Source organism: Lotus japonicus, chromosome 2 (genome assembly GCF_012489685.1).
Source record: "Lotus japonicus ecotype B-129 chromosome 2, LjGifu_v1.2".
Lineage (NCBI taxonomy): Eukaryota > Viridiplantae > Streptophyta > Magnoliopsida > Fabales > Fabaceae > Lotus > Lotus japonicus.
Window position 1 is genome coordinate 1773616 of NC_080042.1, and position 71875 is coordinate 1845490.

At 37.9% G+C, this 71875-nt stretch overlaps 4 protein-coding genes and 3 long non-coding RNA genes across 12 annotated transcripts; 1 reads left to right on the top strand and 6 right to left on the bottom strand.

The window, feature by feature from the left end:
* Positions 1-463: 463 nt before the first annotated feature.
* Positions 464-3651, bottom strand: LOC130737382 (uncharacterized). Of its 6 annotated transcripts, none has more exons than XR_009018663.1 (6): positions 3319-3651; positions 2754-2850; positions 2134-2347; positions 1612-1761; positions 758-832; positions 464-677 (listed from the first exon to the last, which is right to left on the bottom strand). It is a non-coding gene; the product is annotated as an uncharacterized LOC130737382 (long non-coding RNA). The 6 variants fall into 6 exon arrangements; XR_009018660.1 differs by having other exon boundaries at positions 2134-2558; XR_009018661.1 differs by having other exon boundaries at positions 2134-2566.
* Positions 3652-4340: 689 nt separating this feature from the next.
* On the bottom strand, positions 4341-12608 carry LOC130735172 (probable ascorbate-specific transmembrane electron transporter 1). The gene is made up of 4 exons (XM_057587265.1): positions 12319-12608; positions 12165-12213; positions 7471-7670; positions 4341-4666 (listed from the first exon to the last, which is right to left on the bottom strand). Exons 1-4 carry the CDS (start codon positions 12466-12468, stop codon positions 4403-4405), a joined length of 663 nt encoding a protein of 220 aa, XP_057443248.1. The 5' UTR covers positions 12469-12608; the 3' UTR covers positions 4341-4402.
* A 1830-nt stretch (positions 12609-14438) lies between these two features.
* On the top strand, positions 14439-14815 carry LOC130735455 (uncharacterized). Its single transcript, XR_009018458.1, has 3 exons — positions 14439-14481; positions 14558-14635; positions 14734-14815. It is a non-coding gene; the product is annotated as an uncharacterized LOC130735455 (long non-coding RNA).
* Positions 14816-21699: 6884 nt separating this feature from the next.
* On the bottom strand, positions 21700-23069 carry LOC130735183 (uncharacterized). Its single transcript, XM_057587270.1, has 2 exons — positions 22777-23069; positions 21700-22519 (listed from the first exon to the last, which is right to left on the bottom strand). Exons 1-2 carry the CDS (start codon positions 23067-23069, stop codon positions 21700-21702), a joined length of 1113 nt encoding a protein of 370 aa, XP_057443253.1.
* A 12600-nt stretch (positions 23070-35669) lies between these two features.
* On the bottom strand, positions 35670-36718 carry LOC130735173 (uncharacterized). Its single transcript, XR_009018323.1, has 4 exons — positions 36634-36718; positions 36458-36535; positions 36280-36351; positions 35670-36062 (listed from the first exon to the last, which is right to left on the bottom strand). It is a non-coding gene; the product is annotated as an uncharacterized LOC130735173 (long non-coding RNA).
* A 190-nt stretch (positions 36719-36908) lies between these two features.
* Positions 36909-39588, bottom strand: LOC130735184 (rop guanine nucleotide exchange factor 12-like). Its single transcript, XM_057587271.1, has 4 exons — positions 39474-39588; positions 37463-37617; positions 37297-37371; positions 36909-37205 (listed from the first exon to the last, which is right to left on the bottom strand). The coding sequence occupies exons 1-4, from the start codon at positions 39586-39588 to the stop codon at positions 36909-36911; spliced, it is 642 nt and encodes a 213-aa protein (XP_057443254.1).
* Positions 39589-52731: 13143 nt separating this feature from the next.
* LOC130735185 (uncharacterized) lies at positions 52732-53490 on the bottom strand. The gene has a single exon (XM_057587272.1). The coding sequence runs from the start codon at positions 53488-53490 to the stop codon at positions 52732-52734; it is 759 nt and encodes a 252-aa protein (XP_057443255.1).
* Between the last annotated feature and the right edge of the window lie 18385 nt (positions 53491-71875).

The following is a 71875-nucleotide window of genomic DNA, read 5'->3' on the forward strand; positions in this document are numbered from 1 at the left end:
TGCGCTTTGTCCTCACTCACGCACTTCTTGGAAAAACTTCCCAGGAGGTCACCAATCCCAATATTGCTCCAAGGCAAGCACACTTAACCTTGGAGTTTTTATGAGTTGAGCTCACGAAAAGAAGATGCATATTATTGTCATGAGTACACTACAAAAAAAAATGCATTTTGCGGCGCTTCTGGAAGCATTTTGCGGCGGTTCAAACCGCCGCAAAATGTATAATGAGGCGTTTCCTTGAGCGCCGCAGTTACGAGCGTCGGGGGCCGTTCTGCGGCGCTTATATCCAAGCGTTGGAATAACCGCCGCAGAATATAGCGGCGGTTAAAAGCGCCGCAGGATCTGTAATTCATTCGGCCTCTACTTTGCGGCGGTTAACCGCCGCAAAGTTCTAAAATGAATTTTTGCCCCTTTCATCAACAATCAGCGTGCCAAAAGCGAAAAATAGTTAACAAAAAAAAAAAGATTCAGCTACCTATATATAATATTTTCCCAAGAGCATATCTAGTATCTTAGAACAAAATATAAGCTAGCCAGAAGCTCCACACATTTGTGTGATTTATAAAATAGAAATACCATAACAAGACACAGAGGACAAATATATATTCACTTAGCTCTAGACTCTCAATTGCATTTCTTAATGGCTTGGGTCAATAATTATTGGCTTCCCTCTCTTATTCCTGAAAATTGGTATCAAAATATCAGGACATTAGGCACACAAAACAAAAACATCTAAGAATGAAACAACAACACCACTTACATTTTCTTACCCAAGGGATTGCTACGGTGAGTGAAACTAATATCCTTGGAACCTCAGGAAAGGTTTAGATCAGATCTGCAAATTGGAAAGTTTCATCCACTTTGAGTGAGTCATAAAATATGCAATCACAATAGACAAAACACAAAACCCACTAATGAGTCCCATTGGCATTGGAAATTTTATACAAAACCTGTAATGCTTATCTAGTACCAAAAGAGCAAAAACATAGCTTGGAGATGAAAAATATTAAAAAGGGATTTTCTATTTCCTTTCCAAATATACATAATTAAACTTGTGTTGAATCACAACATGACCAGCTCCAATTCTATTACTCCAATTCTATTGAGCACCAACCAACCTACTGAATTGTAGAGCTTGTATAAGAGCTAAGCAAAGCTCTAAAGTGAAGCTAGTTAGCTCAATCTAAACTCTAAAGTGAAGCTAGTTAGCTCAATCTAAACTCTAAAGCATGTGCAGACCTCATCTCCATTATCTAAAGAGCATTACTGCAAAGTGAATATACTCTCACAAAGTGAATATACTCTCACCCAATATAACCTATACTAAAATCCTACAGTGGATTCAAATGCTTTACAAATTAAGCTAAATTTTTACTGAGAATCCTACAGTGGATATCATTGTGCCAAGAAAATCAAGATCCATTTTTCCAAGATTCAAGCCAAGCTCATCAGGGATTCTATCTGACACCTCACCCAAGCTTATGGAAAAAGAAATAACATAACATATTCTTTCCTTAAGAAAGAATTCTCCCGGTGAAACCCTAGTCAGCTTTTCTATCAAATCTTTTAGCATAAAACAACGATATCCCTTAACAGCAATAAAAAGTAACCAACCTCAATAGCATTCATGTTACTCTGCGTGCCACTGCCAGTTTGCCATACAACAAGTGGAAAATGATCATTGGGCTTTCCCTCTGCAACTACTTGAGCTGCTTGCATAACCGTTTTCGCAATGGTTGGATCAAGACCATACTCCATGTTCACCTGCAATTGAACAATGGTTGTATTTTGATTCAATTCGTGAACAAATTCGACTTGTATTAAGAAGTTCAATCCAAGTTCATAATAATTATTACGAAAAAATCGTTAAGATAAAGAAACAAAATCTGACAAGCACTAGCATACGATGAAATTTATAGTTGTTTTTGTTGTTGAGAAGGAAGAAAACGAAAGAGCATATAAGTGTGAATCCCATGTGTCTCAATCATACAATAAAGAATAATGTCCACAATCGGAGTCATAAATATAAGGATTTCCAATTCTAAAAATTTAAAGTGATAAAGAAATTAAGAAACACTAAACTAAGGAAATCTGAAAAGAATTGAAGATGGATAACTAAGGGGAAAAATGGCATACCTGGCGCTTGAAAGGGTAGACAAAACCACCAATGCTTGCTCATCAAAAACAAGAAAAACAGAGAAACAAAAAAGGGGGTTAATTAGCTACTATTATTGTTCAAGAAACATGTAAAAACAAAAAGGAAAAGGGAGATTGAAAATTTACTAGGGTCAGATGTAATAGCAGTGGCAGTTCCTGCAAACTCACAGGTCCCTTGTCTTTGGGCTTTCCTCTGGAAAAGATGCATTCAGAGATATATGCATCTCATGCTTGAGATCAAGGTTACATTTATATTATTGCAGAGATGCATTAGTGCAGCCCATATACAATTCACTCCTCTCAATACAGTGGAAGATCAAGACATTTTGAGTAGTGGGAGCAGGGCCACGGGACATGCATACGCACAATGTAATCAAACAGTCATTCTGCCCTTCACTCATTTCCTGTACAACTAAAACTTTGACTTTAAAACATTCCTAAAGTCTCAGAGACCTGATTATCCCTCCATTCCTTATCATTTGAACTTGTTAATTTTAAGCCATTCATTCAATAATTATAGTGCAACAGTCCAATGCCCTCAAATCTAGCAGATTTGAAACCATAACTAAAATCCCAATGCAAACTGAATTCAGTCTTACTTGTAAATAAAAGCTTGAGTAGTGGATCACAACCACAAAACTGCAAGCATAGCCACGATAGATATCTTCTCATTCATCCACAAGAACACATCAGCAGCTGCAATTAACGATTGACAAAAGGAGAAATAAGAGAGAATACAGCAAATAAAAAATAATGCTAACTTTCACCGAATGCATTCCTAGATTTGTTCTATTCGATCATACTTTCCTAACTTTCACCAAATGCATATTTGATTACAAAATAATGCTTCCTGAATTCTATCGATTCCACCTTGTCATCTAGTGCTATCATTCACTGCTTGAAGTATTATATTAACAATTAGTTCCTATTTCTAATCTAATCAAACTTTCACACATCGAAACAGAGATTTAACCAAGATTTCACTGCAGATGCTATATGAAAAGCAAAATGGCCAAATCAAGCATGTAACACATAAAAGGGAAATGAAGCAGAAAAGGTTAAACCCTAGCTAGAAAGATCAGTGTTGAGCATAACGAAGAAAGAGTGTCCAAAAATTGCAATGACTAAACAAAAAGAAGAGATGCAGAACCCTAAATCTCTTACCTGATTCGATTGTCACTAGAAGATTTGCACCAATGTGCAGGAATCGCGAATCGTAGAAGAAGAAGGGCGAGGCGAACACGGAAAGACAGAGAAAATGGAGTTCTTCGATCCAAATCTGGTGGAGAAGAAAGGCAAATCACAATTCAATCCATGGCTGAGCTTTGCTTCTGAAACCTTCGATTCGATTGAGAGGAACACGAAGAGGAGAGGAGGCTTCAACCCATGACTGCACACTACGAAACCTTCGTTCTTCGATTGAGAGGAACACGAAGAGGAGAGGAGGTTTCGTTCTTTGGTTCCGAGAGTGTTGAACGTGAATCACTGAATCGTGAAACCCGTAAATGAGTTAGGGTTCGCGTGATCTTTTTATTTTATTTTTTAATTTTACCCATTCTGCGGCGGCTGGTATAACCGCCTCTGGTTTTAACCGCCGCAAATGTCTTAAAAACCGCCACAAGTTGAGTAAGGCCGCCGCTAATTGTACTCAAGCTGCGGCGCTTGGCTTAACCGCCTCTAGAACTGCCGCAATATTACACTTTGCGGCGGTTTTCCTGGAACCGCCGCAGAATGTCCGCCCCTAAATGCTATTTTCCTTGTAGTGGTAGTATCAATCAAATATTTTATGCCCTCGTCAACTGTATAGTCTCATACCTATAGAGTCTCAAAATACCTCTTGTTCGATTAAGAATTTAACATACACTTCTTACAACATTCTTACGCCGGTACAAAACCCTAGGTATAAATCGGAAATTAATTAAGAATAATACTCATGGTATACGGCTCTTACAATTCCGATATTCCATCCCAATAGTTGAAAGATATGAATTCAAGTGTAGATTTTGAAGAAGAATGAAATATATGAGTGTCATATGAGTAAAGTTGAAGCTAGTGAAATGTAATTAACTCTTTACAATTTCCTTTTATTTTCAAAGAACTACATTTTCAATCATGATTGATTAGTTCAAGTTTTTTGTGGAACAGAATCAAACAAATTTAATTTATGGAATTGCATTATAGGGCGATAAATTGTGTCAATTGCAGACAATATTTGTTCAAATTATAGTGAACTCAAATACATTATTTACTAGTAGTATTTTCTTGGGAGAATTACTGAGAGGCTAACAGAGGCAGCAAACAGAAAGAGTAAGAGGCCAGTGAAGTTCACTATTAGAGCCTCTTGGCTGCGGAAAAGGCCTAGAAACTGAAAATATTCGAGCAAACCCGTCTCAGCTGTGCCAACTGCAAGAAGAAAGATGGCAATTCCTATGAACCTGTGCCATGGTAAAAGCGTGGCTCTAGTAGATACTTCTGCTCCTGGGAAGAAATAGGCGAAGAAGGAAAAGATATACTGAAAAAAAAAAAGAAAAGAAAAAATTTACTTTAAATAATTCAGAAACATATTTATTGTAGATTACATAGAGTAATTAAATGTACTACCAGAGTAAATTTTGTTTACACACATATTCAGTTCATTTCGGCCACATCGAAAAATTTATATTTTAATTAAAATTAAAATTAAATGTAAACTGCTTTTGTATCCCATATTACATAATATGATTGGTTGTCGGTGTAAAACTGACATTAAATCACAATTAAATTTTTGCGCTTATTTAAAGTTGTTTTTTAAATGGTTATGTTTCAGACCTGAAACATGGACAATATCAACTACAAAAATTTGTTGATTGGAATTTCCTTAAAAATATGGCAAACTTTTACATGATGGTTGTTGAGGGGGGTTACAATGTTGTTTCTATATTACCCAATCAACAAATGCCATGTGGTAAAGGAGTGTCTTGTGGGTGCCATGTCAATTAAACTTCTGAAATTCAAATTTTGGTCCCTCAGCTAGTCAGCTATTTGTATTAATGAAATTATCATAAAATGTTTTATGTTTTTAATTTTAATCTTGTTTTGGATAAAATCTAATTTGGGGTAAAATCTAAAAACCCTTGACCTTTGTCTGTTCAACCGTGAAGGGGCATTAAACGAGATTTGCAGCGATGAGCAAGGGGGGGCTTGCAGCGGATGATGTGTTTGGGACAGAGGTGGACTTGCGATTCAGAGGAAGGAATCTGGAACGAGGGAGGAGGCACGTGCTCAAAATGAAGCTGGAGCACGATGGTGCAATGGAAGGAATCGCGGCGGTTGAGCCACCACCGGCGAGGCTGCCGCCAAACAGAGCAAGAGGATGAATTTTTTCCGATAGTTCACCAGAGGATGAATTAGGGTTCATGAATTCTTCTAAAATCTTATTTTTTAAGTTTTTTTTGTTACAGAGGAAAATAGAATCTTATTTTAGGTTCAATTTGTTTTTTTTTATTACAAAAATAACTAAAAATTATAAAAACTTGAGGCTAAAATGCAAAATTTAAAAAGTTTAAGGACTAAAAATTAGAATATAAAATTTACTGGTCAAAGAGATGACATGGCATCATATCATCTTACTATTGGTCATTATATTGGGGCATGACTGCTGTTTAAAACACAAACATCATTTTTAAGTTTGCCTAAAAATATTCCTCGAAATTGCATAAAATTTGCTTTTGGTATTGTTCTTTTGAGGGATAAAACATGACTGTTTAAAAAATACAGAGTGAAATTAAACAAAAATCGAAGAATTACATAGGCTATGTTTGGATTGATGGAACATAACGGAACGGAGCGGAATGAAATATAATGGAGTGGAATGGAGCGGAACGGAATGAAATAAAAGTCTCCTTCCATTGTTTGGGTATTTTAGTATGGAACAGAGCAAAGTTACTACTTCATTGTTTGGATAATGAACGGAGCGGAATAAGTTATAAATTTTTTAGTACCATATTACCCTTACTTTCTTTCTTGGAGCATTAGCTAGTCTTGTTTTCAAATTCTAACATGTTTAAAAAATGTAACAGGATATCATGAACACAGAAAACTCTAATAAAAAATACCAGAAACCCAAATCTAACACAAAACGCTACTCCCTCCGTTCCAAAACTATTGTAGTTTAAGGGTTATGCACAAAGATTAAGAATTCATTAATTGATGTTATAATTTGACTGAAACACCCTTATTTAATATGAGTTATATGAAAGAGAGAGAATGAAAATCATTGGTCAACTAATTGGTGAGAATTGTGATTGATGGATTTAAGAGGTGATACTTGGGTGATGTAATATTAAATGAGGGCATGAATGGAAGAGAATGAGATAAAGTGCTTTGGATATGTAAAACAACAATGATTTTGGAACAAAATAAAAAAGTTAAAACTACAATAGTTTTGGAACGGAGGGAGTAATTTTTTTACGAGATGCTTCGGCTTCCAATAAAAATTACAAATTGATTGCATATACCTACAAAAGCCTGTGTTTAAAATAATATTTAACAAAACACATTGAATAATGCAGCAAGGAATTGAACGTAGTAAGGAATTCAACAATGACACAAAGTTAAAAACAATTATTATGAACAAACAAGTCCGCAATGCAGTAGATAGAGAAAGGTTCATTGTAAAAGACCAAGACCCATGTAGTGATGTAGAAATGCAGCAAAGTGAAAACAACAACGAAAGAAGGTAACATGTTCTAAATGAGCGTGAAAGAAACTGGGTAGTAATAAGGGGGTGGTTAAGGGACATATTTGTAATTTTATAATTTTGTTAGATGTCAATAATTTTGCTCCATCCCATTCCTCCCAAATTGAGGGGGAATAAGAATGGGGGAAAATAATGGAACATGATGGAGCACATTCCACTTGGTCCCATTCCTTTTCATTGATGTTTAATTAATCCAAACAGTGGACCTCTTCCTCCATCCCCTCTCTTCCACTCCATTCCCTCCCCCTCCATCAATCTAATCGAAGCCTAAAATCGAAAAATTCGACTAATGTATAGACTGAAAATATATCTAAGTCTTAATTACGCGGAAAGAAAAATGTACTTTAACTAAAATCAGCTACAAATTGACATTGAATAACTTGGTGAGTGCATTCTTTGGCATCTCCACAAACTTCCTGTTTGTTTTATCTCTAGAAGGGCTTCAAATTTATTTAGCTCTTTTTAACCTATGGTATGTGGTGGACTACAAACACAATAAACTGTGATAACATTACTGTTGTTGCATGGAGCTTAATTGCATCACACAATTTAGGGAGTTCAGGAAGAAATGGAATTACCTGTAGGCCAAATGAGCATATTGCTGACATGCCAAGCCAAGAGTGCAATGTATACATATTAGGAAGACCTGTTTCTTTCTTAAATTTGAAAACTGTAATAATTCCTAAAACACCAGATGCTAGAGCTATCACATGTAGTAGAAGGTGAACCACCTTTGCTGTTCTTCGTGTTCCAGGGATGGACTTGTATGCCATGATTGCTGTTGCAAGTAATACCAATTATAACAATACATAACTGAATTCAAATGGTGGCACTAGCTAGAACAATTCTAAGAATTAGAAGATGAAATCTCTTGAAGATTTTGTCATGAATAATCATATCGATGAAGAAATGCAAAAAGAAATTAAATAAAAAAATTAGCTTGATATTGAAAGGTAGGGGTAATCAGACCAGATTGGTTTGGATTAGGGATGGCACCCGCGCGGGCGGGGGCGGGGAGTGCCTCCCCCGTCCCCGTTCCCGCATCTCTTTCATGTCCCCATCCCCACTCCCCATTCCCGTGGCGGGGTGAATTTTCTCCCCATCCCCAATCCCCACCTCACCACGGGTCCCCGCAGATTCCTATGGAAACCATTAACATATAATTAAAAATAAAATAAAACTAAATTAAATATAAAAAATTCTTAAATTTCTACGTGGACTACAAATAGTTAAATATAGAAATCATAAATGAGAATGAAATATGTCAAGTTCTATGAAAATATATAATAAAGTTCAAATAACATTCAATTTACTATTAAACGTATTATTGATTTTTTACCTATGCATATAAGGCTGGGATTGCGTGGGGCGGGGAGGGTGATCCCCACCCCCATCCCCAAATTTATCTTGGGAGAATTTTTGTCCCCATCCCCATTCCCACAGGGATAAATTCTCGAAGATCGGGGCTCCTAACGAGAAAGTCCCCGCGGGGATCCCCATATTCAGGTGGAAATTGTCATCCTTAGTTTGGATTTAGGGTGTTTAAATATCCAAACTAGTAAAAAATCTTCGGTTTGGGCTGGTTCGGTTCCTTATTTTTGCTTCTAAATTATTGTTAGTTTTAGGCAACAAAATTTTCAACAACACTGAATAAGTTTTCGTATTTAACAATAGAGATAAGTTATTATGTGATAATTATTACACATTCCACACAATATGGAATTTGTATTACAAATAGCTTAACATTTATACTGCCCCTTTCCACATGGATGCCGAGACCATTTTCTTCAACATGGGGAGAATTGAGGACCTGGAATCAGCCAAGGGGGGCTCAAACAGTATGGCTATCAATTTTGTGGTCAATATGGCTGCTTAGAAATACCTCTGATCCCCACCCCCCCACCCCCCCTCTCTTTCTTTTGTTAGCTATGCCTCTCTTATTGCTGGTGCTGGTTGTGTATTTTTGCTGACCAGAGGAATTATAAATTTCGAAGCTTACAGTATTCTGTGAACAGTGCTGTGTGCTCTAGTATGCTGCAAAGGATGTTCTTTTCCAAGGAAAATTGGAGGCAAATTAGGCTGATTTAGTCTCTGTAAATGCAGGCTTGTACTAACGGGTTTGGAGACGTTTCAGTTTTCCTTGTGGTGGCTGTTTTGAGTTTAATTGGTCTAGGCTTTGTATTCTGTTTTCCGTCCCCCGTTTTTTGTTCTGTCTGTTTTCTGTTTTTTTTTTTTGTTTCGAAGTACATCTAGTACTTCCATTAATTCAATTTTGTTTACTAAAGAAAACAATAGAGATAAGTTATTATGTGATAATTATTATTTATTTTACATTCCACGCAATATGATACATTTTTTCACAATATTACCAATTTACCATAAAGTACAAGAAACTGTTATTAAAAGAAATAGAAAACAGAAGAAGATGAGATTGTCATATATAAACTAGGCCAAGACTATTTGCATCATCCCCTATATTATCCACACAATCCTCTTTATTTTTTAATCCAAAAAATACCCCCAACATAGAAAACATACAAAGTAGATGATAAATGGATGAGATCAAGAGAAGAATAGAAGCTCAAAATAGGTGTGATATTGAGATTTTTACTGTTTTGTCACGTAAATCGGGGTATATATACGGGTTCTGGTTCGTTCCGCCATTTAAACTGTGGACGTTTTATTGCTACCTCTATGTTAGTAGCGGTAACTTCTGCTATCTTAGTAGCGGTAACTTCCGCTATCTTAATAGCGGTAACTTCTGCTATCTTAGTAGCGGAGGTACCGCTATCTTAGTAGCGGTAGCGTCCGCTATCTTAGTAGCGGAGGTTATCGTAATTTAAATTACGGATTGTGTTGCAGGTTCCTCTTCCCTCTTCGTTCTTCTTCCTTTACTTGTTCTTCTTCCTCCTTCGTTCTTCCCTTTCTTTGCCTGAGAACGTTACTGAGAGAGGGAGATGGTGGGGGAAATAGGGCTGTTTGGAGAGAGAGGGAGAACGGCTGTAGGTTCTTTTTCCTGAGAATGTGCATGAGAGAAGGAGATGGTGGGGGGCAGAGTAGTTTTTTTTTCTTCATGAATTTAATCAGTTTTTTGTTAAATTTGGGGTATAATTGTATTTTTGCTCAAAAGGGGATGGTGTGGATAGTAAAGGGGATGGTACAAATAGTCTTAGCCTATAAACTATTGTTAGGAAATAGACAAACTTAAAAATGTTGGTTGTGTTTTAAACAGCAGTCATGCTCCCCAATTAGTGTCCCATAGAAAGATGTCTAGTGTACTCTAGTTGTCATGTCATCTATTTGACTAATAAATTTTATTTTTTAAATTTAGGTCCTTAAACTATTTAAGTTTTTCATTTTATCCTCCAACTATTTACATTTTTTATTATGTTTTAAATTAGAAAAAAAAAACATTACAGAAACAGACCCATTTTATTTTCCCATCTTTGCTGCTTCTCATGTGTTGCTGCTTCTCGACATTGTGGCCGTCACCACCGTGGCGCGACCATCTCCGGCCAACCACCACTCTGTGCCTCGCGCTCCAACACCTTTGTCTCGTCTCTCTCATGTTCTTGTTCTGATTTAAGTGTTATTCAATTGTTCTGGGAGTTTTTTGTTCGATTTTGGTCAGTGGTGGTTCCTAGATCTGGAATGTTGAAGAACGCCGTCGCGCCGCACCACCTTTGTCAGGCTTCCCTTTCTCTTCTTCCTCCTTCCTCTCTCTAACTCGCATCGAGAACCTTACCCGTTGTGGTCTCCTCTCCGCTGCAACGCCACCACCGCAGATTGGGTATTTATGCCACCGCGCGCAACCCTTCTCTCCACCCGCAAACACCGTCCCAAACCTGAAGTTGCGGCATTCGCATCCACCGCGAGCACCGCACCCTAGCCACCGCGCCAGCGACCATTGCAGGAAAAATCCATCACCTCGTCGAAGATGAAGAACGCTGCATAGAAGCTGAAGTCATAGCAGCGAGGAGATGGAGAAGATGAAAAACGCATCAGCGGCTAGATGAAGAAGATGCAGAACACAGCAGTAACGAGACAAAGAAGCTAAAGAAAATGGCACACCAGATTATGACCACAACAGCTCAATAACGTTGACAAGAAGATGAATGGTGGATGCGACTGCCGCAACTTCAGGTTTTTTTTTAGATAAGCCAAACTTATATTGAAAAGAAGTACAAGGGGTACTTCAACCCAATACAAAGAGAGAAAGAATGAAGAAAAATAGTTCAAAAGAGGGAAGTCCATGGAGGCAAAGCTTTATACCCAATGCCTCATTAAAACCACTCTAGGAAAACCCCCTTAAAAAAACCTAGAGAGGGAAAATAGTACAAAGAATATAAAGACAAAACAACACCACCATGGAAGAAAAGCAACTGTAAACATATCGTAGATCCCAACATTACAAAAAATTGACAGCTCCCAACCAGATAAAGTAACGAACCAATCTACTAAGAACAGTTCCAGCCCTGCTGCAGATCAAGACTTCAGGTGTAGTCATAAAATGAACGGCAGTGACAAGGAAATAATGTTCACTTTATGACTACACTTTTAAACAGTTGAAAAAGCAAAAACGGTTATAGTGAAGCCAATTAATGAACAATTATTGTAAGTGAATTTTACAATAATAAATCTATTAAAAATTGAAACCAATAGAATTCTGTTAGCTAGGGATCCATTAATTACTAATATGTATTAGTGTATATGTATTGATTCACAGTTAAACCTAACAAAATCATTTCTCCTTCATAATTAAATCTAGTTCTAGAAGCTTCTCTCATAATAACTTCTTCTCTGAAGTGAAAACCTAACTACCAAATTTCCAAACACACTCTATAGTGGAAATGCAATGTTAAAAGTTGATTCACCAATGAACTATGTTGTTATGTGTTGGATTTAGTGTGGGCAGGGCCCAAAACTATGGGTCTGCTCCAGGAGAGTGAACTTGGATAAGACTTACGTACGTGGTCTGGTCACATACAATACATTAAAGCAATTGGAGTTCAGAGATCCACACTTATAAACCATTGTGTTGCTCTCTATCTTCCCAGGTGTGACTTATATTTCATATTTCATCATTATAACTAACTTCTAAAATATGTTATTGTTTATATTATGTTTTTTATGTGCTATATAAATAATTTGCAGATAAATCCTTTTAAGTTGTAAACTAGATTTTTCTAAGTTCACTGATAGAGAAAACCTTTGTTTAAATGAAAGATATTTTGAAGTATAAAAAAGTTGGCATAATTAGAGCTGTGCTTACCTTCTCCACCAACTAAAATAAACCCAATTACCATTAGAAGTGGATGCAGCTGCAGATATAACACAAAACAACATATAATTAAGTAGGTAACATGCTAAACAAATGCGTTTCATTTCACCCCATATAATCAATTTACATGCCATGAACAACTCACATTTAATATCTTGGCTTTTTCTGAAGAATTGAAAGCAACACCTTCACGGAAGCGCAGTAACCATACTAACACAAGGGTTGCTATTGCTATGAACAACAAATGGCCAAGTATGGTAACTGGAGTCGCCCTAATTTGGAAGCCACGAGACATTTTTGCTGATCAACTCAAATTGTTACCACCTCTACTAATTAATTGTCAGCAACTAGTGACCTCTACAATTGTTTAAGAGCTAATGGAAATTGTTATGTGCAATGGTGCTTTATAATATAAGGCTATAACTGCTGTGAAAGAATCAGAGCCCGTGTGCATAATTGTGGAAATTTGCTAACAAGATCGAATCAGGAAAACCGTCTAGCCGGCTGATAAAGCTAAGCTGCGACAAGTCCAATGACAAAGAGGACTTACTCCTCATTTTTGGTTTCTGTTTCTAATAATTTCGATGATTGAATGTTTCAAGATGGGAATTTATATAATATTGACCAAATGCTTTATTTGAGCTGCATATTCATAAGAAGATCAAGTGAGAATTCTTGCTTATTGTGAGAAATAAAAAACTGAAATTAATTTTTTCTTTTATAGGCAATAAGAAATATATTTAATAGAAGTATAAGGGTTACTTCAACCCAATACAGAAGAGAAAAGATACAGGCTAAGAACTAACAAGTACAAAACAAAGATCCTAAAGTGACGAAACTATCCCACCTAATACTTCCAAGAAAATAGACTTAACAAAACAAGCCTCATTAAAACCTTGCTAGGATAAAACCCCTTTGGGAAAACCTAGTAAGGAAAAATAGCACTAATTTTGAAAAGCCAAGAGAATATCTTCAAGGATGCTTACAAAGAAATCTAATGGCCCACCCCAAACCCAGCTGCCAAGCCTTGCATCCATTTCAGTTCCCACCTCCAAGGCACAATTCGTTAGCTCACCGTTTGGTTTTCATGTTGTAGCACTACAAAAAAAAACGTTATTTAGTGGGGGTTATTTAGCGGGGGTTTCAATAACCCCCGCAAATGTCATAAGTTTTTATTAGTTAAGGGGTGTTTTAATAACCCCCGCAAAATTTTCATTGATTAACTCTGATTTCACTCTCACTCACACGGAACAGAACTCGTTCTCAGTCTCACTCTCACACAAGAACTCGTTCAACCATGGAAGCTCACGATTGCAAGCGATTTCCACCGATTTTTTCTCGCTTTCCACCGATTTGATCTCGTTTTCCACCGATTTCAACCTTCCCCGATTTCATCGTTCGCTTTCATTTCTGTGGCCACAACCACCGCAAGCCGCCGTAGCAACAACCTCCTCCGCCGTCGGTATGACCTACTTTGCTTTTCTTTGCTATTTAACAAAAGCTGACTAACCGCTTCTTCTTCATTCGCAGTTCTCTCTGCGATTTTCTCATGGATGCATCCCTCAGAGACTCAACAACCTCTACTCCGTCGCATGCTGCATTCTCCGGTCAGATTTCTAAATTAGGTTTTCATTAGTTGATTTGGAGATTTCTCTCCTCTCCGGTATAATCATCGATTGAAAACGGTTTAGGTTTGAATAGCTTAATGGATAATTAGATCTGAATCAGTTCGAATCAATTCTCTCTCTGTTGAAATTATGTGTGTGTACTGTGTACTGTGTTGTGTTTATGATCTGCTAAGGACATTGGTTTTATTATGATGCATTTGATGTTTCCATTGCTATAGAAACATACAATATTATTATGCATTTGATGTTTTCTGGCATATCTTGTACAGGAGTATCGTCCTGATTAATTTGTTTATCATGACATGTTATCATATTTGTTGATAACTCAGGCGCCGATATCATTTTGGGTATTTTGCCATTTGCAAGGGAGCTTCTTCGCTGTGTGGTTCAGGTATGGACCAATGTGTTGTATTACTTAGAATTTATTTTGCATTTTAAGGAATTTAGAAGAACTGCATGTTTTGTTAATCTATTTTAAGTACTTTAAAGTAGAGTAATTGTTACTTATTTTAGTTGTGATAGTATTTGCCAATTTTAAAGTTCTGTGAAATTGAAGGTTATTTTCATGTGCTTTTCTTATGGATGTCTTGTTCTTATGAATGTAGGTTGTACTGGCTGCTAATGACTTACCCTCCATCAATAATGTGACTTACCCTGAGCTACTTGAAATCATATCAACGGTAAGGAGAGTTAGGTTTGGCAAATTTTTGCTATGGTGACCAAGTTCTCTCCTAACACTGTTATATTAGTTACCAGTTAAAGGATGAAGAAGGAGGTCTCATGGGTGTTAGCACTTCAAATCTTGTAATTGCCAACTCTGGAAATGATTTACCTGTAAGAAAATCAACTTAGTACTTTGTTTGTTATCTGGTAGATTTATATATGATGATTACATTACATGTTTCATTCTTGTTTTGTTCAATGGATTGCAGGGCATTGATCTTAATAAGGTGTCATAGGAGATTGCTTTCCATGCAAATGATGCAGATCTTTCCTTTTCACACTGCAATTTTTTTGCATGTAAGGTAAAATTGTTTCTAATCACATTGTTTTTTGCTTGTCCTCGAGCAATGGGGATTTAGATGTGGTGTTACAATGAACTTTGTCTTGAGAAGATGCATGACAATAATATCTATAATAAAACTTAGCAAATTATATTCCCTCCAATTGCAGAGACGCTGATACGATAAAGGAACGTATTGAAAAACTACTAAAAGCTGGAGCCGATGTTGTTTTGACTACTAAAGGGATTGATGACATGATACTTCTGGTATGTTTTCTTTCCTTTTGCACCGATTGGCTTCTTGTGTGAGCTGTGCATTTTTAATTGTGAGAATTTTATATGAGGCTCTAGGATCTAAGACTAGCTTGTCTCCGATGATTTTAGATTCATTGTGTTGTTCATAATTTTTTATGTACTCATTCTATTAGTTTGTTATTCCAATTTTCAAGAGACTGTATCCATGTACTGAAGTTCCCATAGAGAAGTTCCCACATGAAAGCTAAGCTTGAATGAGTTTAAAAATGTCCCTAGAATAAAATCTGGTAGCCAAGGGAGGTGTAAAGTCTGTAAATAATCTCTTGCATTTAAGGGAGGTTGAAAACTCCCGTTAAAAAAAGCTTGCAGATAAGGGAGGTTTAAAACCCCCGCTAAAAACCGCCGCTAAATGTATATGCATGTACCAGGGTTTGCTGAAAAACGCCGTTAATGATTTGCGGGGAGTGTAACTTCGGGATTTTTCAAAGAGATTAATTTCTATGCACCGACGGTGTAAAAAGTTTTGCACCATCATTCAATCACAACCTTCCATTTTTCTATTTTAGATATTATTAAATTCAAAATTAATTGTGAGCTAACAAAATGGAGGGATGTGATTGAATGATGGTGTAAAACTTATTTACACCGTCGGTGCATAGAAATTAATCTCTTTTTCAAAACCCCCGCTAAGTAACTCACGGGGGTTAAAAACCCCCACTAAATGCAAAAATAACCCCTGCTAAATAACGTTTTTTTTGTAGTGTAGTCTCAAAGTACCCTTCAAAAAATACTCCAGCAGAAATGTATAATAATCCTGGTAGCCTTCTTCCCTTGTAATCACCAAAGCCAAAATGAGAAAATAAGCTTTAGTACCCCAGCATAATTCCGCAACCTCTTTTTTAAAACCTCTTCACCCCTTTAAAGGAGACCTACTACAAATAGCCTTATAATTAAGATAACCAAAGGCAAAGTGACCTGCAACCAACTCCTGCTCCTTACTCTGCGGTATCCAATGAAGTCAAATGAGATCCCACCTCAAATATGTGAAATGCATTCCCACGGGTTTTGTATCCAATCCACCATAGAGTAAGCAAAAGCTAAATTATTTGCTTTAAATTAATTAGTGGGTAAATTATTTAGTACCCAGAATTTTGTTTGGGTGTGATACTCATATTAAGTAATTTAATAGAGTATTATCATGTTATTCAAGGTAACTATTAGATATTTAGATTTTACTTTACTTATCAATTAACTCCATCTCATTAAATTCATTTTTAATGAAAAATGAACGAGTGGTGAAAACGAATGATTGTGATGGAGATACGCATAAAATGACTATGCTTGACGGATGAACAAAGCTTAGAAAACACAACTCGCAAATCTCACGTACCTAAGAATGAAACAATACATTACTATGATAGAATAAAATTAAAATTTTAAACAGTATATGAGTTTTTATTAACGAACCAACTCATTTTGGGTATCACACTTTAATCTGGCTTTTTTTTTTTTTGGTAAGCCAAATTTAAATTAGAAGAAATACTAGAGTATTTCAATCCATGTATAAGAGATAGATACATAGCAAAGATAGGAAGAGAGAACAACAAAAGAAAGAAAGAGCTATAAGAGCTACTTTCAACATCTGCATACAAGCAGGGTCCCAAAAAGCCAAAATCTTCACTAAAAGTACAACCAGTACTAACATCACCCTTATATCCCTGCAAGTAATACGAGAGCATCATGGCAGATATACACATGGCCTCACAAGCACAAATCAATACAAGCCCACTTAGAGAATCATGATTGCTCCTAGGAATACTCTGGATGACTGCAACACACATTTTCTGTGACCACCAGACAGTAAAATCATTAGCACCAGCACTAAATTAAATTGCAGGAACCCATCACAATATTCCAATTCAGAGATACTCCAAAGAGCTTCTAGGATTGGAGATCCAATCACACATAGAGGCATGGAACTTTTTGCCCCTAGCTTTCAACCAATTCCAAGCTTTCAATTGTGATATTTCCCAAACTCTTGCTTCATCCTTCACCCCATCCTTGAAAATGACACTTTTTTTGCTTAGCCAAATTGACCATATCACCGCTAGCCAAACGGATTTCGCCCCCCTTCGTTGTTCTGCAGTCCTCAAGTCCCCACCATGTTGCAAGAAGTGGTCTTGACATCCTTGGGGTAGAACAGTAGTTACATTCAACCACCTATAGTAAGAGTTCCACACCTTGGAAGAGAAGGAGCACGAGAAGAAAAGTGTAGGGGATTCAAGCACCTCGATTGCACGGTGTAGTAGAGTGAAAAATCATAGATAAAACACACAGTATCTTTGGTCACGCAGTTCGGCCAAATTGCCTATCTCTGCGGCTATAGAGTAGCTATAGCTCCTTTTATTACTTGTGGCATGAAGCATGTGGTACCAAGTACAACTTTTAGGGTTACATTGTTATCCTATTTATAGTGGATTCTATTGATCTCTATTTTACAATAAAATCCTAATAAATCCTATAACAATATCCCTTAAAACCTTTTACAATCCACATTAAATCAAATCCTAATAAACTAAAGATTTTAGCCCAAAATATAATGAGCCAAATCTTAACAATCTCCACCTTGGCGAATTCCGAACTCCCCTATGAAGATCTGCTGCTTTAGTTTCCTGATTCTGATTTCTAGCTAGGATTGAACTCCACCTTGCTCAACACCCAGTTGCTTCACTTCTCCACCTTGACATCCATCCACTTCTCCTTCCCTGGCGTGGCCATTGCCTTTTGAAAGTAGACAGATCTGCACCTTGTTCCGTGTCATTCAGATCTGTCGGTTTCTCCACTCACAACGACTTCTGCAATCCTTGTTGACCTCCCTTCGCAGCGGAAGATATCAGCCGTCACTATGGTTACTAACCATCGGCCCCTCCACAGAAGTTACCCGACCGTTACCATGGTTACTAACCATCAGCCCCTATGCGGAAGTTGTCCAGCCGTTACCATGGTCCCACGAACCATTGGCTCTGATACCACTTCTAGGGGATTCAAGCACCTCGATTGTACGGAGTAGTAAAGCGAGAAATCACAGATAAAGAACACAACATCTTTGGTCACGCAGTTCGGCCAAATTGCCTCCCTCTGCGGCTATAGAGTAGCTATAGCTCATTTTATTACTTGTGGCATGAAGCATGTGGTACCAAGTACAAGTTTTAGGTTTACATTGTTATCCTATTTATAGTGGATTCTATTGATCTCTATTTTACAATAAAATCCTAATAAATCCTATAACAATATTCTTTAAAACCTTTTACAATCCACATTAAATCAAATCCTAATAAATTAAAGATTTTAGCCCAAAATATAATGAGTCAAATCTCAACAAAAAGATGCTCTCATGTTTTAGCTGCATTCTCGCAAAGCACACATGTCACAGAATCTCCATGTGAGAGTGCTCCTCTCAAATTCAGGTTATGCTTCGACTGTACCCTCCCCCTCAAGACCTTCCAGGCACATACTAAAACGTTTGAGGGGGCAAGACCTTTCCATAAGTGCTCGAAAGCCATGATTGGCTCCTCCAATTCAAATCCATGCATAAAAACATACGCTGACTTTATAGTAAAAGCTCATGAACTATCTGCTAGCCAAGTCCATTTGCCTCCCTTGTCTTCCGTTAAATTTTCCTGCTGTAAAACTGTGAGTAAATCCCCCACTTTCTCTTCCTCACGGGCCAAAAGGTTCCTACGCCATAGTAGATTCCAGCTCCACACTCCTTGTGCCCAGTGCCCCATCTCAGAGATACATGATGATCGTTGTACAGATAGGATATAAAGGTGCCTGAACTGTTCACAAAGCCTTTGGTGTCCCACCCATATATCTTGCCAAAACAGTGTCTTGCGACCATCTCCAAGTTCCTTTCTCAACCCATTGTTAAACCAACAATCCCCTTCTCCTTGAAAGCAAGTTCGGATGATATCCTTCCACCAACTTGAACAATTTCCAGCCTAAAATTGATCAAACTGGGTTGGTATTTTGTACTTTGCTCGCACTACACGACCCCACACACTTTGATGATCAACAAGGAGTCTCCATCGCCACTTTCCTAGAAGAGCCTTATTAAAGACATCCCTATCCATAAGGCCCAAACCTCCTAACTCCTTAGGCTTGCATACCGTATCCCATTTGACCCAAGCTATTTTATTCGCTCCTTCTGTCCCTCCCCACAAGAATGTCCTCATGATCTTCTTAGACTCTTTTAGCATCCTAAAGAACGAGAGGTAGAATAGAGGTAGTGATTGCATAACACCGGCGATCAAAGTTAGACGCCCCCCAAAAGAGAGAGTCTTCTACCTCCACCTTGATAGTCTTCCTTTGAGCTTGTTTACCACAGGGTTCCAAAAAGATAGCCTCCTCAGGTTCCCCCTACCGGTAGCCCAAGATAAGTGAATGGTATTTTCATCACTTTGCAATTAAGGGGCTTGCTAGGCACCACGATTCCCTCGTCTCAATCCCAATCCCAATCCCCGCTAGCTTACTTTTATGAAAATTTATTTTTAGCCCTGACACCATCTCAAAGCACCGAAAAAGCACCCTTTATGGTTATGATGTTTTGCATCGACGCCCTTACAAAAAAAAGCGTATCATCCGCGAATTGTCGCATGGATACTCTTACCTCATTTTCCGATCCAAAGCCAAACCCTTCAAACTTTCCGGACCTCACCGCTTGCTTGAACATCCCATGAAGACCCTCGACTACTATTAGAAATAACAATGGAGCCAAAGGATCTCTTTGACGCAAACCTCTCTCCAATTTAAACTCTTCCCCCGGGCTACCATTGACAAAAACGGACACACTAGCTAACCTCAAGCACCCATCAATCAAAAAAATCCATTTCTCGCAAAATTTCATGAGCCTCATCATATAAAGAAGAAACCTCCATCTAACGGAATCATACACTTTTTCAAAATCAACCTTGAAAATCAATGACGGCTTCTTTCGACACTTGGTATCATGAACCATCTCATTTGCCACAACAATGCAATCCATCATACTCCTCCCTGCTAAGAAAGCGGATTGTTCTGTGTAACGCCCCGATTTCTCGAGTGTCACATGTTACTAACATTTCCAACAATTTCACAAATTTAGTGTTTCTGGACAGCAGGTGCAGCGTGTACTAAAACTGGTCTCCATACCGTAATACTTAGCCACGAATTTCACATGATACATGACTGGAAAGATAATTCGAAACTCAACATTTTTCTAGTTTATCACGTTTCCATTTGAGACCCAGAATTCGGTGATATTAGGCCTTAAAGTTTGCTGTCCGGTACAGGAAAAACAGCAGGTGCAACAGTCACTAAGAACGACCTCCAGACCTCATTACTAACCCAAAATTTATGTTCTTTATATGCCTGGAAAGCCAACTCGAAATTCTACAACTTTCTAGTTTATCCCTTTTTCATTTGAGACCCGTAATTAGGCGATACTAGGCTCCGAAGCTCGCTGTCCAGTACAGAAAACTGGCAGAGATACTTTTTCCTTCAAATTAATTTTTTTACCATGCAAGTCCCAGGGTTTTAAGCCATAATCCAACAGCAAGAACCACATAACATGTATCATATATCATGCTTAAATTTCCAGAACCAAGATAACCATCAATTCTAGCACAAAAGGCAGATCTAGGCATATGAATCTTCAATCATTTTAATCAAGCAAAATCATAGAAGAAACGATAGTTGTAGTGATGATTAAAGGAGAATCATGGCATCACATTTCATCTCAAATCAGAAGCAAAACATCAAGATCTCAAGGCAAAAGAACAGCAAGCATCATGATTCTCAAAGCTCATGCAAAAACCAACAAATTCATCACCTTTCACATACCAAAACATGGCAAATTTCCTAGACAGTCTACCCAATCCTAAGACCAGCCCTTACCTTGAATCCTTGTTCTGAAAATAGAGAAAAGTGCAGGTTAGAACTTGGTCCCTTGCTGTCCAAGTCTCCTTCCTTCTTCTTCCTCCCTCGCGAACTCACTCTTTCTCTCTCGCGAACAACCTCCCTCTCTCGCGCGACTCGACCGGCGGTGGTGGCTTAGGGGACGACGGCTCCTCCTTCTCTCTCTCGGCTTCTCTCTGCTTTCCCCTCTGTGTTCTCACGTGAATATGGTGTGGGTGCTGCTCTGTTTCTGAATGAGAGGAAAACTAAGGGTTTTCCCCCTTAATCCCCATGCAACCCGCGGACACACACTCTATGGGCTAGGGTTTTGCTTTCTTTCTTTTCACTTAGCCCAAAACCATATCTACCTTGACCCACTAATCACACACTTAATTAGGTCTGAACACACTTAAAACCTAAACCCCTTTTAGTAAATTTACAAGCAAACTCGGAATTAAAAGAAAAACAATTTAATTAATTCGCTGGCAGTGTACAGCCAGAACCACGGTCACTATAACGTGAATATCTCGAGCTACAGAGGTCGGAATGACCTGATTCCACTTCGAGAATTTCCTTAACTTAAAGGGATACAATTCGCATGAAGGAAGTTTTCCCAAATGAGGTCGTTAAGACCCTTTAAAAATTCACACAAAGTGACAGCCAGAATCTGTCAAAACTCAAACCTTGTCAAAACCTTCATTTTTATTCAATTTTTCACTTGAATAGTACAAAATGAGTTTAGGGCCTTACATTCTGCCCCAATGACCTTATGAAGCACCTCCTTGAGCCTATTTGCAAGCATCTCTGCCACTATTTTGTACATGCAACCAACTAGAGATATGAGCCTATAATCGTTTAAGCCCTGCAGAGAATCACATTTAGGGATCAAAGCAAACGACGAGTTGCTCCCATGCAGCCAGGCACTATTAGCATGAAATTCATTGAGTACCCTCTGAATATCTCCATGCATAAGGTGCCATAATTCCTTGATGAATTTGAAGTTAAATCCATCCGGGCCCAGACTCTTGTCTCCTTCACAATCCCATACTGCCGCCTTAATATCCCGAGGATCAAAAGCATCACACAAGAGGGCATTATCATCACAAGATATGCTGCTAAACGGGACACCATCAAGATTCAAACTCGGGCACTCTACTTCTTTGAAACGACTCTCAAAGAAGATCTTCACCTCCCTCCTTATGTTTTCCGGTTCCTCTTCCCATATACCATTCACTGAGAGGCCCACCAGATTGTTTGTTCGTCTTCGCCAATTCACGCAAGAGTGGAAGAACTTCGTGTTTCTATCCCCCTCCTTCAACCATCTAGAGCGAGCCTTCTGGCACATGATTGACTCATTCAACTTAGATACCTTGCAAAGGTCACCAAGAAGCTCCTTACTCCTCAAGGACTCCACCTCTGATAGTCCCACAACTTCATTCTTCTTATCTATGTTTTCCATCTCCTCAGTTATTACCTTCTTTTGCTTCTTTAAGTCACCAAACACTTCTTTATTCCAAGCCTGCAACCTTGTCTTTAGAATTTTCAGTTTCTCCTTGAACACGAATGCACCCTAACCTTGTACTTGTGTCTCCGCCCACACCTCCTCCACAAAGCCCTTAAGCCTTGCATCTAACAGCCAACAATTAAGGGTTCAAAATGGCTTTGGAGCCCAATCATGAACTGAACACCTCAACAAGAGGGACAATGGTCAGAGAGCTCCCTCTCCAAGACATATTGAGATCCATCCGGCCACCGAGCCAACCAATGATGCGAGCACAAATACCTATCAAGCCGGCTCATTGAATTGCCATTTGGCCTGAACCACGTGAACCGTTTCCCGATAATGGGAATGTCCACAAGCTCCATATGAAAGATAAACTGATTATAGTCCTCCATCTCCCTTCTTCCGTAGCTTGGGCTAATCGAATCTCCTCTCCTTTCCGCACTTGACCACACCGCATTAAAATCCCCACCTATACACCAGGACGCTGCAGGAAGAAATTGTTTCCAAACCAAAAGTTTCCTCCAAACCTCTCTTTTAGTCTCCAGGTCACACGGGGCATTCTCATTCGCCATAACGCAACTATGATTTCTTTCCGTCCAAACACCACACAAGACTATAAAATGGCAGTCAATGAAACAATTATGTAGGTTAAAAGCTCCTTTATTACACACGCACAAAAGTCCACCAGCATTATTGTCGGCTGCCGGACTCATTTTCCAATCACATTCGGAATCCCCCTGTAAAGAACTACACAGTCTAAGATCAACAAACTTCAGCTGTGTCTCTTGAACGGACAACATATCTACCTTTTCCTTCACAATAGTCTCCCTAACAACTCTTCACTTCACCCTACTCCTTAGTCCTCGAATGTTATAGCTTAGGACTATCATTGAGAACCCAACACACTCCCACTGTCACCAGGAATTACGTTAGATTTACCCAATTCATGATCCCTCTGCTCCATCTGAATCAGCTGCTTGATGACATCCTCTTCTTTCCCATCTATCTGTACCCCCATCTCCTTTCCCAATTCCCACAGAGACTGAGCCTCATCCTATATTTTTTTTGACCTAAAACCGGTGATTGCATAATCCATTTCAGAATCAGACAGGGAATTTGTCAAAGAGTAAACCAGAGAGTGCACCTTATTACATTTCATTACTACTTTAGAGGCAATCTGCTTGTTTCCTGGGGTCCTTCCCATCTTCGCTCCAATTGTCAAGGCGCAACGATTCTCCTTCTGCAATTCGAGTAGTGAAGGCAATTAATTCCTTTGTCTTCTCTCGGTGAGACATAATATTTTTCGTTAGATTAGAAGCACTATGTTCAAATCGGGTTCTAATTCCACCCAGGTCTTCCCTCAAGTTTTCCTCATAACCCAATCCATCTATGTCAAGTCGCTCCACTAATTTGTCTTGGGCCTCTCCACCGTAGCCATGTTGTACAAAACAGGGGAACAACGTCCGGTGCCCAGGGTTTTAGAGAGGTAATGTTGGATTGTAGCCAGTTACAACTTTGCAGGATCTCTTCCAACTTTACTCCATCATCTCCTGTGATCAGTACTAGATCATCTCCCAAGGAGCGAACTCTAACTGAGTTCAAGCCTTCAAGAATGAACATCTCCCTAGTCCGTGTAGCCATCGAGGGATCACTCACTCTCCCCACCATAGTGTTAGTTAGCCACGTATCAACCTTTTCCTCCACTGTAAAAACATTTGATGTCCTGCGACCTTCCTGTCCTCCCTTTGACGCAAACAGCCTCTTAGGTACTCCTTGTGGATCGATACTTCCACCTAACATCAGTGCCTTAGCGTAATAGACCGCTTGGGTGTGTCCGCCGCCACTAGAATGTCCACTGCCTCTATGCATCTCTTCGCCAGACTTGGCCCCGTGCAATGCTTTGTTTGGGTGCACCTGCCTCTCCTGAAGCCTGCGGTCAAATTGGAATCTAGGAAAATTCACCCTAATCTTTGCCCCTTCAAAAGTTATCTGGTCCATCATTGCCACCAATGCAGTTGGGTCCTTCACATCAAGGAAGCGGATGAATCCAAACCTATTCCCAGCTTTGTCTCTCTTCAAAGGGATGAAGATGTCCCACACCTTTCCCCACCTCTGGAAGATTTTCCAAAGCTGGACCTTAGTGCAATATTCTGGGAAATGAGAAGCAAACAACTTGGTGATTTGTCCTCTGCTTGAGGTAGCCTCCCTCCGCCAGTCCACTCTTCCTCCCCGCCGCTCCACGCTGTCATACCTCCCATGCTTCCATGCAGTTCTTGGTCTCTCAGCCAATCTCTCTTTCGCCCTCCCCCTTTCTCCCTCTCTCTCTAACACTCTGGTACCACAACAAGCACCTAATTAGTTTGTCTTGGAGTTTCATTTAACTTGTAATGAAATTCTTGGAATTTGACCCTGGATGATAGCTCAATTGATAAGAGTTAGGCGACATGTTGGTTGGGAAAGGGAGGTTCAGGGATTCATCATTGGAGAGTGCAATTTATCATTCTGATATAAAAAAAAAAAATTCTTGTAATTTAATCCCCCAGTTTTAAAATTTTGTAATGAGATCGTTTCACACTATTTTACCGAAAAATTTATTTCACACTAACACTATTTAATTTTTCATCAAGTATAATTGTCTATTGATGTAATATTAATTGGATGTCTTTAAAAAATAAAAAACTGGATGATTAGGCTATTTCTCACTTCTTTGTTTGGGAGAGTATAAAATGTGAAGGAAATAAAAAAGAGAAAAGGACAACATTAATTTTCAGGATATTTTCACTTGTTTAATGTCAAGAAAATATGAATGATGGAGAATAAAACACATGGGCCCCACTTATTTTTGTTTCCACTCCACGACCAGCTGAGCAGAAAATGAAACGAGACAAGAACACATATTTTCATATATTTACTTAAATACTCTCACTTTGTAATTTATATTAATAGTGCTATATTTTGTTATTTAAGGTTGTTTATGTAATTTTATCAATAAATCTTTTTCTCTTTTCTCACTTTTTTTTCTTTCAGGAAATTGACTAATAACCCATCTAATGGATGACTTATCTACACCAATTACTCGTCCCAGTAGTGGACTAGTAGCCCATCTAATGGATAACCCGTCTACAATAGTTACTAGTCCTGGTAGTGGACTAGTAAACCCTTGCAGCAACAATCTAACTAATCCTGGCTACTCTTAGTAGTGGACTAGTAATCCACTCCACCAACAACTAGTACGGTCGGTCCTAGTAAAAGACTTAACATAAATTAGCGTGTGATCTCCCCTCAGTGTGAAACGCTAACCCGGTCGTCCCACGATTTTTTCTAGAACCCCATCACATGAGAAATCAAGCCTCAAAGCTTAGCCTTAACCTCGAGGCTCGAGGAGACTTGCCACACGCAAGAACCTTTAGAGACATTGGATTGTGTCAGAGTCAAAGAGATCTGACGGAACCAATAAGAAAACCCTTCTTCCATCAATCGGATAAAATGAGGCGTCAAACAACCTCGTACCAGGCCAGACTATATAAAGAGTTTCATTTCCCCTTCAAAAATAATCTATCTTTTTCACATTTTCTCCTTGAGTTTATGTAACACCCCAAGTTTTATACACTATAAAGTACATATATTTAAAATAATGTGTAAAAAGAAATAATCATAGTTGTGTTGAAATTCTTAAATATTGAAAATCGAGTGGACAAATAAATTTAATTTTAATAATTCTTTCCAAATTACATTGTCAGAGTAATGAAAATTACTTAGATACTCCTAATACACGTGGGGACCTATATTGTGACCATGATCCGACTACCTAACGTGTCTCTAACTAACCACTCGTGATCCTGCATACATGACACATACTTCCGTCTACTATCTAGAATGTCTCAAGCGAGTTGCTTTCTTTCTCTGAAAAAACACATGAAAGTAAAGGAGTGAGAATTTTATAATTCTCAGTGATAACAATATCCACTCAAAAAACAAGAAAACTTACATATTTAATATCCACTCCAAAAACAAGAAAACTTACATATTTAAACATAAATTAAGTAGTTATATCAATGCTAAGCATTTCAAAATAACTACTAGCGAAATTAACATAATTAAATCTTTCAATTTAAAGACCATTCTTTAAATTATTGTTATCACTTGCTTTTCTTGGCCCTTCGACCACTTTTGCATATTCCCAACTGCTGCTTAGAGCTCTATCCGAAAGCAAGGGCGTCGCCATCCCTAGGAACTTATGTTCCAGGAACTATGCAACTAGATCACCTCAACTGTTGGAGGATCATTTCACTTAAAGTGTTTTAATTAAACATTTCATACTTATGTCTTAACACCTAGGATTTGCCTTTCAACTGGAACTGACCTTTGAGTATCCAGGTTTGCCCTGCAGTGCTGTTCTTTAGTAACATTCGGGATTTGCTTATACCGGTCATCGTAAGGTCACCAGGTTTGCTCCGCAATGTTACATGATCTCTTAGGGGGCGTTTGTTACAAGTTATCAAAAATCATGCCCGGGTAAGTAGATTCCCAGGGATATTATGATGTGAATATTATTCCCAGACATCTTTTAAAAAAATGTTTGGTTGATAAATTCAATTCCCAGGTATGTTTTTAAAATTTATTTAATTAAAATATTTAAAAATATAAAATTTGAAGTAAAAATAAAAGTTAGTGGGAAATAACTTCCATTCCCTTGGGAATGCAAGATACCCATCCTTGAACATGTGAATGAAGTTTGGAGAAAATCAATGTAAATTGCATGCCTGAGAATCCACAATACCTAGGAATATTTTTTCTAAAACTTGTACCAAACATACATTGGAATGTTACATTCCCAATCTAACTTACCCGGGAATCTTTAAAGATCCCTTCTACCAAACTCCCCCTTAAGTGGTATGATATACGTCAAACTAGGACTGTATAAGGTTTAAAATATGAAATAAAATTATAACGTCAGAGAAGTCATTTATGACTTTATTTCAGGTAAAACAACTATATAGTAATAAGCTGAACTTTTAGGTAATAAGAGAGAGGCGGCAGAGCCGACCATTTCAAAGCATAGAAGTATAATAACAAACAATATTAATAAAAGTTAATGTTAGAAATATAAAACAAAAACTTAAGATTAAAAGGGAATGGACAGATCAAAAGATAGTAGTTCTAATTCATAAAATAGACATAATTAAGTAAAGATAAGTAAAGTTGAGGTAGATAAAAGAGAGCATATGTAATCATAAAATTAAAGTTGAGAGTATACATAATAAACTGGCTAGATATACTTATAAAAATATAGAGTAGATTTTATTAAAAGGGAGTAGATATAGTTATCACTTTGCTAATTTATCTTTTCCCCCTTTCATTCTTCTTCTTCTCTTTGTCATGTCCTCTTCTATTTTCATTCGTTCCATTCTATATTTTGTCCCCTTCATACAGTTTATATCTCTTTTGCTTCTCCTAACTCATCTCTGTCTTATTTCAAAAAAAAAAAAAAAACTCATCTCTGTCTCCAATATCATGAATTATTTCTTTCTCTTTCATAAGCTTTGCACTCTTTCTTTCTCTACAAACTCTCTTAACGTAGTTCTTACACTCATCTCTCTGAACTCTCAAATTTTCTTCTACTTAACCTGTTCTCTTCCAATTCCTAATGAGCCTATTTATAGGCTAAATAGGTCAGTGCATTCAAGATACCTCGTACCACACATTTGTCATTTTCACCATATTATTATTTTACTTATATTAAAGATTTTTATTTTGTAACTCATGCTATGCTACCACGTGGTCAAAGGGGTAAGATAATTTTCTAGAGATTCATATTTACCAGCCACGTAGCTTCAAGTTATTGTACTTATATGTGTATTTTATTTTGTAAATTAAGAACACCACCACGTAATAGTTCACGTTGCTTCTTCATCATTAGTTTTAAAAGATCTTTTGTAAAACCAGATAATATAGGTAGTAAATAATTATTTACCACCACGTGGCTTCTTTGTTTAGAAAAGTTTTGAAGATAATTGATATTATTTTAATTAAATATATTTTAACTAGGGATAAATGGTCAAGAATCACTAAAGCAACCCACGTGGCTTCTCTTTGTAAAATTGTAAAAATAATGTCTTTCTTTAATATATATTTTATTTTTATTTTTTTTGAAAGTGAATATATATTTTATTTGATACAAGTATTTTAATGTTATGTATCTAGATATACTAATTATTGATGTTAATTTACACATATTTAAATTTAAGGTTTAGAAAATTATTTTGAAGGTTAAATGATAGTAATTAATTATATATATTCATAATAAACTATGCTAAAAAAATGGGATGTTACATTTCTCTCGTACTAAAATAAAATTTCGTCCCCGAAATTTGCACACCTAAAATATCATTCCATAGTAAAAAATTTCGCTGCCTCAAATTTCCTAAACAAATAATTTCAATCTTAGAATTATCTATGTTCTAACCACTAGATTAAGTTTACTCTTACATAAATTTTCCTTGAGAAGCTTAGATACCTTTTTCAGCTTTTGACTTCACTCATCACCTAGAGAAGCTTAGATGCAAAACGAAGCTGAAGCCGTTGAGGAACCATGTGTGGTGCCCGCCCCCCGCCAATTCCCTTAAATTTAACGTCGATGGCTCCGCAAGAGGCTCTCCAGGTATTAGTGGTATTGGGGGTGTTCTTAGAAAGCAGGGTGGAGAGACCATTGGTAGGTTTTCTGCTGCCACGGGCATTCTGTGGGCTTACCAAGCTGAGGTAAAAGCCATTCTTTGGGCCCTTTCTTTCTGCAAGGAGTTTGCACACTCTAACGTTTTAATAGAGAGTGATTCCTCTCTGGCTGTTGGGTGGGTAAATAATGCAGCAAATAGACCTTGGGTCCTTCTGAACGATCTGAATGCAATTGATTGGCTGGTGTGTGAAGTCAGATGCTTGGGAATTAAACACATTTTCAGAGAAGCTAATTCAGAGGCGGACTCTCTTGCGAAACTGGGCTGCGATAGAGCTGAGCCTCTTTGGGAAAACTGTGCTTCACAGGGTCTCTGACTCTCGTTTTTCCCCTGGTTTTTGTCTCCCCCTTTTCCTGTCTTTGGCCCCTGCTTTCTCTGTTTTCTTGCTGCTGTGCTTGAGCTGTGATGTGCCTTGGTGCCCTCTCCGTGGCCTTGGGGGCTGTTGTTGTTTTGGTGGCAGGTTTTGCCATCTCTTTTCTATCTTCTATGTTTCTGCTTTGTTGTTCTCTCTTTTTTCTTTGTTTTGTTTTTTCTTTTATTTTTGCTTTTCTTGCTCTAAGTAGGTTCTGTGCGTTTTTCTTTGTTGTTTTTCCTTCTTGGGAGGGCTGTTCCCAAGCTACTGCTTCTGTCTTCTATATATCAATTTAACCTTTCAAAAAAAAAAAAAATTTCCTTGGTATGTTCCCGCTTCTTATGCCCAGTACTAATTCCTGCTAAAATTCCTCCCACTTGGTATCTACTTAGCTTGTTATTGCTAGTCCTCCTTTCTCTTCTTTTCTTTCTAGGATGTCTCTTATAGTACAAAACTTATTATCTAAAATATCCATGAGGTAAGAGTTCTTGGTAGTCTACCTATAACTATATACTCAACTGTGATTGGTTGCTAAAAGTTCATAGGCATTTGTTCTTAATTCTATCCTTATTTGGTCTAATTTTTTAGTCGGACAACTAAAGAAATTCTAATATTTTATGCATATTGCTCTCTATCCGAAATATTTTCAAAACCTAACATGTTGTAGAAATTATATCACCTAATATTTCTATTTAGAAATCTCTAAACTTTTACAGTATGTCATTTTAATCTAAACTTTATCCTTAACTTGTATAAAATTTTGTTTTTAGAATGTTGACCTCTCAAATATAATCTCCATCAAGATATAAATCCTCAAACTTAAAATGTTTGACTAAAGATGGAACTTAGAGATTTTTAACTGCTCGACATCATATTTTAAAACCTAAAGTTGCTAGCTTGATCCACTTAAATCCCCACAACCAGCACTCTTATTACTAAACTTTCATGTGATAGTCCATAGATTCTCCTATCACAAAACACCACTCCCCTCATCGAATCCTAAAATCATAGATCAAAAGTCTCAAATCCTAACTTTAAAACATGTGAAGTAATTTTCCTACTCAATCAAGACTAAATTGGTATGAGTTTGGGAATAATTTCTAGACATCTCATCTAAAGTATCTGTTCTTAATTTGAAGACTTTGTCATGATCTGTAATAATCTTATCATGGTCAACTTCCATACCTCAAAAATACCCCTTCTTGAGATCCTTCAAAACTTATTTTAGTCTACTGTTTAAATTCACCTATAAAAATTGATAGAATTTCAAACATTCATTATCTTAGTTAGTTTAAACCTATATTTGTTGCCTCAACACAAGTCAACCTATATGAAAATTAATTCTTATCATAATAATGAGGAGAGTCACTAGAGGGTCATACTCAAGCCGTGAATAACCTATCTTCATTCACTCATTATTTCTTGGGGTATTTATTGTAACTATGTCTCACCCCAAAGACCTGCTGCCATCTAATCAGATCCTCAAATTGATATCCACTTCAATCTCCATGCGACGGATTCTAATATACACACCATATAATTAACTTGTTTCTAATCCTCAAACACTACCAAGTTCAAAGGTGAGTTCAAAGACTTAATGAAGCTTTCACCGATTCTATTTTAGTGCCAACACCTCAAACTCTACCAATTCCTCAAACACTATCTCCATACATCACCGCCCCAAACTATTTTTTTTCCTTCACTACAATCAAGCCTTATCATGAAAGGCTCTTCCATAATGGTAATAATCACCACCTTATACTTCACTAACTTTATCACCCATGCATCAACCTACCTCCCTTGCATGAAACTAAGCTCAAACTAAGAATTACGAGTAATCCAACTATCATCAATCATACAATCACTATGGATCTAAATCGTTGTCACTATCATCCTAAGAACACCAAATTCTAGCCTTGAACTCCATTGTCAAACCTTTATCTCTGACAAGAAAAACTCCAAGTCCAACCTCTACAACTCAATAAGCCATACTTGCAACCCGAAAAAATATTGTACTGATTTTTTTTTCTTTCTTTCTTAACATATCCGACCTCCACAAGATTCAAGCCTATATCTACTTGAGCTAGCCATACAGTTCATGCTTCCTTTCATTGTTCTCCTCTTTTCTCTTTTTGTGAAACTATTTTTCACTCGGTCAAATACAACTCCATTATCCACTTGACATTTCTCTTGTTTCATATTCTCATCTAAATTATCCATCCACATGTTTACTCTGATTTCTCATTCAATTAACTTCTCCAAATACCTAAATTTGCAATTACCTAGATCATCCTTACCCAAACTTAGCTCTAAGCCTCTGCTAATGTAACCACAAACCCAGACACCATCATTCACCTTAAATCCTATTTAACCTCACCAAGATCTGTCACAGTGAACTCATTCTTCATCCTCTCCCAATCTCTTATTACAATGTTTCTAAAATATCGTTTAGGGAGGGGTGGATAGAGGAATAAACTTTTCAGTTTTTCTTTTTTCTTCTTCTTATTATTAGCAATAAATTAGAATAAATTGTATCAATTGAAGCAAGAAAAACTATTGAGATAGATCGAGGTTGGCTTATATTGGTTCTTGTTATCTAAAATCAATTTATTGACAACTTTTAATGTATCTAACTATAGTTAGGAATTAACTATATCTTTAGTTAGCTAGAGCCTAGACTAGCTTAGTTACTTATGCTTTTGATATATCTATATAAATCGGTTATGTATATTATTGCAATCACTTTTCATGATATGGAAGATTTCATCTTCAACCTTTCTCTCTCGTTCTCTTGTATATCACTTTTCAAGGATAAATCAATTTTTGAACTTCTATTAAATATGTGTTATATTTTTCAAACACAACATGAAAATCATAACAATTGAATAGATATGAGGATAAAAATATAATACAAAGTAAATACATAAATATCTTAACTAACTAAGACCTGACATTAGCCAATGAGGTAGCCAGTCTCATTAACTCTTGTCAAGTAATTTTGAGACATTCCAGATTTATAAGACCTAGGAACTCACTATACACTTATGTCGGATCATGTTAGACTCAATGTGTCTACGATGTGCCTATTAAGACTCACAGTCCAGTTGAACCGAACTGCTTTGATACCATAATGTAACACCCCTAATTTTATACACTATAAAGTACATATATTTAAAATAATATGCCACTACAAGAAATTTGCCATTTACCAACGGCAGAAAACCGTTGGTAAAGGGTTTAAAACCGTGGGTATAACCCAAAAAACCTTTACCGACGGTCATTTCATTTTGTGGTTTTTAAATCGCTATACCCACGGTTACATTTCCGCCGGTATATCCTATAGTGACAAGTTGGTGCCCTCCGGAGGCTAATATTCTCAAATTTAATGTTGATGGTTCTGCTAGAGGATCCCCCGGCATTAGCGGTGCCGGTGGAATTATGAGAAACGCGGAGGGCGCTGTATTGGGCAGGTTTTCTAAACCTTTGGGGGTTTCTTGGGCTTACCAAGCTGAAGTAAAAGCCATTCTTCTGGCGCTGATTTTTTCCAAAGAATTTGGGTTCTCTCAAGTTCTGGTTGAAAGTGATTCCACACTTGCGGTGGGTTGGGTCCGTTGCAAATCCAATAAACCTTTAGCGCTTATAAATGATCTGAATGCTATCGATTGGATTATGAAGGAAGTTGCTTGCGTGGGAGTGACTCATACACTTAGAGAAGCAAATGGTGAGGCCGATGAATTAGCAAAGTCAGGGTGCGATAGAATTGAACCAATCTGGGAGAAGCTGAACTGAATTTTCCTTACTCTATGACTATATATATTTTACTGCATGTTTTCGTTTCAGCTCCTCTGCCAATGGTAGTGTTTCCCTGCACTGGTATTTGCTCATTATGCTGTGATCATGAAGCTGTGTTATTTGCTAGTTCCTACTGTTTGGTATCCTAGCTGATTGGTCTACTGAAGCTTGGCTCATGGCTTTCTACAATGGAGGGGAATTGTTTGAAGGCTGCACTCTCTTGAATGCTTTGCCCCCATTATTATTCTCAATTTCTACCCCTTGTAATGCTTTCTGTTATGCATCTTCGCAATTTTTCTTTTTGCTGTCTATGTGGTCCTTTGTGTGGAACTTTGGTGCTGCATCTTGTACTGTTTCTTTGAGCTACCTTCTTGCTCTTGGTTACCTCTCCTTATCAATAAAGTTTTGCTTTCAAAAAAAAAATCTAGTTGATAGACAAAAGACATGAAGATTGTTATGTAAGAATTTCAAATTATAGTAGCAGGGAACAAACAGCATGGGAGATAATAAAATGCCTAACCTGTCATATCATTTATGGCACTTTGGGCATCCTGCATATTAAATGCATAAAGACATGTCATTTTACAAATTCAACACATAATCAACATAACATAGTGATACAACAGGCACAAAAAATGAGAGAGGTTTTGAATTTTACTAAGGAAGGAAAGGATTATTCAGTGTTGTACAAAAGTAGGTGCAATCTCATGAATACAAAATCCCAGAACTATTTGAGAGGTTCTGGATCTCTCTTAAACAAGTGACAGAGTGGTCAAGAAATCACTAAAGCAACCCACGTGGCTTCTCTTTGTAAAATTGTAAAAATAATGTCTTTCTTTAATATATATTTTATTTGATACAAGTATTTTAATGTTATGTATCTAGATATTCTAATTATTGATTTTAATTTACACATATTTAAATTCAAGGTTTTGAAAATTCTTTTGAAGGTTAAATGATAGTAATTTATATTTATAATAAACTATGCTAAAAAATGGGATGTTACAGTTTACCCCTTGCTAACTTAAGCTTTGAAGTGCTAACATGCAGGCAACCGCCGGAGTCCTTCCAACCACCATCGGAGTGTCGTCCATCGCCAACCTTATATCGTTCCCCCACCTACAAACTCCATTGTTTGGAGAATTGATTGGACTTGTCCGATCACTTTTCATATTCTTTCCAACAAAAGAACTTAAAAATCATCTCATTTTCTACCATATTTTTTCATTTTCGCTTTTTTTTTCCTTCTCTTACTTTCCTTCTCCACACACAAACACACCCTAAAAGTGAAAATTCCAAGAAGTTAAATAACTACTTGAACAGTTTTAAATTAGGCTTAATTCAACTTTTGGTCCCTGATGTTTGGCCTATATGCAAAGTTTGTCCCCTTATTGTTTTTTAGCGGTCCAGGTCCATAATGTTTACGTCGTGAGAAATAATAGTCATTTCATTCATCTCTGCTAGTTGACTAACGGAAATGCTGACATAGCATCCATTTATTTAATAAATAATTCATTTTTCTAATAACAAATAAAAAAAATATTAAAGCATAATAATAATTAAAAAATTTGAAAAAATGAAAACCTGAACTCCAGCTTTTACATAGAGGCCCCGTTTGGGAAAAAAGCTAAATTAAACGCTTATGGTCATAAGTGATCATAAACGCTTATGGTCATAAGTGATCATAAGCGCTTATGTCGCTTATGACATAAGCGCTTATTCTATTTTTTAAAATTTATTGAAAAAAAATTAAAATAACCTATATATAAGCATAAACTCTTTTTCATAAGCTACCCTGAGTAGCATATGAAAATAAGCTTAAAACAGCTTATTGTAGGTCATAAGTTGTTTGCATAAGCATCCAAAATACTAACACAAGCGCTTATATATGCTATCAGATAAGCTCAAATAAGCTCTACCAAACGGGGCCACAATTCGGTCTCAGGATTCCCCTTCAGACATGAACACTGAGCCACTCCCTAACACTAACACTACACCAAAAATAGCCTTTTACAGCGCTTAAATTTACCCTTTTACAGCGGTTTGGGACTGTTCCGAACCGCTGTAGATCTCGCCGCTGTAAATGAGTTTACAGCGGTTCGAACCGCTGTAAAAGATTCCTTAATTACAGCGGTTCCTATACTTAAACCGCTGTAAATACATACGTACAATAGCGGTTACTCCATAATAACCGCTGTACTTGAGCAATCTTTTACAGCGGTTTCCTAACACCAACCGCTGTAATTGAGTCCTCCATTTTAATTTTTTTTGGTTGCCCATGAATGGTATCTATTCAGCCAAAAGTTACTAAACACAGCATATTGAAACTTCTGCATATCAAAACCAATATATATATAATGACTACCAGCTATATCACAAGGCAAAAGGTACTTAGCAGCTACAATATCACAAAGATTACCTTGTACTTACATATTAAAATGACTAGAGTATACAATGTAAAGTCAAAAAAATAAAAAACAGAGACACATGAGTAATTTGTCAGTGCAACAGTTCTGCAAACAATGTCTTTCTACTACAAAAGCACTACAATTTTCATGTATCTAAGGTACACTACTACAGAAAACCTCATATGAAGTCAACTCTAACTCGACACTGTTTCAGAGCTAACATGTTTTGAAGCATAATCCAAAGGTGCACCACCATCTATAGCATCCTCCATTTTCCATATCCTAGAAGAAAATCAAAGGAATTTGGCAATTTTAGCATGCAGATAGTTGTAATTCTCAACTATCTAGTACAAAGAAAGTAGCAAATATTAAAGTCCAATCCTAGCATGTAGTTCTTTTCAGCTTCCATTAAACATAACTACAAATCATGGTTGAAGGGATTCACCAATGAAATGCAAATGAGCAACAAATTGTTTCACATATCCAATTACTAACTTACCTTCTCAAATGGCACTAGCTCAAGCTCATAATTACAGTGGAGTTAGGAGGAACCACTAGCTAACCTTCCCAACTAGTTTCACTGCAAAGATAAAAATGAGGTTGAAAAAAAAATCAGAAGTTGTGCACTATCTCCATTAACAAATGAAAAATCATCATTCAAGGTAATGAGAAATCACATTTCACAACAGCTCCCTCATTTGGACACTCAAATCCTTCCCTTTCCTCCACAAAAGTTCATGCTGAAGTGATTTTATCTGAAACACAAGTAACCATAAAGTTTACAAAACAAATGCTTGTTCAAAACCAAGTAACTAGACATGCTGCAAAGTGTAAAGGAATGAACTTAACTAACCCTTTTCCTCCCCAAGTTAAGCTCCTGGAAAATTAACCACAAACACAACCACTATCAATATCATAACACCCAATTCATCATGTACAATTCTGCAGTTGCAACTTCTTGATATTGGCTCATAGCTTCGGCACCTCCACTCCATTCATTTCAATTATTTTTCTGTTCAATTTTTACTCTGAATCAAGGAAAATAAAAAACAAGTCGTGAGGCCAATACTTTGAAACAACATGTCAAACTGTGATATAATGTGAAAATATATGAAATCAAGAAAACTTCTATGTAGATACTAGTTCTTTTTTACTTACCTTGGGTAGGGGTTCAATATAGCTTTCAGGGATCTCCATCTCCAATAGGGTTTGTGCATTTATGGCCATCGCTGCTTTAAGTACTTGATTCATAAAATCTTTTTGATAATGCAGAAACCTTCTCACCGCATCAGATAAACCCTCTGTAGGAACCTTAGGTGTAGGTAACGACCACTTGTCATCATTTTTTCTCTTTGAACTATCTTTATCTGCATCTTTTGATACAGAGTAGAACTCATTCTGGTCTTTGAAGTTATCTAGACAATCCTGCTCATCATCAACAATTTGTTTTAGGAGCTAACAACCGATTAAGACATATCTATAGAAAAATAATGATCATTTTGGTTAGTGATCTTACAATAAGCATGTTGTCAAGCTTTCTTAAGGCAGGGATATTCATATGGAGATCCGTTTGTTGTCGCGTTGTCTTAATCTATTCATTCAAAGATGATGATCAATCATATAGCAACTATCATAGGGACAATAAGGAAAATTGGAAAAGTAGGGTGAGTGAGGAGGGTTACCTCCATGTTGGATCCATCTTTTGATTTTTGTTGAGTATGAACCATCTCAACAACATAATCTGTCACTGATAGAAGCCAATCGATTTCCTTTCTCCATCTGGCTTTCCTCTCGGGAAGCATCGGCTCTAGGCACTTTTGTTCACAAAAAGCAGCAGCTGCATTCTCAGCAAGAAAACAATGAGAAACTGACAAGAGCTATTTGAAACATTTCTTCTATCAAGAGCTCATGAAAATGGAAGTAACATCATAATGTTTATCCATCATGATTCAAGCAGAAGTCAACATACCAGCAAGGTTTGGGAATGCTCTTGACAGTGCCAGAGCTTATGAAACACCCTTTCCTCCACTAGACATATCCTCCCCCACTAGCAATTTAACAAATCTCTCCTTCATCTGTTCCATTTCTGAATTGCTGAAGCTTAGTTATATTTATAGACACGAACTGCAAATACCAATTAAAAACTAAACCCAAAACTCATACTTCTCTATGCAATCTTGCGATTCTGTATTTCAAACATTAATTGTGAGGTATAGAGATAGTGCACGCTAAAATGACAAAACTAATATAGAGTTAGACATATCTCTAATAGTGCACGCTAAAATGACAAAACTGCAGATAAACATATAAAGAAACAGAACATTTAAGCGTAAGATATAGAGATAGAGCAAGAAGATGCATACCTAACATGACTCAACAATCGATGAAGGACGGTAACGACGCGGTAGAGAGAGCGCGACAGAGAACAGCGACTTCGACGAAGAACGACGACTTTGTCGAGTGGGTGATGAAGTTGCAAGGTGCGCTGCGACTTCGATGGAAGAGAAGGCCTGGGTGAGGAAGCAAAAGCGTCGAGAGGGACTGCGACCTTGGGTGAACGGCGTGGAGCTTAAAATCAAAAATAGATATATCCTAAATTAAACCTAACTATTCAAATCTGCCTAAAATCAACATCCATATTAGTCCGATCTGCAGAACCGTCGAGGAAGAAGCGTGAACCGTGGCCACGCAGTTGCAGTTGCGGCCTCCTCCTTTCTCCACGAAGCTTCCTCTGCGGCTCGCTCCGTCTCAAAATTCTCCGCACTAAATTCGCTGGTGGGAGAGAGGGACATGTCGATGAAGAGTAGGAGGGAAGGACAGGGAAACGAGAGAGGAACGAGAACAGATCGGAGCTTCGACGGCAGGTCGATGGAGTGTGGAGAGTGGGATAGAGTGTGGGAGGGAGAGCGGCGCAGCAGGGGACGGTGGCGGCACAATGGGCTGCAGCGGTTGGGAGAAGGAGCACAGCGGTTTAGAGATTGAGGTAGCAGATCGAGAGTGGTAGTGGAACAAAAATAAGGGTTTTACGGGATTTGGGTTAAGTGAGTGGTTCTAGTGGAAAGTAAATAGCAATAAATCGAAGACAAAACATAAATCTAACCTGAGCCTAGTGGAAAGTAATTTTGAAATAGCTTAAGGTACCTGGGTTCGAATCTCATGTGGAACAATTACTAAATCTAGAATTAATTTTTCACTAAATTTTTACAGCGGTTTGATCATAAACGCTGTAAATAGTGGAACAAAACATAACCGTTGTTAATAGTAATGGCTTTTACAGCGGTTCATATATCGACCGCTGTAAAAGCTTATAATCCGCTTCGTGTTTCCGTCTTTACAGCGGCTACAAAACTTAACCGCTGTTAATAGTAATGGCTTTTACAGCGGTTTATATATCAACCGCTGTAAAAGCCTATAATACGCTTCGTGTTTTCGTTTTTACAGCGGCTGCGAACTCAACCGCTGTAATTGGGGCGCTGTAAAAGCCATTTTCTGGTGTAGTGTAACCATCAATAATCGCCACCACCATGACAAATATCTAATCCGAACTGGAACCCTCATCAACGAACACAAACCTCAAACTCAATGTCACCACCAAATCTATAGCCTTACCAACTAGAAGCCATCACCTTCATCCCTGATGCATCGTCGTGACCACCGTACTCCGATTGCGTCGCCACAATAGCGGTGTCGCACCTCTGCCGAAGCCGTCAATATGGTTGTGGGTCTTCTCACTCTCGATCTCCCTTCCTCCATCGCTTTCTGCTTCCTTCGCGATCTTCTCTACCTCTACCACGAGTTCTGGATCCATCCCTCTATCACCTGTGCTTCATCTCCTTTTTCTGATTTGGGTTTGGATTTGTTTGGATTGGCTTCATCTTCTGTTTGGTTTGGGTCTTTGATTTCAAGAGGAAGAAATAGAGCAAGACACCTTGGATCTGTGTGTTGAGAAAAGGTTTTCGGGGATTTATGATAATTTTTTTTGGGGTGGGCAGAAGATTGGGTTTTGGGGAGTTGGCAGTGGTGGTGGGGTGTTTTAGAAGAGCTAGTGGTGGTGTTGGGTGCGGGAGGTTGGCGTTGGTGGTGCTGGTACGGGGGATTTCACTAGTGATGGTCTTGTTGGGTGGGAGTTCGATGAGGAGAAGGAGGAAGAAGATGAAGGGAATTATGGGTGCCTGGGTTTTGAAGATGAAGAAAATGGTTAAATTTCTGGGTTTTGGAGATGAACTTCTGGTGTTTCAGTTTTAGTTTTTTTATTTTTTTCAATTAATTTATTTTATTTTTGATTAAAATTTGTATTTTAATTAATTAAACGAGCACCGCATCAGTATTTTGTTAGTCAACTGACGGAGTTAGAGGTTGGGACTGCGGTCGCTACTGTAGATACATATAGGACCTTAACCGCTAAAAAAAATAGAAGGATGAACTTCGCACATAGACCAGACATCAAGGGCTAAAAGTGGAATTAAGCCTATATACAACATTAAGAACTATACAATTCTTTTTTAAATGAAGAATTACACCCAATTAAACAATTGAATGATGTAATTGCATGCTGGTTGCTTGGAATCTGCAAAAGCTATATAATTATTTGATCCTTGAAATCTTGAAAACCTACAGATGCTGGTTTCTTTGAATTAAATTGTTGAATTTTATATTCATTGCATATTGTCTTTGTTTTCTTTTTGATGCGAATTTTTTTAGAAAGCAAGAAATTTAATTAAATTGAACGGTTGATTAATACATTCACAACACCTAATAAAGTGGGTGACCCCTAATATGGACCACATTTAAAGTGATCTAATTTTAGACCACTTTTTTTAACCTGCTATAACAGGTCAACACAGGTTTTTTTAAAGAAATTTAATATATGACAAATTTTTAATGATATTTTTTCTTAAAAAAAATAATGTGTCAACCTGCTATACCCAATCAAAGTAGGTGGTGTAAAATTATACCACCTAAAAGTGGTGCATATTAGGTTCTCCCAATAAAGTGAGCACAATTCCTCTAATATATATAGAATTTCCTAAAAAAAAGTAATTTAGGATGAGCTAAACTGCCACCCGATAATTTAATGGGTAAAAGACCTTGGAATCAGATTGCTTAGGCAAAGATAAAACTATTGAAACTGTTGGAACATGTTGCCATGCATTTTGTCAAAACAACCGATTGTCGTAGCAGATGTCGTGGCATCTGATTTCGTGAAGCTAGGGCATCAGTCCTCAGCTTGTGTTTCTGTTGTGGGCCCTCTGAAGATTTGCTGAAGATATGTTTTTGAGTTACTTGAGGAGCAAGTAGCTATTCCAGAAGGGTTTATTTGTTGGGTTGTTATTTGTTGAAACAATCTTTGTTAAAAGATTGGTTTCTATCTTTACTTGTGCAATAAGAAACCGAATCTATCAAGATTGCGTTTTGAATTGCTGTTACTGCAATCTGTTTCTTCAGCCCGTGCCAACCCTAAAGCCCATGCTACCGCTGCTGAAGTCTATAAAAGGATGAAGACCTAAAACATGAAGGAGCCGAAGCTGATAGAGAGAGATCGAGTGTTTTAGGATTTGTTCATTGTGCTTTGTCCTTTGTTTGTTGTGAATCTGTCTTTGCTCACTGATTCTATAAAGCAAAGAGAGATTCTGTGTGTTTGATTGCGTTCAAACTCTACTTGTTTATTGTGTTAACTAATCACTGTGGCAGTGATTGAGAGAAAGTGAGATGGGCTTTCATACTTAGGTTGAGATTCTAAGTAGAAATACACTGGGTAGATTAGGAAGTGAACTATGAACTGAGTTGTTCATGAGTGTCTGTAATTCCTGAATCTTGAGATAGTGGATTTCCTTTCTTTGGGTGCAAACCCTCCAGACGTAGGTGAAAGTTTTCACTGAACTGGGTTAACAATTACTGTGTGTTATTGTTTCTATTGATAAGTTTTGTTTTACTGTTAAGCGGTTGTCGCACCTCTTGTCCCAGCATCGTGCAGGACAATCGTATCAGAGGGAACCTGAATTACAATTGGTATCAGAGCAGGCACCCTGTTCTGGTTGGGTGAGCTCCAGGGATTTTTATTCAAGTTCTCATGGATAACAAGGAGGGAGGATCAGTCAATAGGCCACCCATTCTGGATGGTACTAACTATGACTACTGGAAGGTTCGCATGACAGCCTTTCTCAAATCAATTGACAATAAGACTTGGAAAGCTATTGTCAAGGGTTGGAAGCACCCCACTAAGGCTGAGGTTGAAGGCACCTCTACTACTGTTGTGGAAAAACCTGAAGAAGAATGGACCAGTGTTGAAGATGAAGCTGTTCTTGGAAATTCAAAGGCTCTAAATGCTATCTTTAATGGAGTTGACAAGAATATGTTTAGGCTGATCAATACGTGTACTGTGGCAAAGGATGCTTGGGAAATTCTGAAAACTGCACATGAAGGAACTACTCGAGTAAGGATGTCAAGGCTTCAGATGCTTACTACTCAATTTGAAAATTTGATGATGACTGAAGAAGAGACTATTTCAGAATTCCACATGCGTGTCTGTGACTTGTCTAATGCTTCATTTGCTTTGGGAGAACCTATGTCAGATGAGAAGCTTGCTATGAAAGTCACTGCAATTGAGGAGGCTCAAGACATTGAGAACATGAAGGTTGATGAACTTATTGGCTCTTTGCAGACATTTGAGTTGAAACTGAGTGGAAAATCTGAGAAGAAGAATAAGAGTATTGCTTTTGTGTCAAACACTGATGAAGGTGATGATGAAGATTGTGAGGGTGAAAATCTTTCAGAGGCTCTGGCCATGCTAGCAAGAAAATTCAACAGAGCATTGAGAAAAATTGACAAAAGAACCAGGCCTAATGTCCAGGACATGAAGTTCGATAACAAACCCAAATTGTCCAATTCACAGAGGAAGACCAAAGAAGAAGAAAGATCTGGTCAGAGTAAAGGAGTGCAGTGTCATGAATGTGAAGGATATGGTCATATCAGGTCTGAATGCGCCACCTATCTAAAGAAGCAGAAGAAAGGTGTGATGGTAACTTGGTCAGATGAAGACACTGAAGATGAGGAGGAGATATCTGTAAACAAAGTCAATGCTTTCTCTGGAACCATCTATGAGTCTGATACAAGTGATGAGGACATTACAGATGAGGAACTGGCTGAGACTTACAAGCTGCTACACATCAAGTGGGAAGAAGCATGTAAACTTGTGAGAGAAAAGCAAAGTGAGATAGAACAACTTGTCTCTCAGAATGAAAGGCTGAAAGAGCTCAGCACAAAGCTGAAGGAAGATCTGGAGGAATGGCAAAGTAAGTTTAAAAACGCTGATGTTATGGAAAAAGCTAATCTAGTGTTGATTAATGCAGGACTTCAAGAGGAAGTGGCAACTCTGACAAGAAAGCTTGAAGCTACTCACAAATCTGTTAGAATGTTGAACAGTGGGTCTGATATGCTTGATGAAATTCTGAAAGAGACTAGCAAGCAAGGAGGGAGTTTGAAGGGAATTGGCTTTGACTATAGAACAGCAAACAGAGAAAAACAGAAAGGTTCAAAGAAATTTGTGTCCGCTGCAAAACAAACTGAGTTCAAGAAGCCCAGAAATTATCAGTTGTCAGATTCATTGCTTCGACATGTACCTCTGCATGTGAAACCCCAACTTAAGCTTGACAAAACTGTACCTTGGAAGTGTCACTACTGTGGTAAGAATGGTCATATAAAGCCCTACTGTTACAGGTTATATGGTTATCCTCAGATGTACGATAAAAAGCATGTTCAGATGAGGAAGCAATGGAAGCCCAAGGGTGAAGTCAGATGTCAGGTAGCCTACACGTCTTTCAGAGCATCATCAAAGGAAGATTGGTATTTTGATAGTGGCTGCTCAAAGCACATGACAGGAAACAAGAGTTTCTTGCAAGACATCAGAAGTCACTCCACCAACTATGTTACTTTTGGAGATGGAGCTAAAGGGAAGATCAAGGGAGTAGGAAAACTCGTCAGCACAGAATCTCCTAACTTGAACAATGTGTTACTTGTAAATGGTTTAACAGCCAACCTAATCAGCATAAGTCAACTTTGTGATCAAGGATATGATGTGAAGTTCAATAAGATAGAATGTGTTGTGACCACTGATGATGAGAGAGTTGTGATGAGAGGAGTCAGATCAAAAGACAACTGTTATATGTGGACATCAGAAGAAAAAGGTCATGTTTCCAGATGTTTGTTAACTAAAGAAGATGAGGTGAATGTATGGCATCAAAGACTAGGACATCTCTACTACCGAAGCATGCAAAAGATTCTTGCAGATGAAGCAATAAGGGGGCTGCCCAATTTGAGCTTGGGAGAAGGAAAGCTAGGTGGAGAATGTCAGATTGGTAAGCAAACCAAGGTGCCACACAAGATGCTCCAGCATCAGACCACGACAAAGGTTCTGGAGTTGCTTCACATGGATCTCATGGGTCCCATGCAGGTTGAAAGCTTGGGAGGAAAAAGGTATGTGTTTGTCTGTGTAGATGATTTTTCAAGGTATACATGGGTTGAATTTATGAGAGAAAAATCAGAGACTTTTGAAATATTCAAGAATCTATGTATGAGACTTCAGAATGAGAAGGACTGTGTGATTGTAAGAATCAGAAGTGATCATGGAAGGGAGTTTGAGAATTCAAAATTCTTGGAGTTCTGTGGAACAGAAGGTATTAGTCATGAATTTTCTGCCCCCATCACGCCACAGCAGAATGGAATAGTTGAAAGGAAAAATAGAACTCTCCAGGAATCAGCTAGAGTAATGTTACATGCTAAGAAGATTCCGCACCAGTTCTGGGCTGAAGCTATGAGTACTGCCTGTTACATACATAATAGAGTCACTATCAGGGCAGGGACATCCTCCACACAGTATGAGCTATGGAAAGGTAGAAAACCGTCTGTAAAATACTTTCACATATTTGGAAGTAAATGTTATATCCTTGCAGATCATGATCCTAAGAGGAAGCTTGATCCTAGAAGTGATGAAGGAATTTTCATGGGATATTCTATGAACATCAAAGCTTATAGAGTTTTTAACTCTCGCACTAGGACCATGATGGAATCTGTGAATGTGACTGTAGATGATGAACCAAGCAAGAAGGAAGAAGAAGTTCTGAATGAAGATGATGATGGTACTGATGTTCCAGCCGATGCTCCAGCAACCGCCCTCGACAATGAGTCAGAAACAAGTGCTGATGAAAAGGAAGACAAAGATATCACATCAAACAAAGCTCCATCAATCAGGGTTCAGAAGAATCATCCTCAAGAAAACATTATTGGTAACCTTCAAGAAGGGGTGACTACCAGATCCAGAAGTATAATTGCTCACAGTTGTTTCATCTCTAAGATAGAACCCAAGAATGTCAATGAAGCTCTCACTGATGAATACTGGATAAATGCTATGCAAGAGGAGCTAGAGCAGTTCAGAAGAAATGAAGTGTGGGAGTTAGTTCCTAGACCTGAAGAAGTAAACATCATTGGTACTAAGTGGATCTTCAAGAACAAATCAGATGAAACTGGAACTGTCACAAGGAATAAAGCAAGGCTAGTTGCTCAAGGATATACTCAGATAGAAGGAGTTGATTTTGATGAAACCTTTGCTCCTGTAGCTAGACTGGAATCTATAAGACTCTTGTTAGGTGTATCTTGTCTCTTGAAGTTCAGACTATATCAGATGGATGTGAAGAGAGCTTTTCTGAATGGCTATTTGAATGAAGAAGTCTATGTTGAACAACCTAAAGGATTTACAGATCCGCATCATCCAGATCATGTGTACAAGTTGAGGAAGGCCTTGTATGGTTTGAAGCAAGCACCTAGGGCTTGGTATGAAAGGTTAACTGAATTTCTTGTAAGCAATGGCTACAGCAAGGGTGGAATTGATAAAACTCTATTTGTGAAGAATGACAAAGGTAAGCTCATGATAGCACAGATCTATGTGGATGACATTGTATTTGGAGGAATGTCGAACTCAATGGTGGAGCATTTCGTTCAACAAATGAAATCTGAATTTGAGATGAGCTTAGTTGGTGAATTGAATTATTTTCTAGGACTACAAGTCAAGCAAATGGAGGATTCTATGTTCATATCTCAGAGTAAGTATGCTAAAGGCTTAGTTAAGAAATTTGGCCTTGAAAAGGCTGGTCACAAGAGAACCCCTGCTGCTACACACATCAAAATGTCCAAGGATGAGCAAGGAGAAGATGTTGATCAAAGTCTCTATAGAAGTATGATTGGAAGCTTGTTGTACCTTACTGCTAGCAGACCTGACATCACCTTTGCTGTCGGTGTATGTGCAAGATATCAAGCAGCTCCTAAAGCAAGTCATCTGCTTCAAGTCAAGAGAATTATCAAGTACATCAATGGCACAAGTGACTATGGTATTCTCTATACTCATGATACAAATTCCTCCTTAGTTGGTTTCTGTGATGCAGATTGGGCAGGTAGTGCAGATGATCGAAAGAGCACATCTGGTGGATGTTTCTTCTTAGGGAATAATTTGATTTCATGGTTTAGCAAGAAGCAGAATTGTGTCTCATTGTCTACAGCTGAAGCAGAATATATTGCAGCAGGAAGTAGTTGTACTCAACTCATGTGGATGAAGCAAATGCTGAAAGAGTATGATGTTGAACAGGATGTCATGACATTGTACTGCGACAATCTCAGTGCAATTAATATTTCTAAAAATCCCATACAGCATAGCAGGACCAAGCATATTGACATTAGAAATCATTTTATTAGAGACTTGGTAGAGGATAAAATTGTTAATTTGGATCACGTTTCAACTGACAAGCAATTGGCTGATATTTTCACAAAACCCCTTGATGCTATCACTTTTGAAAAATTAAGAGGAAGTCTAGGGATTTGTCTTTCTGATGCATAGCAATTAGCATGCTCCAGTGTGTTAACGGCTAGTTTATTCTTGGTCATCATTAACTGCCGTTGTGACATCAGCAGAGAGAAAGTTACTTCATGGTTCACTTATTCTATAACTACCTCCAACGGGCAAATTGTGTTCTCTCAACTGCTTGTGCATCTATCTTCTTCAAGATTTATCATCTCTCATTTGCAATTCTGTTTCGTTGTTCTGTACTCTGTTTGTAATTGCTCTCGATTCATCATGTCTCAAAGTTCAGGAAAGAAGGAATCTGTCAAGGCCAAGATTGAAAGAACTGCTAAAGGAGTCAAGTGTATGGGTTTGAAGAGTGATTCTTCTCAACCATCTTCTGTGTCCAAGAAAGCTCCCAAGAAGATGAGATCACGAAACCCAACGTGTAAGGTCTACAAATCACAGGTCAAGAATAGCAAAGCTCCGAATGTTCCTATCCTTGAGGATGTTCCTGACGAAGAGGAAATCAATGATGAAGATTCTCCTGTGAAATCGCCCCCTGATGTTGTGCCTGATGTTGAGACATCTGGGTCTAAGGAAAGTTTTGCTCAAGAAAATTCTGGAAAGGATTCCACTTCTCATGAAGATTCAGGTGGTGCTACCCAGCCTGATATCTCTGTATCATCCTCTTCTAAGGATGCTGATTCAAAGAATGATAACTCTGCGGGTATCAATTCTAAAGAGCCAATCCAGGCTCCAACCTCTGTTCAGGACATCTCTGATGATGCTTCTGATGATGTTCCTCTGACTGAGACTTTTGCTGATAGTGTTGTTGCGAGGATGAAGAAGAAAAGAAGGATTTCTTCTCCTGAAATCACTCCTACTCCATCAAAGAAATCCAGACAGGCCAGTGTGAAGAGTAAGGGAAAGCAAAAGGAAGAAAAGACTCCCACTGAGAAGAAGAAGAGGAAGATTTCAGTTGAAGTTGAAGACTCTGGGTCAGATGTTGAAGTCGGTGTCCAGGACATTCGATCTTCTGAGAAAAAGAAGTTTTCTGGTAAGCGTATTCCTCAGAATGTTCCTGCTGTTCCTATTGATAGAGTGTCTTTCCACTTAGAAGAGAATGTTCAGAAGTGGAAGTTTGTTTGCAAGAGGAGAATGGCCAAGGAAAGGGAAGTTGGTTCTGATGTTCTTGAATGCAGAGATGTAATTGCACTAATTGAGAAAGCAGGTCTGATGAAGACTATTCAGAATGTTGGAAGGTGCTATGAGAAGCTTGTGAGAGAGTTCTTGGTGAATCTCTCTGTTGATGTAGGACTTCCTGACAGTGCAGAATTCAGGAAAATCTATGTGAGGGCTGAATGTGTGATGTTTTCACCTGCTGTTATCAATCAAGCACTTGGCAGAAGTGCTATTGAATTTGTTGATGAAGAAGTGTCCATGGATGATGTTGCCAAGGAGCTTACTGCAAGTCATGTGAAGAAGTGGCCCAGCAAGAAGTTGGTGTCTACTGGAAATCTCAGTGTGAAGTATGCTATTCTTAACAGGATTGGTGCTGTGAATTGGGTTCCTACTCAGCATACCTCTGGTGTTTCTTCAACGCTTGCCAAGTTGATCTACAGGATTGGCAAGTCTATTGCTTTTGATTTTGGAACTTTCGTGTTTGAGCAAACATTGAAGCATGCTGATACTTGTGCTGTGAAGCTGCCTGTGTCATTTCCTTCACTTCTTACTGAGATCATACTGAAGCAACATCCTCAGATTCTCAGGGCTGATGATGTGGCTATGTCTCGTGGTGTTCCAATCACTTTGGATCAACGTTTGTTTCTGGAGCCACATGTGCTAGACATTGCTTTACCAACCAGCAGAACATCTGCTCCTCCTGTGACTGAATCTGGCACTAAGGCCATAATTGCTGAATTACTGGAAGGCTCCAAGGATTTGCAGGAGACAATCAGGGTGAGTACTGCCAGGAAGCTCAAAGTTGATGCGTTGCTACACAAACTTCAAGAAGAAGAATGTCAAGGTGGTATGCACAGTGCTGCTGCTCAGAAAGCGGGTAATGAAGAGGTGGAAGGTTCTGAAGAAAGTGCAGAAGGGTCTGGAGAGAAGTCAAGTTCTGAAGACTAGTTTGCTCTGATCTTGTGCTATTTTCTTTTGTTTTTGGATGCACCCTTTGCAAATTTGTGCTAAAAAGGGGGAGTAGTTAGTTGGATCTGCTGTAATGTTTTCTACTGTGAAGTTGCTTCTGATCGTGTTAGCTCTGATAGTGTTAGCTTTGGTTTGTTTAATTTGAAGACAAGTTCAAGATCATGGCTATGTTTGTTTCAAGAGGCATGTTCTGATCAGTATATTTTTTTTTTCCTGATGGCAGTAGTTCTGAAACGTTACTTCTGAAATGTTATTTCTGAAACGTTACTTCTGAAACGTTATTTCTGAAACGTTACTTCTGAAACGTTATTTCTGAAACGTTACTTCTGATAGTAGTACTTCTGATCATGTGCGGTTAGCTTCTGATAGTAGTACTTCTGATCATGTGTTGCCAGCTTCTGATGGTAGTATTTCTGATACGATGATGTTCAAGCCGATCTATTTTGGTGACTTCATGTGCTAAGGCTGATTGTACTTCTGGTTGTGTGTTTGTGCTGCTAAGTGGTATGTTCCGACTATGCCTTCTGAAGTATGGTAGTTGGTTGTGTAGATGCATCAGTTTGAGGGGGAGCTCTGACTAAGGGGGAGAATTGTTTCTCTTGTTTTTATCCTCTCTGATTGTGAGTTGTTTTAGACAAAATTTAACAAAGGGGGAGATTGTTGGAACATGTTGCCATGCATTTTGTCAAAACAACCGATTGTCGTAGCAGATGCCGTGGCATCTGATTTCGTGAAGCTAGGGCATCAGTCCTCAGCTTGTGTTTCTGTTGTGGGCCCTCTGAAGATTTGCTGAAGATATGTTTTTGAGTTACTTGAGGAGCAAGTAGCTATTCCAGAAGGGTTTATTTGTTGGGTTGTTATTTGTTGAAACAATCTTTGTTAAAAGATTGGTTTCTATCTTTACTTGTGCAATAAGAAACCGAATCTATCAAGATTGCGTTTTGAATTGCTGTTACTGCAATCTGTTTCTTCAGCCCGTGCCAACCCTAAAGCCCATGCTACCGCTGCTGAAGTCTATAAAAGGATGAAGACCTAAAACATGAAGGAGCCGAAGCTGATAGAGAGAGATCGAGTGTTTTAGGATTTGTTCATTGTGCTTTGTCCTTTGTTTGTTGTGAATCTGTCTTTGCTCACTGATTCTATAAAGCAAAGAGAGATTCTGTGTGTTTGATTGCGTTCAAACTCTACTTGTTTATTGTGTTAACCAATCATTGTGGCAGTGATTGAGAGAAAGTGAGAGGGGCTTTCATACTTAGGTTGAGATTCTAAGTAGAAATACACTGGGTAGATTAGGAAGTGAACTATGAACTGAGTTGTTCATGAGTGTCTGTAATTCCTGAATCTTGAGATAGTGGATTTCCTTTCTTTGGGTGCAAACCCTCCAGACGTAGGTGAAAGTTTTCACTGAACTGGGTTAACAATTACTGTGTGTTATTGTTTCTGTTGATAAGTTTTGTTTTACTGTTAAGCGGTTGTCGCACCTTTTGTCCCAGCATCGTGGAGGACAATCGTATCAGAGGGAACCTGAATTACAGAAACCAGTACTAAAAAACACCTTTCCTACACAAATTGCATAATAAACTCCAAGCAACATCAATAAGGACCCAAACCCGGATCAAGCAACAAACGACCAATATGAAGGGGCATTCGCCATGGAGCGAGATGCGGCAAAGAACAAGCTATCATATGTTATTTTGTTGACTCATGTTTTTCTACTCATTTGTGCGGTCCTCATATGTCATATCTTTTATTTTCATGTGTTAGTGCAGACAACCAGACTTAGAATTGTCAAATAAGTGATGAGTGGAACCCTATAAAACCAACAAGACCAAACCATACAAAGATTTATGAAATACCTGCTTAAAGAGTTTGAAGATTGAAGGTTGAGCAAGATCAATGGTGGCTAGCATGCTAAAGGGTTAGGATATCAAAAGGTTGAGTCAGTGGAGGCTCTAGATATAGCACGCCAGGAGCATAGCAATGAAGTGATAGCGGGGTGTAATTCGGCGGAGCAGTAGTGGAATAGCTGCTTGCGGTGGAAAAGTAGTGAAGAGTCAGCTCTCAACATAAGGGAGTGAGGGGGGGGGGGGGGTGAGGCTCATGACAGTGGGGAAGTGATGCTACTCGTGGAGGAAATGTAGTGGGGAGGCAGAGCGAAAGTGGGGGTAAGACTCGTGGTGGGGTGGTAGTGGGCTGTGGTGTGGCAGTGAGATCAAATGGTGGAGGTGGAGGGACGTGGATCTGGTTGCTAATGGAGATGGAGATGGTGAGGGCGGGAGAAGGGGGAGGAACAAGTAGCTATGTCGGAGGGAGAGTGAGGTCTGACTGAGGAGGGTGAGAGTACTAGGGATGGCAATGGGGCAAAAAAAAAACCGAACCCGCGGGTACCCGCGGATAAAAATCCGTCACGGGTATAATAACCCGCGGGTTCGGGTACCCACGGGTTTGAAAAACGGATATTTTAAATATCCGTCCGAAAACGGGGCGGGGCGGATATCCGCGTACCCTACCCGTGGGTACCCGTTAGAGTAAAATTACATAAATGCCCTTACTATTTACTTAAGCCCAAATTAAAATTTTAGGGTTTCATTCTTCTCCATTCAAAGTCAATATTCTATAATTATTTTTTAGTAAAATATAAGCAAAGTTTGGTGTATAATGGTGGTAATTAAGTTTCGATTTGAGAAGAATATTTATAATCTTGGATTGTTTTAATGAACTTGATATTTCAAACTAATTGAAATTAATTCATATTTATTTGCTTCATCCGCTCAATTAATGTTCAATTATATGGGTGTTATTTAAGATCTGAAATCAATTTAAATTTCCAACAAAAAAAAGTTAATTTGCAGTAATTTAGGAAAATAAAAAATTGTAAACGGGTACCCGTTTGGCGCTTAACGGGTACCCGCGGGTATCCAAACCCGTTTAAGGCCCGTAAACGGGTACCCGTTTGACGCTTAACGGGTACGGATACGGGTCGACTACCCGCGGGTAGTGTTGCGGGTTCGGATACCCGCCCCGTTGCCATCCCTAGAGAGTACTGGTGAAGTATGGGAGATAGGGAGAGGGAGAGGGTCGCAGTGATAGTGGAGGTGGAGGAAGGGAGGGGGTGACTCGTATCATTAGAGGATAGAGAGGGGAGGAGTGACGGTGAAAGGTCCGGGTAAGGGGCGAAGGGCAGAGGAGGAAGGTGAGGGACGTTGGAGGAGGGCGAGAGGAATGGGCAGAGAAAAGGATAAGGGGCAAGGGTCAGCAGAGGAAGGTAAGGGGGAGTAGGCGACAGAGCAAAGAAAGAAGTGACAAACATAAGGGAGCTAGGGCGATAGAACAGGGAGAGGATGCAAATTACGTCAGAAGTATGCTTTTTTTTTTTTTATTTTCTATAACTTGCGTCAGTTTAGCGGATGCAAATTAAACTAATTAATTTTAGCATTAGTGTCTTGACCGGCACTAAATTTGAACGCTAAAACTAATAGACATGAATTAATAGTTAAAAATGTGGTGTGTGTTTGAGGTGTTAAAATCGTGTAAGTATTGGACACTCAAGCTATATGAGATACTAGTGTGATGACCCGTGCGTTGCACGGTAATTTAGTTCTATTTTTTTTAAATATGAATAAATTTATTAAAATCTATACTTTTTTTGTAATATATCTTATATTTTTTTTTTAGGTAAGCCAAAGATGATATTAAGGGAAGTACTAAGGGTACTTCAACCATGTACAAGGTTGTCAATTAGCAAAAAGCTAATAAGAAACAATACAAACTGCCAAAAAAGAAAGCTACAAAACTTAGCATAAGGCTAGCAGCACGTGTATTTTGGCCACTAGACAAGTGTATTTTGACCCCTAGACATAGATCAAAATTTTCCAGCCAACATGAATCCTACAAGATAAGAATCAACAAACTCCATAAGAAAGCACAGCTGCAATACTCCACCTGTTGAAGACCAGAAAGAAAGCAAGCAGCTCACAAAGAAGTAATTGCAATGAATGGCTGAGCTTGCCACTCATAAACTGTGTAACTAAAACCTTTTAATTTGCCTCTAAGCCAACTCCAGGACTTGAATTGTATCCCATCTATTACCTTATCAACATTTAGGGGCACATTGTTGAAAATGTAATTGTTTCTGGAATTCCAAATACCCCAAATTACAGCTATCCACACTGCCCAAGCTCCTAGCTTTTGAGATTTTGACCACCACGGTTGGACATGCTGCAAGAAGTGTTCTTTACCATTGTTAGGTAGCACAGTAGTAAATCCGAACCACTTATAGCAGGCCATCCAAATGTTCCATGCTGCTGGACAAGAAAAGAGAAGATTCATTGAAGTTTCTTCATGTAACAGACACATGGGGCATCGAACATCAGCCGGTAAGGGAAGAGCTTGTCTTTTGCTGAGATTAACCCTTGTCTGAATTCGATCATGGAAGACTTTCCAAGTGAAAGCCAAGACATTTGAAGGTGCTGGGACATTCCAAAGATTCTTGAAAGTGTCATCAATTAAGTTCAAATCTGTGCCATGATCTTGTAAACTCAAGTAGGCAGATTGGACTGTATATTTACCTTCTGGACTAGCTAACCAAAGCCAAGAATCTGCATCATTCAGGGATGGCACAAAAGATTGTAATGTACTCCTCAAGTGATTTAGCAGATCCAGTTCCCACTCTCTTAGTGCCCTCCTCCAAGTAAAATTCCAAATCCAAGCTCCATTTAACCAAAACCCCATTTCCTTGATACAGCTCTCTCTTTGAGTTGATAGCAAAAATAATCTTGGATAGCTGCACTGAAATTTCAGGTTGTTAAACCAAATATCAGACCAGAAAAGAGTCTCATTCCCTTCGCCTACTCGCCTACACAGATTCCTCTCAAACCACAGGTTATCTCCCTCGGGGAAGCACGAAATTTTCAGATCTTGCCACCAAGAAGAAGCTTTGGAGGGAGTAGAGCAATTGTATTTTGCAAACAGCACCTTGTGCCACAAACTCTCCCTCCCGTGCAAGAATCTTGCTTGCACGATAATTTAGATAATAGTTTTTTTTTATATATGACCAAATTAATTAACATTTATATTTTTTAATACATCTTATATGTCACTTATGATGATTATTGGGTTATGAGTGTATAGATGAGGTTGCTATGAACAAAATTGCGGCCCAGATCATAGCGTTGAGACCTCCCTAAGGGGTGATGGTTGGTGGCTTGGTGTTTCTGCTTAAATCCGGTTGTTTTTTCCTTTGGTGTTGGTGCGGTGGTATGTCTTTGAGCTTTCGTGTTCTTCTAGTCTTTAGTTTTTCGATATTTTAAATTGTGGTGGGTTCCTTACTTTTTGGTTGGTCGTAGGCCTCTCATCTGATGTATAGCTTTATGGGCTTTTTTCTTTGGGGACTAGCTTTTACTGTGGGTGATTAGGGATGGCAACGGGTAGGATCGGGCACGGGTTTTACAATTACCAAACCCAAACCCAAATCCTAGAACCCAAACCCAAACCCAAACACAAACTCTCATGGGCGATAAAATGAAATCCATGCCAAAATCCATTGGGTTTCGGATTTACCCGAAACCCAAACCCAAACCCATTAGTTACGTAAAATAGCAACCCGATCCAGAACCTACTTTCATTGAAAGAAAGAAAAAAACAAATACTATTCATCATCTTCATCTATCACAAAAGTGAGACAACAATAGTTTAGAGTTTACTTTCTTAAACATACAAAAGTACAAATAATCATCAAACATTAAGAACAAAATTTATAAATATATATATGTATGAGGGTTTTTTTGTAATTTTATGTTTCGGGTATCTTTGGGTTCAGGTTTGGGCGGGTATGGGCACGGATTTAATTATTACCAAACCCAAACCCATAAATGACTACAGTAACGGGCAAAACCCAAACCCAAACCCAAATCCAGTCAACTCGGATTTTGCCCGTTAAATCGGATCGGGTTCGGGCGGATACCCATGGGTTTGGGCAAAATTGTCATCCCTATGGGTGATTAGCTTTTTGATGTTATTAATCATCATTGTCTGATTTATCTCCTTTTTGACTTTGTTATCAAAGCTGTGATTAATATATTCTTTTGCTTTCTAAAAGATAATAATGTTGATTGCGTTGCACCATGTTTTAGTTTGTTATTTTTCTATCCATGAATAAATTTCTTAAATTTCATACTTATTGTAATATATAAATTACACGTTAGATATGATGTATAATAGAAAAAAAAAACATAAATAAGTAAATTGGATATATATCCCATTAAAACCTGGTATGAGTTCAACCGTGTGCGCTTCTCAACCGTTGATTTCTTAAATATATCACATTAAGTAAGTTTCTTAAATAACCCTACACAAATTTAATAATTTCAACAGTGTGCGCTTCTCAATCAATCTCCTTCCCACAGTTTCATCTTCTTCTTCTCGATCTCACCACTGTGAGTCTTCATCGAACCTTAATTTTCCTTATCCCTTATTAGCTTCTCTCCAATCCCTAATATATCGAATTCTCAATTTCTTAATTTTCCCCTTTTTTGGTGTGTTTTTTGTTGAATCAATCAGTGCGAGCCTATCAAAAAGTATCAATCAGTGCGAGACTCAGAAAACTGTAGTTTTTCATTGGTGATATTACTCAGAAAATAGTTTTTCACATATCATTTAGCATATAGCTCCTATATTTGGCACATGACCTAATAAAACAAACAGTGGTGGTTTTTGTGGTGTTAAATTCATGTAAAATATAAAAGGGTATAAAAATAATTTTAATTATAAAATTCATTCTCTTCTCTCATGAACCAAATAAAAATAAGTTATTTTCTCTCCTCACCCCTTCTATGAACCAAACGTAATAAGTATTAAAATACCTCCCCTCCCTTCCCTCCCCTCCCCTCCCCTCCTTTGAACCAAACAGTAGCTAAAGAAAATGCCTTGTTGAAGGTAAATTTTAGTCTCTTTAAGAAGCTTATTTAACATAATCAATTCACAACTTCACGTCTATTTTAGATCCAAGCTTTTTTGAATAATATCAAAAAATGTCACAACTTCGCAAATAATTAAAATATCATGATAGACATAATGATATTAGGGAAAAATATAAAGGGATTACTACCTTGATGTTTAGCTTCCATGCGAATTAACCCCTCATCTTTTAAAAGGTGTATTTATAACCTTAAGTTTTTAAAAATGTGCAAATATAATCTTCTGTTAATAATTATGTTAAATTTTAATAAAATTTATCACATGACATGCACATGACTTTTTCTCTTCCAAAATTACCCTTTGTAAATAAATCTTTATTGTGTGAAAAATGCTTGACGTTCCATAATTTTTTTCCACCATTTTTTCTTATACTTTTTTTCATGTAGCTTAAGCTTTCATCTACTGTTTTAGTTTGTTTTTGGTACATTAAAAAACTCGTCTACTTTATTAATTTTTTCCTGTAGCTTTTATCATTAAGCATGTTATGTACATTAGTTTCATTTCCAGCCATTTTAGGAAAACTACAAATACTTAACTTCATCATTATTATTTTAAGGTCTACAAATAAGAATAAGAATATTAACATCAATATCCTTCAGCATTTCAACAAAATGAAAAAAAAAAACGTAAATCGGAAAATATAATTGAAATATTCACCACATTTGACAAATACAAAACTTGTATCAAGGACCAAGGAACTCGTGTAATCATTTCATGCTCAGTTGTGATTTTAGGGTTGTAGCTCAAATTTGACGTGTCTATAGTGTTTTTTTGCTTTTTATTCCATATTCATTGGTCTTATATTGAATTCTTGCTTGGTCTAGGTTTTACATGGAGTGGGGTAGAAGGCATTGAGTTTTTACAACGGGAAATTTTGGAAGAGAAAAAGTCATGTGCATGTCATGTGACAAATTTTATTAAAATTTAACAAAAATATTAACAGAAGGTTAGATTTGCACACTTCAAAAAGCTTAAGGGTTATAAATACACTTTTTAAAAGGTGAACGGTTAATTTGCACGAAAGCTAAATATTAAGGTAGTAATTTGAATTTTTTCCAAGATATTATGTGTATGTTCTGCCTAAAGTGACATTATCCTTGAATCTAGTATGTCTTGAATTACATAGTTTTACAAATATATAAGACTAGTATTCGTACCCGTGCGTCGCACGGATGAATAATATGTATAAAGAAAAAAACTTTAAGTTAAGAGCACTGAATGATGTTTTTTATAGGTTGTGTTTGGTTTGAGAGATAAAGAGGAGAAATGAAGGAAAACACTCAAAATAAAATCCTTCAATTGCCCGCTTCTATAATTTAAAGGGAAGGAAAGAAACAACTTCATAGTCTCCACTTGAAAAAATGTTCATCTCAACACCGGAAAGAAAATAAAGGGATATGTTGTATTTTAAGCTAAAAACGCTATAACGCCCACTTTCAAATTTACATTCATACGTGAATCAACCAAAATTAATACCAATGATATATGAGTTTAATCGGTGTAGAACAATTTGGCACATACACCTAATCAAATTATGACACATAGGACCCAATAGTTGTTGGGTCCAGGTGGGCCAGCATCCTGCCTGCTAGGTAGCGTTCGAAACGGGGCGCTGTCTGCTACGCTATAAGGAAATAACGTTGCGCCCTCACTAAAACCAATTGGTTTTGGCGTAGTGGTAAGCGCGTGATCCTTCAATTGGTATCAGAGCCAGGTCCCGTGTTCGAATCCCACAGAAGGCATGTTGTGCAGCTAGTTTGGCTGGCAGGTGCTGGGGGGGATTGTTGGGTCCAGGTGGGCCAGCATCCTGCCTGCTAGGTAGCGTTCGAAACGGGGCGCTGTCTGCTACGCTATAAGGAAATAACGTTGCGCCCTCACTAACACCAATTGGTTTTGGCGTAGTGGTAAGCGCGTGATCCTTCAATAGTTACATTCCTTTTTAATTTTAATTGAAATAAATATAAATTTCTGGGTGTATGAAAGAAAACTACATAGACAGTGCATCAACCATTTTATCTTGATAGATAATATAATGTCGCTTCATTTGCTTTCATGTTGATTTCATTTGACTTATTTTACTTGTAATAGTAATAAATATTTTTTGAATAAACAAAAATAATAACTATTTGTTGAAAGATACAAATATATTAAAATGAAAATTTAAAATATCGAATAACTATTTTAGTGTAATATATGATAATTACAATTGAAATGACTTGCCTAAAAAATTATTAATTTATTACACTATTCTTTTTCTTTCTTTCCTTTCTCTATCTTCCATTATTCCTTTCTTTCCTCTCACTTTCTCTTCCATCCAAACATAAATGACTAAATTGATCTAAAAATCTGCACATAAGTTGCAGAATTTGAAAACCAACATAAATGTAATTCTAAACGGATTTAAACATAATCTGACTAACATCCTAACAAACTTCATAAGTATCATACCTTTTTTTTTGTTACAGTAGAAAATAAAGAAAACAACACAACAAAACTACACTACTGCATCATGCAACAATGTTGGAATCAAGCTCGACGGCAGTTGACTCCAGACGCAACATGGAACGTCATCTCTCGCCGCTTAGTGAGCAAGCATATCTGCTACTGTATTTTGCTCGCGCAGAAGCTGCACCATGGATACATGCCAGTCGCATTTCATCATCAATAAGACTTATTTAAATTTAAATAAGAAACTAAAACTAACAATTCAAATTTGAAATTCAATTAGCAATTAAGAAAAAATCCTAGATACTCACTAATCTAGTTGTCTTCCATCTCTTGCATCTTCTTAAATACTCTTTTTTTTAATGGAAGTTTGACTTACTATTTCCAAACCTTGCTAGAATTCTAAAAAAATTAAACAAAAAGAAACATGTTGCAAAGGATAATGAAGAAAATATGCTCAATCTCAAGAACAAAAAAAATTCAATGTGACGAAGATTCTACTTTTAGAACACCTTGAAAGAATCATCGAAGTTTGCTGAAGCAGATTTATTTTCAAAGTTAAAGACATTAGGACTACCAAGGATAGGAAGAAATGATATTCGTAATTTATAAAAGCACAAAGCAAGCATTGTTGAAATATCTTGAAGAAAAAAAGGAGAAGAGAGAATGGTCTGACATGGTAGATAAGAAGAAGGGAAAAATTGGTTTGAGTTAGGAGTACGTGATATCTCAAATGTGATGATGGTGATCAATTTTTATTGACAAATTTAACCCTACAAATTGAAAGTTGGCGCATTTTAAATTTTTTGAAAATAAGGAAGTTTTAAATTTAAAATTTGAAAGATCAAAAGAATTTCTCTCCCACATTTCATATATCAAAATCAGATTTTTTTTTTAATTTATAAAAATCTTTAAAATTGTGACCAGATAATGAAATTTTTAAATTCAAAACTCTTTCGTGTACCAAGGAATTTCACAGGCATCAATCTTAATCTCTAAGATCAGTTTTTAATTTTTATCTTAATCTTTAAAATTGTGACCAGATTCATAGAACCTAAATAAATCTACTAAAATTATGAATGAGAAGATGTTTCAATTTTTCTCCTCGTTAGTGTATATAATTCTTTTTTGTTACATAACTTTAGTGTATATTCTAGAATATGGTAGGAGTATCCTTCAAAAGATAAATGATAAAAAAAAATTCATTCCAAAAGATAAACAGATTTCCGAGTATATGGTGGAGTGAATTCAAATGAGGTTGTTACGATGTTTTTTTAAACATTTTGAAATAGTATAGCTTTGGTGTGAAGCTTGAAAATTTGCATATTGAAAATATATATCATGAATTTTAATAGCCTGATACATGTACTTACAAGTGTGGAAAGTTTATTTAAAATGTTTAAAATGTCTTCACAAGTTTATGATAACTTTGAATTTTAAATTTGACTGCCTTTTTTTGGGTTGAAAATTTTAAATTTGTTTTTTACTTTAGTTATTTATGTGAAATGGTATAGTATTATTATTATAGGTTAAGTCATATTGAAAATGTCTCAAATTTTAGATGATTGACACATTGACCTAAAAGTATGGAAGCTCTAGTTTTTTGACACATCAGCTTTTGGATACTCCCAAACTATATAATATTAGATTTATATGTTTCTCTGCTCGACTACCGACCAAGATTTTTGTGTAGACAAACAATGCCTATCTTAAATTTCTAAGGAAAGGATCAAGACTTCTCCAACATTCATTGTTGATGAATGAGGAGCCGCAAAGAAAACATAAAAGGGAAAGAAAATAGAATTGAAGGTGGGGTTTTAACACATAGTATATTTGAATTTACTTTCAGATTTTTCATAATCAAATTTGCTACCACAAAAACTACTAAAAGTAGCTTATCTCAAAATCTCAAAATCAAACCGCCATCCGACGTAAAAATTTACCGTGTATCCAAACATGCATTAAGGGGCAAGGGACTCAGAGAGATACATGCATCAATGATGCAAAATTTTCTTTACTTATTCTAAAATTGGAAGAAGAAGAATTCATTTGCCGCTGAAACACATTGAAGGAGTTCATCACCTTTTTCTATTTATTCCAATGTAAAAGAAATTGAGTTGGTTTCACATTCACAAAAGAAAGGAACCCCCCAACTGAGCACAACTTGCTTTGTTGTTGTAACCTATTCAAACATGAAAATGATAAGGACAATTGCTTCATTATCAAATAACTCTACAAACCTCTGATCTGAAACTCTTGCTTTTGCAGCTGGAAAACGCTGGTATTCACCAGACTGATGTCAAACACCACTTCTGCAGTTTTCTACAGCATCCTACTAAACAACATATTCGGTGCAACAAACGTAAACAAAGGAAGAAATTATATGCATGCTAGAATAAGAAAATCTCTTGTCAGGTAGATGTTAGTGCATATTTTGGAAGTTCTTGTAATTGATTATGTAATTCTACAGAAAATTATGTAAGTAGCTTCTAGATTTCATAATTGTTTATGAAAAAAGAGAAGTTGGTCCAAACATGCTATTAGGAGAAGGAAAAAATGGAGCAAAAATCTCACCTTTCCCCGCTTAAAGTGAATTATGACGGGTCGTGGTTCCTGACATCTGCATTATTGATCAATAAAAGTTATTGCTTGAAAATTGAGTTGTGTTGAAATTGCAGTTAAAATTAAAGTAAAGCGATATAGCATACCAAGAACAACATTTTAGTGTTTCACAGATTGCGACCTTTGGGATGTTTACAAAAGCCTCCTTGATGAATAAAGTCTCATAAATGTCAAATTATATCACAAGTTTTGTATGTCAATATAATATTAAAAAATTGATCCATTTCACCGCAGCTGCTAACTCTGGTAAAATTATTTTGGGACACAAAAGGGTCCTCCAAAAAACACACTACATTCAACACTTAATTTCATATAGGCAAATGAAGCATATAATGAAAATGAACTAAAATAGTTTTATACAAATTAAACCAAGACAGACAAAAATGCAGATTTTGGGAGCTTATTTCATTTAAGAGTACAATCTTTCGATTCCAACTAAGCCCACATCAACAATTTTCTCACATGAACACCCAGATGCAATGCAAAACACAATCTAGTGCAACAGAATCACTTATCTACAAACCCCTAATATTTTCATATAAAAAATATGAAAACTCAAATCAGAACTTCAACTAAAAACACACAATCATTCTCAAAGCATTTGCCAATAGTTGCACAATGCATTGCACCAGTTGCTGGAGGTTTCTTAAAGACACATGAAACAGGGGTATCTATCTATATCTATATCTATATCTATATATATATGTAAAGCTCACTTGAGCTATAAGAATTAAATGCATTAAATAATGAAAGCTAAACAAATTTTTATTCAGCTTTCAATATACATACACTTATTATTAATTAGTGATTCTTAAACTTTTCAATTTCTCATATTTTAAAATAAATATTAATATTATTTAAATTTTACTTATTACTCCCTACGGTCCACAATATAAACAAAAAACTACTTTTTAGATTCATTCATTAAATGATGTATCTAGCCATTAAAAATGGCTAGATAAAACCAATCAGCTTTTCTTGGTGGGAGAAATTTATTGGATAGTGTACTTATTGCCAACGAGGTGGTTCATGATGCAAAAAGACGAGGATCTCCTACCATGATTTTCAAGGTGGACTATGAAAAAGCGTACGACTCGGTAAAGTGGAGCTTCCTTTTCTATATGCTAAAGAGAATGAACTTTGGAGATAAATGGATACGGTGGATTCGAGGATGTCTTTCTTCTTCTACTTTATCCGTGTTGGTTAATGGAGGTCCAACCGAGGAATTTAGGATGGAGAAAGGCCTTAGACAAGGGGACCCTATGGCACCTTTCCTCTTTCTTATTGTGGCAGAAGGACTTAACGGATTACTCAAGAATGCTTTAACACTTGAGAAATATGCTGCTTACAAATTGGGCAAGGAGAACCCAATTGACATTTCACTACTCCAATTTGCGGACGATACCCTTTTCTTTGGAGAGGGCACCCTCCAAAACGCAGTTCTACTTAAATGCATTCTCCATTGCTTTGAGTTGATATCGGGGTTGAAAGTTAACTTTGCTAAGAGTCGCTTGATCAGTATCTCTATGGATGAACAGCTTGTGAGGAGAGTGGCAGCCTTACTACATTGCAGAACCACAAAACTTCCGTTTGTGTACCTCGGGATCCCAATCGGAGGTAATCCAAGAAGTTTGAGGTTTTGGGATCCTATCATCCAGAAAATCAAACACCGACTTTCTAGTTGGAAGCAAAAGTCTCTCTCATTTGGTGGTAGAATATGCCTTATCAAAAGTATCCTCTCTGCACTTCCTCTTTATTATCTCTCCTTCTTCAAAGCACCTTCGGGGTTCTTGAAGGATAGCAAAAAACTAATGAGAAGATTTCTTTGGGGTGCTGTGGCGGATGAAAACAAAGTAGCGTGGGTGAGTTGGAATCGTATTTGTAGACCAAAGAATGAAGGTGGCCTAGGGATTAAGGATTGGGGACTCTTTAACAAGGCTTTGCTGGGAAAATGGAGATGGGGATTGTTGAAGGATAGGGACAGCATGTGGTGCAAGGTTCTCCGAATCAAGTACAATAATACAGTACCGACGTGGGCCTCATCTTGGTGGAAGGACCTCCATCACATGTGTTTTGATGATGGCAATGGGAATTGGATGAATGAAGGCTTATGTAAAAAAATAGGGGAAGGCAATAAAACTGAATTCTGGAACGATAATTGGTTAGGTACGGGAACTCTCAGCGAGAAGTATGTGAGATTGTTTAACTTATCAATGCAGAAAAATAATACAATCAAGGATATGGGACAATGGAGGGAAGGAGTGTGGCATTGGGACTTCAAATGGAGAAGAAACATCTTGAGTAGAGAGGAAAACACTATGGAAGAATTGAGGCAACAGGTTGATAGCTTCAATCTCTCAGAAGGAGTAACAGATACTTGGTTATGGACTAAGGAAGAAGGTGGTTTCTACACGGTTAAATCTGCCTACTGCCTCCTCCAAGGGGGAGAAGGGACCCCAACAGGTAGTGTATTTCAGAAATTATGGACCGTGAAAGCACCCTCAAATGCTATTTCACTAGCTTGGAAACTCCTCCTGAATGGCATCCAATCTAAGGATAATCTTAGGAGAAGGGGCATTTTAAATACTGCTGCTGAAGTTTCCTGCTCCTTTTGCTCCCTGGCTGAGGAATCTGCATCTCACATTTTCTTTAACTGTACTATCTCGTGGAAAATCTGGTCTCAAATTTATGCTTGGCTTGGTATTCACACAGCTTTACCAAGTAATGGTAATTCTCACTTTCTCCAAAGCCAAGCTGGCTGTTTTGGCAAAGATAGAATGCAGGGAGTGAGCACTATTTGGCTGGCCACAATTGGGTACATTTGGTCTCTGCGCAACAAGATAATATTTAGGGAAGGTCAAATTGAAACTTCTACAGCTTTGGAAGTGATTCAATACCGTTCGTGGATTTGGCTCAAATCTAAAATCAAAGGCTTTACATTCTCAATATATGAATGGTCTGTCAACCCACTGTGGTGCTTGGGAACTCTTTAAAGTTTTCCCGGTTCAGAAACAAGGCTGCAAGCACTTCTTTCTCATCTTTTTCCCCCTGAGTAGTGTTTAGGGACCTTGCTGTTTTGTATATATTTTTTTCTTTCCTTTTTCCCTGTGCTCCTTGCACCTGGATTTTCTTTTGTATTAAGGGTTGGAGCACCCCTAGTACTCCTTTTTATTTCATTCACTTGGCTTACCAAAAAAAAAAACATCATTTATTGAATGAACCTAAAAAGACTCTTGAAACATAGCACTTTAGTTCTGAAACATAGCACTTTAGTTCTCTAAAAAAGAGCGAAAAAATGAAACAAAACACTCTAATAAACAAAAACTACACTTTTGAGGTACGAAGGTTAATACATGTTAATATAATGATTTAATAAAATAGTTAATTATATAAAAACATATTTAAAAAATATATATTAGTCATAGTCATTTATTTTTTAATTTAATTACTCATAAAAAATTAATTAAATCTATGAAGCAGTAAAATCTTCCTACCTTTGCATTAAAATAAAGGAAGCAATAGCAAATTTCTTTGTAATTAATATATTAAATAATAAAATAAAAAATTGAAAGAAATTGTATTGTCAAAAGTAATTCAACTACCTAAAGTAATATTCATAAACATAAAAATTGACTTGAATTTTTCATTAGGGAAAAATAACTAAAATTTAAGTTGTTTAATGACAAAATAATGATAGCAATAAATAATTTAGATCAAATTGTTTAAATTAAAAAATGACACTATAAGGTATTTACTATTAACTATAATGTATGTGTTTTATTGGATGAAAAAATCTCAATATAATTTTATGATCTTATTATATATTAGTAAAAACGAATTTGAGCAAGTTTAATGGATAAGTTATGACCAAAGTTGAATAAATATAAATTTATTGCATAATACTTAATATATTTAATTTATATCTTATTATAGTTGAAAAAGATGATATTACTTTATTTTTCTCAATTCTAACATGTGTAAACATGTTTGGAAAATTGTGTTCCAAAAAATGACTTTCTAGGTAAAAAGTAAAAAAATGGTAAAACAAAAATTTTGTCAGCATTAAAAACTTATTGCTTAATTTTTTCCTTCCAAATGGACTGTATTATTACTTAAATATTAATTATTAAATTTGAGTAATATTAATTTATTTACAAAGAGAACTCCAATAATATTTATTGAAAAGTCTTTTTTTTTGAAATGTTGAACACAATTATTATATTTATTTTAAAATAAAAAATACTTTTAATATTTATGTAATAATTTGAATTATAATCAATTTTATTTAATGTTAAAAATGTTGTAAAGAAACCCGTGCAACGGGTATAATCAGTGTTTTAAGACTCGGCTCGGACCGGCCGGTCCGACCGGTTGGACCGGGACTCGGTGACCTGACCGGTCCGAGCCTCACATCAGACCGGTTGTGCATGTGACTCGGCCGGAACCGTTTTGAACCGGCCGGTTCGATGATTAACTCGGTGACTCGGCCGGTTTTTTATTGAACCGGCGAGTCACCCATTTCTTTTTTTTTTGTTAGTTTGTTATTTGTGGGCTAGATAGAAGCCCATTTTCCACCCTTTCACATTGTTTTTTTTTTCAGTCCAGTTGGGTTATTTAACCTATTGGGCCTTTTAAATTGTTTTTTTTTGTCCATTTGCAAACATTTTGTATATAATTGGGCAAAAAACGTGATATTTTGTTAAAAAATGGTGCCAGCAGGGTTTGAACACAGGCCATGGAGGTAGTATGAAGGAAAACTACCACTGCACCACTAGGTGGTTGTTGATTAGAAACGTATTTTGTTTTTTTTATATTAACTTTATATTGCATTGGATATTTTTTATTATTTTTTAATATACACCAAGTCAAGCAATCGAACCAGTGACCCAGTGGTCCGACCAGTGACTCAGTACCCCGACCGAGTCGATGACCGAGCCGAGTTTTAAAACACTGGGTATAATGTCTAGTACATATGTAAGTGACACCTAATTATCATTTATCAAAACCATATAGAATATTTAGACTAATTAATAATTCCACAAAGAGTAGTGCTTACTTGGCTCCCCATAAGCCCATAATCTTGCAACATGTACATGACAATGAGTATATAAAAAAAGATTCATTAATTAAAGGGTTTCAAGATGTATCAGTTTAGAAGATGAGGTGACTATGAGTTATAAAATAGGGAGGAATCAATCTGATGCTTCAAATTCGAAAAAAGTTATGACCAAGTGATGATCTATTTGATCCTTCAAAATTGAATGTCCGAGGGATCAAATAGAAGGATTTCTTTCTAGTAAGAGAATGGCTGGCCAGCTTCAGGTTTGCACCAGTCTTCATACTAATAATGCAGTTATGTCCTAGTGGTGACATGTGTCCGTCTGCAAGAAGCAGACAACAAATATAGATTCAAAAAAAGGATGGAAAGAAACACCTACTACAAATTGCAGTTCCTGGGGATTCGTGTTCAACTACACCAAATTTCCAAGCTTCTCAGGCTCTGTGGTTTCAATTCAAAGCAATCTACACGATGCTCCAAGAAAGGATTCAACCCACTTCAAGTTTAAATTGGAGTTACTTAAAATTGCCGAATATTAAAAATTTAAATTAAGGTTTTTTTTGAACGTTTAAATTAAATTAAGTTTGTTAGTTCTGATTTTATGGTTCACATATTGAATTCTACTCACTTCCAAATCTGTTAGTCACGTTCCTAATATTATGAGGAGTTATGGTTGCTAAAAGGATGGGATTGACATCATTCCAATATAATAAGGTTTAAAAAAAATTAATATTATAAAATCTGTAAAGCTATAGATCAAAAGAAATATAATTGCAGGGAAAAGAATAAATCAACCGTGAGAGGTTATTTTTTTAGTGCTTGAACTATTATGAAGATGATAATTTTTATAATCTTAAGAGCTACGAGACATAAGGGTTGGGGAGAAGAAGGTCCATGGTTCGAGATAACCACATTTATGAAAAAACTTTAAATGTCAACTTTGAATTTAACCATTTCTGGAAATAACCACATTTATGGAATTACGAAATAAGTCTATATTCAGTGTACTCATGCCCAGATGTATATTATGTTAATTTTGGAATTCATTCCTCTTTTAAAACAAATTTTTCAAATTTTGATACACCACAATAAAAAGATTCCATAAAAAATTATAAATAATATATCTTCTGTTTTCATTCATGTTCTAAAAAAAAGTCCAATCATTAAATTATTACTTAATGGTTAAATTCAAAGTTTTTTTCGTACATCTTATCTGATTACTTAATGGTTAAATTCAAAAATTCCAATTATACTTTTTTTCGTGCATTCTTTTTTCCTTTTTTAATTTGTAACGGTTAATTAAGGAGCAATATGACCACAAATTTCGAAACATAAAAAAGGAAAAACAGCTGGTATCAAATTAATGTTATTTACTTATTTATTGTTTAATGCTGTAATTAATGTCAACCAATAAAAAATTAAGGATTTGGACCAATGAGAAATAGACATATGGAAATTCAATGAAAACATCTAATAAAAACATGACATGTGGAAATTAAAAAGCATTATGACCTACTTTGGTGGATGAGCTTTATATATTACTAGTGCCATAACCCGTGCGTTGCACGGAATTTTGTGTTGAATTTTTTTAATAAATAAATTAGTTTATATATATGTATTTGGACTGGGCGAGCCCCTAGAGGGGCAACGCCCAGTGTGTCGCCCGCCCCAAGGCGAGGGCCTGGCCTTAAGTTGGGCCTCAGCTTCGGAGGCCCAATTGGCCCAATAGGTAGTATCCAAACTCTATAAATAGGAGGTAGTTACTAATTGTAAGAGACTTTTGGCTCATTTTATGAAATTACGCATGAAATTCAGCATTCTCTCTCTCATGTCATTCTCTCTCTAGCACAATTCTCCACACTCTAGGTACTATACCTATCCTCAATGTTCATTCCTAGAACATTTGGCGCCGTCTGTGGGGAATGTAAACTTTCTACTCCCATTCACGTGGATGGATTGTGCAAGAAGCTATCTCTGATTACGATTAGGCAGTTCTCGAGTTTTCCTATTCTGATTCTGTGACCGGCGTTCGTTTTTTGATCGAGTTTGCGTCATTCCTGGTTTAGATGGAGACGCGACGCAGGAGACAGCATCATTCACCAGTGCGACAGCGAATTTCGCCGCCTCGGCGGTCTCATCGAGTTGTCCTGGATTCTCCGATACGAACGGCGGGAGTACAACCGCCTTCTCCTCCTCCATCACCACCACCTCCTCCATCGCCTTCGCAGGTTGGATCTCTGGAGCGCTCACCAGAAAATTCACCTACTCCAGAGCAACAACCGGCGGTGACACAGGAGCAATGGCGCCATATGATGCGCAGCATTGGAAACATTCAGCAGCGGAATGAACATCTGCAAGCTCAGTTGGATTTCTACCGCCGCGGGCAACAAGATGATGGAAGCAGGGAAGCGGATTCCGTAGCTGAGTTCCGTCCGTTCTCGGAGGACGTTGAGAGTGTGGCAATTCCAGATAATATGAAAACGTTAGTTCTGGATTCTTACAGTGGAGATTCTGATCCGAAAGATCATCTTCTGTATTTCAACACGAAGATGGTGATAATTGCGTCATCAGATGCGGTGAAGTGTAGGATGTTTCCATCAACGTTCAAATCGACGGCGATGGCATGGTTCACGACTTTGCCGCGTGGATCGATTTCGAATTTCAGAGACTTCTCATCCAAGTTTCTAGTGCAATTCTCGGCGAATAAGAATCAGCCGGTGACGATCAATGACCTATACAACATTCGCCAACAAGAAGGAGAGTCACTGAAGGAATACATGGCAAGGTACAGCGCTGCATCGGTCAAGGTAGAGGACGAAGAACCTCGAGCCTGTGCTCTAGCATTCAAAAACGGTTTGTTACTAGGAGGGTTGAACAGCAAGTTGACACGCAAACCAGCACGTTCGATGGAAGAGATGCGTGCTCCCGCTAGCACTTATATTCTTGACGAGGAAGACGATGCTTTCAAAAGAAAGCGCGCGAACCTGGAAAAAGGCGACACGTCACCCAAGCGCGTGAAAAAAGATAAGAATGGCGAAGACAAAGGGGATGGCAAGCAGCAAAGACAAGATAAAGGGAAGGCGGTATTGAGGCCGACCAAGGAGCAGTTGTATCCACGGCGTGATGATTATGAACAACGCCGACCATGGCAATCTAAGTCTCATCGCCAGCGGGAGGAAGCTGACATGGTGATGAACACAGATTTAACGGATATACTCCGCGAAGCAAGGGGTGCAAATCTGGTGGATGAGCCAGAGGCTCCAAAATATCAACCACGGGACGCCAATCCCAAGAAGTGGTGTGAATACCATCGGTCCGCCGGGCACGACACGGATGACTGCTGGACTTTGCAACGGGAAATTGATAAGTTGATAAAGGCGGGATATCAAGGAAATCGCCAAGGCCAGTGGCGCAACAATGGCGATCACAACAAAACGCATAAGCGAGAGGAGGAGCGAACGGACACTAAGGGCAAGAAAAAGCAAGAATCAGCGGCTATCGCCACAAAGGGGGCTGATGACACGTTCGCTCAACACTCAGGACCGCCCGTAGGGACCATAAACACCATCGCCGGAGGATTCGACGGTGGTGGTGATACCCATGCGGCACGGAAACGCCATGTTCGTGCAGGCAATTCAGTTCATAAAGTTTCTTTCAGATTCGTGCATCCTGACATAACAATCTCGATGGCAGATTTTGAGGGGATAAAGCCTCACAAGGATGACCCGATAGTAGTGCAATTAAGAATGAATAGTTTCAATGTTAGACGGGTACTCCTGGATCAGGGTAGTTCGGCTGATATTATCTATGGAGACGCATTTGACAAGTTGGGCCTGACTGACAATGATCTGACCCCGTATGCGGGAACCTTGGTAGGTTTTGCGGGTGAGCAAGTAATGGTACGAGGATTCATTGATCTAGACACAATATTTGGGGAAGATGAGTGTGCTAGGGTTTTGAAGGTAAGGTATCTGGTCCTCCAGGTGGTGGCATCTTACAATGTCATCATTGGGCGAAATACATTGAATCGCCTCTGTGCTGTGATCTCGACAGCCCACTTGGCGGTCAAGTACCCACTAAGCAATGGAAAGGTTGGCAAGCTGAAGGTGGACCAGAAATTGGCGAGGGAGTGTTATAATAATTGCCTCAACCTATATGGCAAGAAGAGTGCGTCGGCTGGGCATAGATGTTATGAAATTGAAACTTCGGATGAAAATCTTGACCCACGTGGCGAAGGGCGAGTGAACAGGCCCACGCCAATTGAGGAAACAAAGGCGCTAATGTTTGGCGATCGCACTTTGAAGATTGGGACTAGATTGACGGACGAGCAGGAGACGCGCCTGACAAAGTTGCTAGGCGAAAACTTAGATTTGTTTGCTTGGAGCTGCAAAGACATGCCCGGAATTGATCCAAATTTCATCTGCCATCGATTAGCATTGAATCCAAGTGTCAAGCCAGTTTCACAACTCAGGCGGCGCTTGGGCGGAGATAAGGGAAAAGCGGTTCAACAAGAGGTTGACAAGTTGCTGGCGGTAGAGTTCATCAGGGAGGTAAAATATCCGACGTGGTTGGCGAACGTCGTGATGGTGAAAAAGGCGAATGGAAAATGGCGAATGTGCGTGGATTACACAGACTTAAACAAAGCATGCCCAAAGGATTTGTATCCCCTTCCCAGCATTGATAGTCTCGTTGATGGTGCCTCGGGCAACGAACTGCTCAGCTTGATGGATGCTTATTCAGGTTATCATCAAATCCGCATGCACCCGGCAGACGAGGACAAAACGGCTTTCATGACCGCCAGAGTCAACTATTGCTATCGCACCATGCCATTTGGACTAAAGAATGCTGGGGCGACCTACCAAAGATTGATGGATAGGGTTTTTGCTGGACAGGTGGGAAGAAACATGGAGGTTTACGTTGATGACATGATTGTTAAATCAGTACGTGGCTTGAACCATCATCAAGATCTGGAAGAAGCATTTGGCGAGATAAGGAAGCACAATATGCGCCTCAACCCGGAGAAATGCTCTTTTGGTGTTCAAGGGGGCAAGTTTTTAGGGTTCATGATCACATCCAGAGGAATAGAGATAAACCCAGATAAGTGCAAGGCGATTCAGCAGATGAAAAGCCCCTCTAATGTGAAAGAGGTCCAACGTTTGACAGGGCGAATAGCAGCTTTATCTCGGTTTCTTCCTAAGTCTGGTGACAGATCTTTCCCTTTTTTCAAGTGTCTTCGCAAAAATGTTGCATTTGAGTGGACAAAAAACCCAGGCAGAATATGAAGCTCTCATCGCCGGATTGAAGTTGTCACGGGAAGTAAAGATTGGAAGTTTGTTGATAAGAACGGACTCGCAGTTGGTAGAGAATCAAGTAAAGGGAACTTTCCAGGTCAAGGATCCCAATCTGATCAAGTACCTCGAGCGAGTGCGGTATTTGATGACGCTTTTTCAAGAAGTTGTGGTAGAGTATGTTCCTCGGGCAGAAAACCAGCGGGCAGACGCGTTGGCCAAATTGGCGAGCACACGGAAACCCGGCAACAACAAGAGTGTAATTCAGGAAACGCTGGCGTACCCCAGCATTGAAGGCGAGCTCATGGCATGTGTGAATAGAGGGGCGACATGGATGGGGCCCATATTGTCTATCTTGGCAGGGGACCCGGCGGAAGTAGAGCAATTCACGAAGGAACAACGGCGAGAGGCGAGCCACTATACTCTCATTGATGGACACTTGTATCGCCGTGGTTTTTCGACGCCATTGCTAAAATGTGTACCGCCGGAAAAATACGAAGCGATAATGTCTGAAGTGCATGAAGGGGTGTGTGCAAGCCACATTGGGGGAAGATCTTTGGCTTGCAAGGTGTTAAGGGCGGGATTCTACTGGCCCACCCTCAGGAAAGATTGTATGGACTTTGTGAAGCGGTGCAAAAAGTGTCAAGTGTTTGCTGATTTGTCTAAGGCACCGCCAAAAGAGCTGGTAACGATGAGCGCCCCATGGCCTTTCGCCATGTGGGGTGTG

Bases quoted from the DNA above. Each gene is read 5' to 3' on its own strand.
- LOC130735183 (XM_057587270.1), bottom strand. From the start codon at position 23,069: ATGGCGAATGAGAATGCCCCGTGTGACCTGGAGACTAAAAGAGAGGTT. The intron at 22,520-22,776 runs GTATTTGTGCTC...TCTAAAGACAAG, and splicing joins TCAATGAGCCGGCTTGATAG to GTTGCAGGCTTGGAATAAAG.
- LOC130735184 (XM_057587271.1), bottom strand. From the start codon at position 39,588: ATGGATCCAGAACTCGTGGTAGAGGTAGAGAAGATCGCGAAGGAAGCA. The intron at 37,372-37,462 runs GTAACCCTCCTC...TTGAATGAATAG, and splicing joins AAGATGGATCCAACATGGAG to ATTAAGACAACGCGACAACA. The intron at 37,206-37,296 runs GTAAGATCACTA...GATGATGAGCAG, and splicing joins AGCTTGACAACATGCTTATT to GATTGTCTAGATAACTTCAA.
- LOC130735185 (XM_057587272.1), bottom strand. From the start codon at position 53,490: ATGGGGTTTTGGTTAAATGGAGCTTGGATTTGGAATTTTACTTGGAGG.
- LOC130735172 (XM_057587265.1), bottom strand. From the start codon at position 12,468: ATGTCTCGTGGCTTCCAAATTAGGGCGACTCCAGTTACCATACTTGGC. The intron at 7,671-12,164 runs GTAAGCACAGCT...TACTTGCAACAG, and splicing joins TATTTTAGTTGGTGGAGAAG to CAATCATGGCATACAAGTCC. The intron at 4,667-7,470 runs GTAATTCCATTT...TTTTTTTTTCAG, and splicing joins TATGCTCATTTGGCCTACAG to TATATCTTTTCCTTCTTCGC.